General features: G+C 42.8%; 3 protein-coding genes across 6 annotated transcripts in view; all 3 read left to right on the forward strand.

The window, feature by feature from the left end:
* The first annotated feature begins 418 nt into the window (after positions 1–418).
* PIGA (phosphatidylinositol glycan anchor biosynthesis class A) lies at positions 419–14657 on the forward strand. 2 transcript variants are annotated; one of them, XM_049872715.1, is made up of 6 exons: positions 419–613; positions 4035–4814; positions 7632–7764; positions 8509–8641; positions 8794–9000; positions 12427–14657. In XM_049872715.1, exons 2-6 carry the CDS (start codon positions 4097–4099, stop codon positions 12691–12693), a joined length of 1458 nt encoding a protein of 485 aa, XP_049728672.1. In that variant the 5' UTR covers positions 419–613; positions 4035–4096; the 3' UTR covers positions 12694–14657. The 2 variants fall into 2 exon arrangements, with proteins under 2 accessions (XP_049728672.1, XP_049728673.1); XM_049872716.1 differs by lacking the exon at positions 419–613 and having other exon boundaries at positions 4039–4167.
* Positions 14658–19134: 4477 nt separating this feature from the next.
* ASB11 (ankyrin repeat and SOCS box containing 11) lies at positions 19135–52846 on the forward strand. 3 transcript variants are annotated; one of them, XM_049872254.1, is made up of 7 exons: positions 19135–19315; positions 29307–29386; positions 33380–33487; positions 39918–40068; positions 49155–49289; positions 51153–51344; positions 52722–52846. In XM_049872254.1, exons 1-7 carry the CDS (start codon positions 19135–19137, stop codon positions 52844–52846), a joined length of 972 nt encoding a protein of 323 aa, XP_049728211.1. The 3 variants fall into 3 exon arrangements, with proteins under 3 accessions (XP_049728211.1, XP_049728213.1, XP_049728212.1); XM_049872256.1 differs by having other exon boundaries at positions 33431–33487; XM_049872255.1 differs by lacking the exon at positions 19135–19315 and adding an exon at positions 20416–20530.
* An 8700-nt stretch (positions 52847–61546) lies between these two features.
* ASB9 (ankyrin repeat and SOCS box containing 9) overlaps positions 61547–71345 on the forward strand; it is a 20710-nt gene continuing 10911 nt past the window's right edge. Inside the window, exon 1 of the mRNA XM_049872049.1 lies at positions 61547–61884. Coding sequence (XP_049728006.1) covers positions 61791–61884 — 94 coding nt within the window. The 5' untranslated portion in view covers positions 61547–61790. The remainder of the gene's footprint in view (positions 61885–71345) is intronic.

Below are 71345 nucleotides of genomic sequence, written 5' to 3' on the forward strand. Positions count from 1 at the left end.
CACACAAAATTCTCTGCAGCGGAAAGCAAGCAGAGAGCGTTCAGGGTTCCTGAAAAGAGACGCCGTAACTAGGCAACCGTACAGCGAACCCACCCGACCGCTTGCAGCCTTCTGGCGTAGAGTGCGATGCATCTTGGGAGTGGTAGTTCTCTAAGTTCGAATTTGCCTCCAAAAGCCAACCGACTATAATTTCCGGTAGCGAAAGCGGGCCGCCGCGAAGCACGCTAGGAGTTCTAATTTAACTCTGCGAAAGAAAGGGCCATGTCGGGCTGTCTCTGTAAGAGAGCAGAGCCGTTCTCGAGAGGTTCCAGACGTCAGGAACTCACATAAAAGGTTAAAGTGAAGATTACTCCTTCCAATACAAAGAAAATAGGTCTTCCGGAACATCGTGGAAACATCCGCAAGCGCGCACGGCCCTTGTAACGTTCCGCACTGACGCGTGGGGAAAGCTGACCTCCTCCTCTCACGTAATCCCGGCACCACTCTGTGATTGGCTGCTGTGGGGGCGCGGCGCTCGGGGGCGAAGGCCCTCGATTGGTCCTTCCGGGCAGCGGGCCGGTGCCCGGGCTGTAGCCGCGGGAGGTCCGGATACCGGCGGCCATGGGGCTCCCGGGTAAGTGCGGGTCTGGCCGCCCTGCTCCGGCGCTCTCGGCCGCTTCATTGGCGTTGGCCAGAGGGCGTGTGGAGGCGGCGACGCTGGAGGCGGCCCGGAGGTTTACGGCTGGCGGGTGGGGCGGGGGGCCTCAGCCAGCTCTCGGCCGTCCTGTCTCCTCCCTTGGGCCTGGCCTGCCCCAGCCGGGTCGCCGCGGCCGGGGACTGAGCGGGAGCGTCCCCTTCTTGGCCCTGGCGCTGCCCAGCCACCCTCAGCGAGTGATGCCCAGGCAGCGCCCAAGGGTGCAGTGGAAACACCGTCTTGACCCCCAAGCCCCCTGGGCCTTCCCAAGGCTCCCTGCGAGCTTCTGGTGCTGTTGACTGCGCACAGGAGTTGGGAATTCTACGGCCATCTCGCATTTGTCACCTAAGTGGCTGGGTGGGGACCTTTGTCAAATCGCACAACTTGTCTGGCTTCATAGTTGTAAAGTGAGCAAGCTTAGCAGTATATTTCCAAGCTTCTCTACAGCTTTAAAATCCAATATTCTGTGATTGTGCCTTGTATTAACCCTTTATGCCACAGCGTTGCTAGGGGTGATGACCCCGAGGAAGTGGCAGACTCCTTACAGAACGTTGCCAAGATTATTTTAAATGATTTCACTTAGCTCTTTACTCACTGTTTTCATTATCATTCATCTTTTTTTTAACTGAATAGAACTGGAAGTTCAGGTTTAGGCTGTAAACCACAGTAAGAAAATGTTAGTTGATCCACTTAACAGTACAAGCTTGAAGATTTTGAATATGGTAATATTCAGTGTGTTGATTTTGACTTTTGATTAGTAAATCCAGTTGAACAAATATAGATTGAGTATTTCTGAGAATGTATTTAAAACAGATATATTTGTCAGGGAGACTAGTTAAAGACTGTACACGCAGTTAATTTGCATTTCCTGCGTTTGCAGGTGTATTATGAAACTCCAAGCTTTAGGATGGCTGTCCCGTTTCGTAGAGTTTTTGGAGTTGTGGAACTCTCATTTGCAAAGTTGCGGAAGATTTTCGCTAGATCACCAAGACTCTTTTTAGCTTAAAAGTCTAAGAATCTGTAATAATACTGTGTTGAGTGGACATTTCATGTTGACAGGGATCTAGGCATCCCTGAGATAAACATTTCCTGCTTCAGATGTAGGACATGGCCCCAGAGCCAGCCCATTTCTAGTTTAACATTTATCTTCAGACTCCAAACTGAAGGGAAGGTCACTCATGGAGGAAAGGCTAAAACTGAAACTGAAAGAAGGGTTAAGAAAAAAAATGTAGGGAGCAGGTTGATGATTGTCATTCTTGAGTAAGAAAGGAGAAAATGTGGATGTTCATCGTACCTGCTACAGGTTAAAACGGTGTTCTGAAAAAAGTTCTAGCTCCAGATGTATTTTAATGTAGACCACAGAGTTTATACTAGCAGAACTTTACGAGATTAATTGAATCTTCGGGATTTATGATTTTTTTTCTCTACCCTCTTAGTGATTAGCAGTCGATGGCACTAGTTTTTTTTTTTTTTACCCTCTTAGTGATTAGCAGTAGACTCAGTTGTACAAATATTTATTGTATATGTTATTTGCAAGCAACAACACGGAGGGAAGTCTGAAGCAAGGAAACTTAATATTCCTGTGTGCTTGTGGCTATGTACTTCATGAAGGAGAGCGCTGGGTAAATTAGGCAATAGGGCCATCTGTAAGAAGTTGTTATTGTTTGCCGTTGAGTAGATTCTGACTGGTGGCGACCCTATGCGACAGCAGAACTGCCCCATGAGGGTTTTCTAGGCTTTAATTTTTATGGAAGCAGATCACCAGGCCTTCCTCCCACGGAGCGCCTGGGTGGGTTTGAATTGCCAACTTTTGATTAGCAGCTGGGTGCTAAACTGTTGTGCCACCATTGTAAGATATTTCAGCTGGCTATGTCATTGGGCTCCTTTTGATAAGTAGAGACGTACAAGGAGAGTTACCTTAGGACAGAAAGCCTGAAGCTTGTTTGGGAGTAGGTCTTAGTGGGTTCCTTCTATCACAGCTAGCTCCCACTGTCTACTCAGTCCCCTACCCTCTGAAGGCAGGGTAGACAGCTTGGATAAGTCTTCTGTGGAAGACTTCCTAGAGAAGGAAGAATAAAAGAGTTGTTCCAGAAGCCTCATAGCACAGTGGCTAAGCTCTAAAGCTGAGGTCAGCAGACATCATCTGTAAAGGACCACATAGCAAGTATCTTTAGCTCTGTGGGTCATCCGTATCTGCCACAACTACTCTGCCGCCATAGCACAAAAGTAGCCGTAGATAAATTATGTAAATGAGTGGGCAAGCCTGTGTTCCAATTAAAAAAAAATCCAACTTTATTTACAAAAACGGGCAGTGGTCCAGTATAACTAGGTTTGAATCCTGGCCTGTTCTCCATTGTATAACTGTATAGCAAACCATCCCAAAAGTTAAGGGTGTTAAGACAACAGCCATTTTGTTATTTTTCACAGTTCTGCGATTTGCTGGGCTCAGTGGGGTGGTTCTGCTGCTGGTCTTGCCAGTGGTCGCTAACGGGGCTGCGTTGAGCTGGCAAGTTAGCTAGAGACTAGGCCTGGCTAAGAACATTGGAACGGCATGCTCCATGTAGACTCAGCTCTCCACATGGTCTCTCCTCATGGTCCCTCTAGTATGGTAGCTGGGCTTCTTACACGGTGGCTTAGGGTTCCCAAAAGTGTACAAGTAGAAGTTGCCAGGCCTTTTTCAGGCTGAGGCCCCAAATTAGCACAGTACCACTTCCATCATATTTTGTGGGGTAAAACCAAAACCAGACCAAACCCATTGCCATCGAGTCGATTCTGCCTCATATCGATCCTATTGCGACCCTATGAGTTTGTGGGGTAAACCAAGCCCAAATGCAAGGGATGGGGGCTACACAAGGGCATAAATACCAGGAGGCGTGGCCATCAGTGAAACACTACTGCTCTGTGCTACCTCAGGCTGGCTGAGTGATCTTGGGACAAATTCCTTAACTTCTCTAAGCTTTAGATTTTCCATCTATTAGATGGGGATAACACCTCATATGGTTTTGCTGATGCTGACATAAGATGTAGAAACCTCTTAGCACATAGTACCTGATGTGTAGTGGCCATTCAGTAAGTAGAAGCTGGCCAAGAGAGAAATGTGTGTGTGTGTGTGTATTTAAATTATTTGAATGAGCTGGTTTGTTAGCATGGCAAATCATATACTATGATGCAACAAGCTTAATTTTACTATGTATTTTTAGAGTAAAAGTAAGACCTAGTCACGTAAATTCATTATATGCTTTGATTGATTCCTAGGGGAAAGCTAAAAATTTTCACGACTACGAAAGCAGCATTTATATCTAGATGTGGAAGTTGGACTGTCTCTTGTCCCTGAGCTGAGATCTGTTCTGCTCTTTTGCAGGTGATAAACGCCACACATCTTGACTGGGTTGCTCTGAAGACTGATGTCTAAACCTTCTCAGTATGGCCTTTAGAGGAGGAGATTGGCATGGCCTGCCTCCCTCAGCTGCACTCCCCTGCACTAATACTGGAAGGTATTCCACATGTAGAACTCAGACCCATAACATATGCATGGTGTCGGACTTTTTCTACCCCAATATGGGGGGCGTGGAAAGCCACATTTACCAGCTCTCTCAGTGCCTGATCGAAAGAGGGCACAAGGTTATAATTGTCACCCACGCCTATGGAAATCGAAAAGGCATCCGTTATCTCACTAATGGCCTCAAAGTCTATTACTTGCCTCTGAAAGTCATGTACAACCAATCTACAGCTACCACCCTCTTTCACAGTCTGCCATTGCTCAGGTACATATTTGTTCGGGAAAGAGTCACGATAATCCATTCACATAGCTCATTTTCTGCCATGGCCCACGACGCCCTCTTCCACGCCAAGACCATGGGGCTGCAGACAGTCTTCACGGACCATTCGCTTTTTGGCTTCGCTGATGTCAGCTCGGTGCTTACAAACAAGCTTCTGACTGTGTCTCTTTGCGACACAAACCACATAATCTGTGTGTCCTACACCAGTAAGGAAAACACTGTTCTAAGAGCCGCACTGAACCCTGAAATAGTGTCCGTCATTCCGAATGCCGTAGATCCTACTGACTTCACTCCAGACCCATTTAGACGGCACGACAGTGTAGTGACTATTGTCGTTGTCAGCAGACTTGTTTACAGAAAAGGTAATGAATGAAATGATAGCTACGACTGCACTGCACAAACCTTTTTTTTTTTCCCTGTAGAAGGCTCTTGAATACTTGCATATAATGATTGTTTGGTTTGTCTTTTTGTTTCATGGTTTTATAAATACTTCTGTATCAAGTAGAAGGAGTGCTGGTAGCACAGGGGTTAAGAGCTCAGCTGCTAACCAAAAGGTCGGCAGTTTGAATCCACTAGCAGGTGCTCCTTGGAAACCCTGTGGGTCAGTTCTACTCCGTCCTACAGGGTTGCTATGAGTCAGAATCAACTTGATGGCAACAGGTTTTTGGTGTGTATTAAATATAGCAAAAAAGATCTAATACTGTTTTATAAATCCAGAAAGAAGTGTTTGGAACAATAGTGAATGTTGCCCTTCTCCAACCTTTAATGTTTTAATAGTTACTAAAAAAAATAAAAATAATAATCTGACTGTATATTATTAAAAAAAAATTTTTTTTAATTTACCTTTATTAATGTTTATTATTATTAAAAGGTCAAATCCGTTTAAAAATTAAAACAGCTCTGCATGGGCAGTGAGAAATACAGGGCAGAGCCCACCACATAGCCTTTGCTTTGTGATTGCAAAAGTAATATCTTTTCATTGCAGATATTTTGAAAAGTCAGAAAAGCACAAAGATGGAAATCCAAATTAGCCGTAAACGTAATATTCAGAGATGACCCTAATGACTGTTTGACTTATAGCTTTCCTGTCTCTTCCTTGCGTATGTACGTGTACTTACCATCAGTGGGCTCGCTCTGCACATTACTGTTGTGTGGCTTGCTTGCTTCATTGACTCCTATGTAATAACATGTTAATAACACATCATGGCAGGTAAGTGATGAAGAGGCTTAGCTAGACTGGGTCCAGATCCTGACTGTCCTGTTGTGTGACCAAGGACAAGTTACTGAATATCCCCTAAGTCTCAGTGTTGTCATTCGTGTAATTTGGGCAACAGTGGGGGTCTTATGAGGGTTCTGTGATTTCTGTACTTAGCCCAGTACACAGTCAGTAAGTACTCACTGTTACCAAGGAAGAGTTTTGTTGGTGCTTCTCCAGCACCTGAGGGACACCGCGATAGGATTTGTGGAGCCTCCTTTACTAGAAGTCTGAGATAGTCCTGAATCTGGTCATTAAAAACATAGTCTTCTGGATTTGAGGTCTGAAAAGCAGTCCAGTAATCAGAAATGTCACTTAAAGTAGGGAATCACTTTTTAAAAGTTATATATATATATGTGTATATATATATATATATATATCACGTAGATATTTAATTCAAGTTGTTATTAACGTGCATTGAACTGGCAGCGGTTGACCTGAGGCTGCAGGCTGGGTGTACTGGTCCACCCGTCGGAGCTCTGCGTCACCTTTCTTGCGCATTCGCCTTCATAAAGCATATTTTACAGTTGCCAATTGGGGTTTCTTTTAAGTGAGGTGAGAACCTAAAGGCATACGAAGCAGTGTGCTTCTGGTTTGTTATAGGAGGCTCCATGTTAAAGGTATTAAGCCACCTTCTGGTTTACCTAAAATGCAATCGATGGATTTGGTAACAGACTAAAAAGAAGATGACCAAGATTTTAACGAGAGGGCTTCAGAATTCCGAAAAGCCGCACACGACTTTTTTTGTGATAAATGTAATCATATTTTGAACGAGTAGTTTACTTAATCCTACTTTGAATTATTTAAATAAAAATGACCCTGTGTGTGTGTGTGTGCGTGTGTACACACAATTCCCTTCACCATCTGTTTTATAATTAGCCTGCCTATATTTGACGGCACTGGGTGGGGTTTTTATATTTGGGAAGATTGATACAAGAAGTGCAGTTCTTAGGAGTGTGTATGTATGCATTTGTTTAAATTACTGAGTTTAGTTTAGATCTAAATGAATTATTTTACATTTACTTTTGAACGCATACAATTTGTAATTTATACTGGATTAAATTCCCAAATAGTGTTGATGTTACTGTCAGTTTGGATAGCCGCTATCTTTTTCAGACTAGTAGGCCATGGTTTATTTTATTGCTTTATCCATATTATAGGAAAATTGTTTTATTTTCGAAAGGAAGCAGAGACATCCTTTTCTTCTATGAACTGTAATGATCTGACAGTTGAGGCCCTGCCACCTTCGTTTACTCTTTCACTCCGGAAGTGGGCTACCGCTGGTTGGGATGGACCATTCTTCAGCTTCACTAGTGTGGTTTTCACTGCAAAGCTCTCTGCTTTTTGAACAAACTAGAGACAACCATTGTACTTGGCTGCTTAGCCTTTGCCTCTGGCTGAAAGTGGAATCAGACTGGTAGAATTTTATTGCTGAAAGAGGCCTTGGACTTTAGGTACATAGATCTCATTTTACAGATCAGGAAACCTTCCCATGATCAAAGAGCTCATTGGTAAAAGAGCTGGGACAGGTGGTAGATCGCCGGTCAGCTGTCCCTAGCAAAGCTTAACTCTAGCGTTAGCTGCTTCATCTGGCTGTTTGGGAAGCAAGCTGTATGTAATCACAAGTGAATAACTTAAAGTTAACACTATGTCGAAACGAGACAGAGTAACACAGATTTGGGTTGTGGAAGGGAACACTGGTTGTCCGGGTATTTATTTTAAAAAAACTGCAGTCCTGGAGGGACCCCTAGCAGTTTGTAACCAATTTCACGCTCTTGGGAAAGGTTTCAGAGACTTAGTTTCTCTACTTTAAGGGGAGCATAGCTCCTGCCCTTCAAACTGAGTGGATTCTTGGTGGTTGTACCGAGAAAAAATTTTTTAAAGCACTTAAATGTATTTCCAATATTCAACTTTCTATTTTCAGGGACTGATTTGCTTAGTGGCATAATCCCCGAGCTCTGTCAGAAATACCCAGATTTAAATTTCATCATTGGAGGAGAGGGACCAAAGAGAATCATTTTGGAAGAAGTACGGGAAAGATACCAGCTACATGACAGGTACCGCTGGGTTCCCTAGTGTCTTGGGGGGAAATACTGACGTCTGTATTTGGTTTTGGCTCCAGGCCTGTATTGGGTGTGCTGCTTCTCTTCTCCTACATGTAATTGATACAAAACTGTGATGCAAGCCCCCCTTTTTTGTATGGGAAATAGGAAAACATGATTAAAGAATTTACAATTTTGTTTTTCCCATTAGTCCATTATTATTTGATACTGGAGGCAGTGGTTGGAGGTGCTACAGAAAGCGCAGAGAACAGCAGCTTTGATTAGAAAAGTTCGCAGATTTCCAAGGCTTACTGTGTTGTGATTTAAATGCCACTGCACATGGACACTGCCTGTGAGAGATACCAACGTTTCTCTTCCTCCTTAACTTGGATAACATGCCAGGGGTGAACATGGGAAGCATCAATTCAGAGGGGCACTAACCATCCAAGTGTATTCATGTATTTTCATTAAAAGCAGGCTAGTTCTGGAGAAGTTGAAATTTGATACGCGTAGCCCTATCTGCTTGCTGTTCCACAAAAGTTAGGAATAGGTGACCTAGAAGCGTTTGAACCAAGCAGCTTTACAAGGCTGTTCTTTTTAGGTCAGAGTTTGAGGAAACAAATTTTTTGAGACTGAAAACATTAGAACCGATAAGAACTTCAGCATAATATGAATCCCCGACTTGGCTTATAAATTATACTTCTTTTATAGCGTGATTTTTCACTCTTCTCTCTCTTCCCCTCTCATTTCAAAAATCAGGGTACGTCTCTTGGGAGCCTTAGAACACAAGGATGTTAGAAATGTCTTAGTTCAAGGACATATTTTTCTTAATACCTCCCTCACTGAAGCATTCTGCATGGCAATTGTGGAAGCAGCCAGTTGCGGTTTACAGGTAAAAACGGTTTGAGGGTTTCGGAGGTTGGTTTTTTTGTACTTGTATTTTCAAAAAATAATCATATGCATTTGGCAGTAGTTTTTCGAGTTGGTTTTATTTTCCTGGGATGTGAATTAGAGTGGGTAATATGTTCTTTTTTCATTTTTAAGGTTGTAAGTACCAGGGTTGGTGGAATTCCTGAGGTACTTCCCGAAAATCTTATTATTTTATGTGAGCCTTCAGTAAAATCTTTGTGTGAAGGATTGGAAAAAGCTATTTCCCAACTGAAGTCAGGAAGCTTGCCGGCTCCAGAAAATATCCATAATGTGGTAAAGACTTTTTACACCTGGAGGAATGTTGCGGAAAGAACTGAAAAAGTATGTCATACCCTAAGATTGTGTCTGAACTTTTCCTTGCTGTCGCATGTACACATTTGCTTTTTCTTACATATAGGCTTCCGTTTCAGTGCTATTGCTTAGGTTTATAAAATCTACTCCAAATGAAAATGAATTTTGGATTACTTTCGGTGCATGATGGGCTAAGTTTCTAGTCAAATCATTGCATTTGAAATCTCAAAATAGAAGTAATAGTCTATTGTCATTAGGTGTTACCAGTTTTGACTTACAGCGACCCCATATGACAGAGTAGAACTGCCCCAAAGAGTTTTCTAGGCTGTAATCTTTACAGGAGCAGATTGCCAGACCTTTCTCCCGTGGAGCCACTGGGTGGGTTTGAACTGCCAACCTTTTGGATAGCAGCCGAGTGCTTGACCATTGCGCCACCAGTCTAAACTCCTCATTAAACTGGGCATGGTGTGAGGAAGTTACATAATTTTCTCGAAGTCATAGAAATTAGTGGCAACGCTAGTATTAAAACTCATTCTTGACTGACTTTTAGACATTTTCTTGAGTTGGTTTATAATTCTAATGCATAAAGGTCTATCAGAAAATACATAGTTTTGATTAGCCCAATTGTGGCAACTTTATGCCTTGTAAATATTTGATTCAGGCCACTTCCTAAACTTCTTGTGTCAGTATTGCTGGCTACTGTAATTTGCTGCAGGAAAAGGATTTTTGCATCTTTGGGCTGATTGGGAACATAAAAAGGTAGAATTCAAAAAGAAAATGATGAATGTTGGAGAAATCATCAGGAATGAAAAGCAGCAACAGAGAATTTCCAGAAGGACGAGTACTGAAAATAGATTAATCCCCTTGTGAAGGAAAGTGCAGTTGTGGCAAATACTCCCTGTTTTGAGCTAGTGACTTCATTTATTCTACTCACTTTCGTCCCTTGTTTAAGTGACTCTTTACTTTTTCTGCCTCACCTGTCTGGTCACCAAGCGATGGGCTAAATGGAAGCAGTTCTGCCTCTTACTGTGTAGGACTTGTGAAGCCGAAAGGTAGCAGTTGGGAGCACAGAGAAAGTCGTTGTGGAGGCTAACGCTTTTTTCATGCTGTCAGTCTGTTACGTGGATCAACAAGTTTCAGCCTAAAGTGGATAGCAAGAAGGAGCGAAGTAAAGAGAACAGCTCTTTACTGTAAGGCTTTCTTGTTTGGTTTGAATTTGAAAATTCTAGTACATAAGATGAAGCCATATTTGAAGATAAGCCATATTTGAATGCAAGTGCAAAAACCCTTATCTCTAAACATTGCCATACGATACATTTTTCGCCAAAATATGTGATATTTAATTGAATAGTCAAACATTTTAGACTGAAGTGTTTCGAGACACTCTTACCTTCTAGAAGTTTTGTAGTATGACCATGCATATGAAATGGCTACCTTTTCATTGTTTTAATTTGGAAGTTGGAGTCTAGCCCTGATTACCTGTTGGGAGTGCATGTCAGAATCACCTAGGTTGACTTTTAAACTCTGCATGTCATCTTCATGCCCCCTGTTGCCCAGCCATTCCCTGGATTCTAATACGACCCTTTAGGAGCTGAGCTGGAGTCTTGGTCAGCAGGGATATTTGGTTAGACAGGTTTTTTTGGTGATATCCATCTTAATCTTCACCCTGATTAAGGACCACAGCTTATTTAATTGTGACCTGACCTTGATAGACATCATGTAAACCTCATAAGTCAAAACTATTGCAGATAATAAATTCAGGGGAAAGAACTGCTTAATGGTGACAACTGTCAGCATATTTTAAAGGAACTGATTGGGGCCCTGGTGGCACAGTGATTAAGAGCTCTGGCTGCTAACCAAAAGGTCAGCAGTTCGAATCCACTAGCCGCTCCTTGGAAACCCTAATGGGCAGTTCTGCTCTGTCCTGTAGGGTCGCCATGAGTCGGAATCGACTTAGCGGCAACATGTTAATTAGGTTTTTTTTTTAACCACAAATTTTTAGTTGTAACCCTTAAAGTAATAGTAAAACATCCATGGTTTTTTAATATTCTGTTGTGATTTATAGTATACATTTAGAATACAGTAAGTCCTTATCTATAATGATTTATCATCCCTAACATTCTCTTCATAGTAGGTATTGTTATTTTATCACTTAAAGTTACAGACGAATTGCCCTAGTAATAAAGGTGGGCAGCCAGGTCAGCTTGATCCTTTGCAACTACTCCCTCTTAGGTTAGCTGTCCCATTTAGAAAATTGATGAAGAAATTACGTTGCAGTTTATGCTGGAAAAACACTCTTTCCATTACAACTTGCCAGTCTCAGTATAATATTAATTAAAACGTTTACATTCAAAATGGCCTCAGTAGAAGAGCTAGGTGGGAATATCACGTACCTTTCCGAGGCCATTGGGCTTCAGAACTCGCACTGCAGGTTGTAACTTTGAGTTCATAAGGGGATGATTTACAGGTCTGATACCTGTGAATGAGTGTAAGTAATGCTCAAATTCAAGTAAAAACCATGAATGCTCACCCATTTGGTTTGTTCGTTTTCAATAATTACGTTTTCAAAGTCTTTGGGTTTTATTATTTTAGACTCTAGTGCCAGTGTTTGCCCCATACCATTTACTAAAATTTCCCCATCTCTTTTCCTCTCTGTTTTATATTTGAAATCATTTGAAATCCCTGAGCTGTTTCTGCAAGTCCTCGACATCAGTGCTCAGAGACATGGTCTCACATGGCCGTTGAAAGGAAGAGCCCCTCTTGCCCAGAAGCACACTAGACTGTACACTCTCTCTCTCGGGGGTCAGTGTCTACCAGATACTGGAGAAAGCTAGCTCAGCAGTCAAGGAGCTTTAAAAGGCCAACCCTGCTTCACGAAGTCCCCGCTGAGTTCATATTGCCACCAAGCAGTGAACTGAAAGGCTGCCCAGACTTTTCAAGACTCAAAATTCTGGTTGTTGTTGTTGTGTACTATGGAGTCAATTTTGACTCTTAGCAACCCTATAGGACAGAGTAGAACTGTCCCATAGGGTTTCCTAGGCTGTAATCTTTATGGGAGCAGATCGCCAGGTCTTTCTCCCACGGAGTGGCTGGTGGATTTGAACTGTTGACCTTTCAATTCGCAGTTGAGTGCCTTAGCTACTGCACCACCAGGGCTCTTGGAATTCTAGGAGCCAACTAAAATAGATGGTAATTCCCTAGAGGAGAGGAACTGTGGCTTATTTGTGTTTGTATCACATGGTGTTTGCCCAGAATAAGTGCTAAGTATTGAATTACAATAATTATTGTGATTAACTTCATTAATTTAATGACATCATTAATATAAAAACAACAGCAACAACAAAACATAGGCAACTTTGGAGCGCGTTCCTGTATAAAATGCTTCTGGCATGTCGTTGTTGGCCGTGGGCCGGTAGTGGGTCAGAGTACTCATTTCCTGTCCTCTCTTCCCTCCAGGTGTATGACCGGGTAGCCAGAGAAGCCGTGTTACCCATGGACAAACGACTGGATCGCCTCATGTCTCACTGTGGCCCAGTAACAGGCTGTATTTTTGCTTTGTTGGCCGTCTTCAACTTTCTCTTCCTCATTTTCCTGCGATGGATGACCCCAGATTCCATCATTGATGTTGCAATAGATGCCTCAGGGCCGAAGGGGGCCTGGATTCACGAGTTTTCTTACAGTAAAAAAAATGGCCAGAATGAAGAGATTTCTAAAACCAGGTAGAGGGAAGCCTGGATAGTACAATTTTAAACATCTGCAATAGTTCTACTGAGACTATTGAAAATAAGCTGAATTTTTGTTTTTCAAGTTAATTTAGTAAGTTATGCTACCTCCGTATCATTCAATGTTTTATTTTGGGGAAAGATAAAAACATATGAAATCCCTGAGTGTTCAAACTCCTTGCACTTATTTAACATTTGAGAGAGAAAATTTAAGCCACTCAGGTATGCAGTTTTTCAGACTACTAAAATCCCTCCAGCAGAGATGTTTTAACATTATATGTTGGGAGCTTTGGGTGCTGAATGGCCAAACGTTTTCTGGGTATTTTTTTTTTCTTTTGGCCAGTTTTTAATATTATACCATTAACCAGACATTCACCAGATGTTTACAAGTTTTCTTTAGGGAAATACAACAAACTATATGAATCATTCTAGCTCTTGTTCTTAAACATTTACTGGGTATACTCGGTAAGTGTCGCATATAATCAGCAGGCTTCTCCAGTCAGATGGTCTTTTAGTTATCAGCATCTTTTGAGCACCTTTTCTATTAGAACGTTAGAACGTTAAGCTGGATACTTCCTGCTAGTAAGGACCAGAGGCACATTCCCTCTTTGCATTGTACTCAAACGGGTTGGGTTGACTTGCCGTGGTGTAAAAGATCCCACGCACCCCAAAACGGTTGTCCTAGTCTGAGCACTCCTTTGATCCTCTTATGTACGTTTTCCTAGGTAGAGCCTTTGTCTTCCGTTTTCCTTATGGAAGGACTTTTTACGTTTGAAACTCTAAGGACCGATATCACTGTTTATGATTGTGCAGAAAGTCCACATCTTTCACAGTGTGTGATTTTGCCTTCTGTAATGGCCTTTGTGCGTAGCAGAACGTACAAGGTGTGCCGTCCCCAGGTCAGCGGCTACCCTGCACCTTCGCTAGAAGCCGCTACCCTTCACTTGTGGCCTCGCTGATAAGTATTGGCAGTAAAGTCTCTACCCCAGAATTTTGTTGTTGTTTATATCAGTCTGAGTCTCAAGATTTTAGAAATACGGTCTCTTTGTGGGTGGATGTTGTTAACTGTAAGTATGGTTGCCCTGAGCCATGGGTTTTATAACCCCAAATTAGCCACACACTGTATATTATTAATTCTTGGAACTCTTTAGATTTTTTGTGATTAAAAAACTGAGAGATTGGAAGGATGAGGCACTTGGTGGGTGGACTAGATGGTTTCTGCCAGTATTGTGATTCTTTACAGGATTTTTTAAATGATAGCATTCACAAAACTTCTTAAAAGTATCTTAACATGACTATGAACTGGTTGCCACTGATACAAAAGAAATATATTTTGTTTGGTTTATACTAAAACACAAATGCAAGAGTGTACTTTCTAAAACCTAGAAATTAGGGTTTCTTTTGTTGGAAGAAAAGTGGACTGATGCAAACCATTGATTCTTATTGGGATTTTCCCAGGAAGAAATGGAATTATATATATATGCAATGTAACGTGCCAATATTTGTGATAAATTGAGAAACTGTAACGTTTGGTTTTATTTATTCTGTTCAGCAGTTTTTAAAGGCATACTACTAAGCTTTCTTATTTTTTGTTATCAAAATTGTCATATGTACTTAACGTAAATTATTTAAGACAGAGGATTTAAAGTTGTCTTTGCATGTAAAATATGTCATTTGGAAATTAAAATTTTTTTCCTTGGATTTTCTTTTAACAAATGCAAAGTAAATTTGCTTGTCTTCTGTAAATCTTCATTTTCAGGCTTCCAGGATACCTTAGTTATAGTCAGCGTTGCACTGATCAGTATGTGAAAGCATATTGCGTTACCCTGCTACTTATATTTATTTGAACATGAACTTACAGTGACGAGGAATTTTTAAAAAAATATGCTGTATTTCTTTTAATATTATAAAAAGTCACACATGTAAAACTGATTTATTAAAACATGTTACATGTCCAAAAATAAAGCCCAAAATGACATTTTGACAATTTTCTAAGTTTGTCTTGTTTTATGAGTGGAATATTATTTGCTAGCAGAACAGCATCACTGCCCCCCCCCCCCCCGCTTTCTTTCTCAGTGGAATTTGATGTGTTGGTTGATCTATTAGTAAACAGGAGATATCCTTCAGATATGCCATTTTTTCTTTCTAGAATATATTCTCTCTTGTACTCATGGAATAGCAAGTTCAAATTGTGCCCTTGTTTCCTGATTTAAACAAGCCCTTGTCCTTCACTGCATGAGAATTACCTCATGAGGCAGACAATACATCTTTAAACTACCATGTACTTTATATCTTATGAGCTATTTGAGAGAGAAATAGCAAATTATTTCTTTTTGGTAACACTAGAACATTTATCTCGGTAGGCTCAAATATAGCAATGATTGTGAGGACAGCACAGGACTGGGCAGTGTTGTGTTCGCTGGGTCACTATGAGTCGAAACTGACTGGATGGCACCTAACAACAACAATAGATGTTGTTACGTTGCTTCATTCTTGCATATGAAATTAGGATAATTCAAGTTCTATACAGAATGTGTTGATTTGTAGTCGCTCTGGGAAGTTGGTTTTACTTTTTCATTTTTATTTGGCTATGGCTCAAGGGTTCTCAACTGGAGGGGGACATCTGACGATGTCTGGAGATAGTTCTGGCCACCACAACTGGGTGAGGGATTGGCATCCAGTAGGTAGAAACCTGGGATGTGACTAAACCTTCTATAATGCACAGCACAGCCCTCGCAGCTAAGAATTGTTTGGCCCAAAATGTCATTAGTGCTGTGGCTGAGGAACCATGGTGCTGTAGATGACTTCATCTCCTGTAAAAGATAACATGCATTAGCCATCCTTCGTCAGTAGCCTTTTGCGCTCATCTCAGATGTGGTGCTCCAGTGTGGTAAATGTGGTCTCTGAAGTAAGCGGTAGCCCCGCCTTAGCTGCAGTTTCACTTTCTGCGGTTTCAGTTACCTGTGGTCAGCCACGGTTCGAAATGTTTAAGGAGTATGCAGCGAGGTGAAATCGCACCCTGTCCCGCTCCATCATTCACATACTTTTATTACAGTATATTGTTACATTTTATTATTAGTGTTAATCTCTTGCTGTGCCTAACTTAAAAATAAACTTTATCATAGGTATGTATGTATAGGACAAATCATAATATACATAGAGTTTGGTACTATCCCTGCTTTTAGGCATCCACGGGAGGTCTTGGAACGTATCCCCTGTGGATGAGGGGGGAATACCGTAGAGACATCCTTAAAAAAGGCAAGCTAATAATGGTCAACTGTGGTGGTTAATTTTATGACAGCTGGCTAGGCTATGGTGCTCATTTGTTGGATCAGACACTGGTCTAAATGTTGCTATGAAATATGCATGATTAGCATTGAAATCTTTTGACCTTAGGTAAAGCAGATCACCCTCCACTATAGGTGAACCTTGTCCAATAATTTGAAGGCCTTAAGAGCAAAACTGGAGGTTTCCCGAGGGAGGAGTCTTCCTCCAGACTACAAATAGACATCCTGCCAGAATTCCCTTTTCTCTGTCCGTACCTAAAGCACCTATTTGGGGACCTACAACTGCCAGAATTTCCAGCCTGTCATCTGACCTACGGATTTTGGACTTGCCAGCTACCACAATTCCATGAGCCAATTCCTCAAAATAAATGTGGGGGTGTGAGTGTGCATGTGTGTGTATTACTGGTTCTGTTTCTCTGGAGAACCCTAAGACACCAACTTTTCTGGTATGTAAAACATAGAAAGGACAGCTCTATTTTGAATGAAAAGGCCAAAACAAGGTTGACTAATGTATAGTACAATATACATCACTAGTCTGACAAGAGCAAATGATTGCCTTCTTAGAGTACAGCTGAAGAAAGAAAAACATGAAAAGAGCTAAAGTACTTAGGCTCCTCTGGTTATTTTTGTATACTGGCGTTCTACCAGGTCATTTAAGCTCGGTAAAGGAAAGCTTGTATGTTAATACCCGTTCCTTGAGAGCGGAACAATACAAGAGCTTTATAGTACTGTGAAACAGTGAGCTGGATAAGCTGAATATTGCAGCTCAAGGTTGTTTTCTCATATGTAGCCTTTTGAACAATAGTCCTTCAAATTTGCCTGAGTGCTAGGAGTATCCTATTTTTGCATAACCCATTAAAAAAACCAATGTCATGAAGTCGATTCTGACTCATAGCGACCCTATAGAACAGAGTAAACTGCCCCATAGGGTTTCTGTGGAGCAGCTAGATGGTGGATTTGAACTGCCAACTTTTCAGTTAGTAGCTAATCTCTTAACCACTGTGCCACCAGGGCTCCATTTTTTTTTTTGCATGAAGCATTTATTATATAAGAAGATTTAACTTCATCTGCTCTTAGAATTTCATTTGGGCTTGTCTTTTTCAATAGGTTGTAGAAATTTAGAAAATTCTAATATAGCCAAGAATGAAAGAAAGACCTAGAATGGCAAGGAAAGTCAAAATCATTCCATTGCACTTGTACTGGCCAGCTGGTGCATGTTGAACGGTGAAAGGTAAAAGTGAACACTGTCCAGCTAGGGGAGGGGGGAGTCCTAGATGATTTGGGTCCTTCATCGAGGACCTGGGACATTTTTTTCATCCATTTCATTATCTTCATTATGTGGGGACAGCCCACATTTTTTTCAAAAACTGAACAACGTGACCTTCACTGTTACTTCAAATGGAACATGATCAGGAGCCTTGCTGCTGGGCCTTGTTGTGGATGAAAGTGCATTTCGGCGAGTGGTCTGATGCTTCCAGTGTGACATTCTGCTTGGAACAACATCCAAGACGGGCGTTTTAGTCAATACTGCTTTCAAGTAGACAGTCGTTTGGAACTGGTTACACCTTAGATTTGGGCTTTCTCTTCCATAAACATCAGAATGAAGAGAAAATGAAATGTTACAGGGAATAAAATTTCACATTAACGACCCCTCTGACAGGGATCACGATAGAGGGTCCCGGGCAGAGTGGACAAAAATATAGAACAAAATTCAAATTCACAAAAAAAGACCAGACATACTGGTTTGACAGAGACTGGAAGACCCCTGAGGCTATGGCCCCCCGATACCCTGCTAACTCTGAACTAAAGCCACTCCCAAAGTCCACCTTTCAGCCAAAGATTAGACAGGCCCAGAAAACAAACAATAACACACGTGAGGAACGTGCTTCTTGGTTCAATCAAGTATAAGAGACCAGAGAGGCAACACCTGCCCCAAAGCAAAGATGAGAAGGCAGGAAGGGATAGGAAACCTCGATGAATGGACACGGGGAACTGGGGTGGAAAGGGAAAGAGAGTAATGACACATTGTGCGGATTGCAGCTAATACCACAGGACAATTTGTGTTTCCATTTTTTGAATGAAAAACTAATTCATTCTATAAACTTCCACCTAAAACACGATAAAAAAATTAAAAAAAGATGTTGCATTAAGAGCATAGGGTGTCTTTGCGCCTGTCGTAGTCTCCTAGGGCTGCTGTAACACAAATACCGCAAGTGGGTAGCTTTAGAGAACAGAAATGTATTTTCTCACAGCTCTGGAGGCTGAAAGTCTAAATCAGGACCTAACCCATTGCCATCAAGTCAATTCCGACTCGTAGCAGCCCTACAGGACAGAGTAGAACCGCCCCATAAGGTTTCCAAGGCCGTAATCTTTAGGGGACCAGACTGCCTCGTCTTCCTCCTGCAGAGCGGCTGGTGGGTTCGAACCACCAACCTTTCGGTTAGCAGCTGAACACTTTAACCACCGTGCCACCAGGGCTCCTTAAACCAGGGTCTCCAAGACATGTCAATTCCTCCCTTGCCAACAGCCCGAGGCATCCCTGGGTTCCTTGGTGATCCTCACAGGGCATCTGTCTTCCCCTGGGTGGACCTGCTGCGGTGTCTCATCTGCTCTTTTAATAATTTAGAAGGGATTAGATTAGATTTAATTAACATAACACAGAAAACCCTATTTCCAAAAAGGATTACATCCACAGGTATAGTATGGGATTTCAACACATTTTGGGGCGACACAATTCAATCCCTAACAGCACTTCTTTGTATGAATGTCAAATAACTTCCTTTGTGCCCATAGGATCTGCGAAGTTCTTTTCCTCTTTCCAACCCTGCCTTCCAGCGTTATGTAGCAAAAATAGGGGTTTCGGTGTTAAGACGATTTGGATGTGAATCTTGCTGGTTAAATAGTATTTATTTAGTCCTGTGGTTCTGCAGCCATTGGATGTTTCTAGTTGGAAGACAGATTCTCTAGTGCATTTAACATTGACCATGGATGTCAGCACACGCAGTTGCCAAATCACAGTTAGATTAGAACCTACAAACTGAGTTCTCGGTAATAGGAGCACCGAGTGCTAGAAGGTTTAAAATAGATGTCATATGATACCAATTATAGCTCGGGGAAATTTTGCCGTCCTGGGAACCTATACAGAGTAAGCCAAAATGGACGATGCTCCTGCTTCCTATGGCTTTAAAAACATTTTTATTACAATGTTTGCTATCTTTTTTTTCTTCAAGCTTTTAATCAAAGTTTTTTTGGCTCTCCTAACCCATTTCTATATCGTCAAAGGAAATAGGAAAGAAGCGGCTAGGATAGCAGAAGAGATCTATGGAGGAGTTTCAGGTAAAAATACATGAGTTTGTTCCCAATCCTTAAAAAAAAAAAAAAAAAAACTGTCCTAGATAATTCATATGAATAGTATTTCGAGAAGGCACATGGTATTTCTACTTTGGCGTTGTCTTTGGTGGTTAAAAGAATGATCTATTATTTAAAGTAACAAAATGGCATGGGCTGCACCAATTTGTGTAGGATTCTTTGCTTTTTTTTTTTTTGCAAGTTTTTTTTTTTTATTAGCAGTTATTATTTAAGAAGTAAATAGTGACTCTCTAAGAGTATTTCGAGAACCTCATTTCTACTGACCAGAAGGATTATTTATATCAGATTAGTTTCCACAATATTTTAAATCAGACTTGAGCAATGGGTAACATTCTAATAAGACAAGATTTCCTCGAGGAATAGAAAGACTAGTAAGTTTGCTTTAAAGCAGCAAATGTGGCATGGTGTATAATACATATATATATTGTTGTGTGCCATTGAGTCAATTTTGACTCATAGTGAGCCTATAGGACAGAGTAGAGCTGCCCTGTATGGTTTCCAAGGCTGAAATCTTTATGGGAGCAGACTGCCACATCTTTCTCTGGTTAGCAGTTGAGTGCTTTTACCGCTGTGCCACCAGGGCTTATATATATGTAGTGTGTATGTTGTCATTTTCAATTGAAGTTGATTAGCCACTTGTCACTGTCAGGAAAAAGCCTTCACTAAACCCACTTAAACGTGGCACTCTTCAAAGAACCGCAAACAAAGGTGCTTCTAATATGAAATGCCAAGATTCGGGGAAAACACTTTAAAGTCTTATTTCTTTCAAGAAATGATTCGCTTTAATTGAAGTGAGACACCTTAAATGTCAATGAACCCGATCTCCCTGTCGCTGCTGGGATTGTCACGAGGAGCCTTTATTCATAAACAGAGTTCAGAATTTCCCTCTTTATTTGTAGGGTTTGCAGAGGCTCCAGGGTTACATCATTCTTTATCCAGTATCCACTTTCAATTTGCATCTAGGATTCCCTTTCAAAATAGGCTTATGATATGCAATTTCAATACACGAGGCAACCTTGAATGCACTGGACAACAGCAGCCGTAACCAAAGAAACAGAGGCATCAGAATGCTTCAATTAACTGGGGACCGTGAGAAGAATCTCGAAGTTTCAGAAAGTGGACGGCCCAGGCTGTGGAAAGAGGTGTCTTTTGGGGATTACATTTGCCATACTTTTCAGGGAGGTATGTTACTTTGACTAGGTAAAAAATAATAATAATAATAGTGTTTCCCTTTCGTTTCAAGTTAAGCATGACTTGAAAAGCTATTTTCTAATTGGATTTGTAAATCGGGGCAGGGGTTTTCTAAATTCTCAGGAACTCGTTTTCAGTGTTTTTTGTGGCTACATCATGCTCAGGGTTTAAATTAGGTAAAGTCTAACAAAGTCAGTAAGGGCAAGGGCATGTTACAAATGTTTTCACCTGTTGTTCATGCGCGTTAATTCTGTCTCTGAGGTCCTAAATTAAGTACATTCTTGGAAAAAAAGGTTTTATAATTGTCAAAACCTATGTAAGCATTAGCATCATTTGAATTTAATTCTGGAACCATAATACAGGTATATTAAATAAAGCTCACTAATTCTTTAGCTCAGGAGCCCTGGCCGCGCAGTGCTCAGCTGCTTATCGAAAAGTCAGTGCTTCAAACTCATCAGCTGCTCTGCGGGAGAAAGACTGTGGTGGTCTGCTCCCGTAAAGTTTACAGCCTTGGAAACCGTACTGGGCAGTTCTACTCTGTCCTATAGGGTTGTCATGAGTCAGAGTAGATTCAGTGTCAGTGGACATTGTTTAGCTTAATTATCTTTATTGTTCAAGTTCCTAGGATCCTATCAATTTAATGCAAGTAGCATAGTATTATAAGGTCAAAACTGTGATTTTAAAAAGTATCGTTAACAAGAGGTTTGGTTTCCTTCTTGCACATGTACAGGCCTATTTTTACAAGCACACAAATTTATATACTCCGTATGTGTGTAATGGAGTATGTCCAGATTTAGTAAACAACGCTTTCTATAATAACGGGGCAGGATGTCTGTCACATGCCAGAAACAGCAGTTTCTACATAATTCTAAGTATTTTTTCTTTTGACACTGTTAACAATCGGATACTATATATTTAGAACTAAATGTATTAAAAATCAAGCAAAAAGATTTCTGAAAGCGGTCAGCTCAATCCTGAAATGGCATTTGCTGTTCATTGATCAGACAAATGTTTGTTGGGAAAACACAGGACGTTTCATCAGTAGGTTAGATAACTGCCTTACAACAGTCTCAGCCCAAGGTTCAATTCTGGGATTCCACCAGCATATTCTGTGCCGGAAAATCAGCGTCAATATCATCAAAAGCAAGGGAGCGCCCTGAATAGCTCAGCTAGGCAGTTTTGACTTTTCTGAGCGCTACTTATTTCTTTTGGAAGAAGTCCCTGGGTGGCACGAATGGCTAAATACTCGACTACTAGCCAAAAGGTTAGCAGTTCGAACCCACCCAGAGGTGCCTTGGAAGACAAGCCTGGCAATCTTCTTCCAAAAGGTCACAGCCTTGAATACCCACCCTATGGAGTAGTTCTACTCTGCACACACGTGGTGGCTATGAGTTGCAGTTGACTGGACAGTGGCTAACAATTTCTTTTGGCAGTCACATCTAGCATCATATCCTCTTTAAATATCATTTCTTTTGCCTGTAGACTCTTTTGGAAGGGCTTGTTTTGTTCTGAATTTCATATTCTGGAATACATTATTTCCTATGTCTTTATGATTTAAACTGTTATGTGTGTAGATGACTCATGCGAGTTGCGTTAAGCTGTGGTTGACTGTTACTAGTTTTGAGCTGACAGGCCTCTTTGTATACTTTGGAGGGTCACTATGAGTTGAAATTGACTCGATGGTGCTGATTTTCTGCATACTTTGTAGACAATACTTGTTTTTCGGTCTGAAACATGTCACGGGCCCTTGAAAACTTGCAGCCCCTTGCTGCTGTGCCTGACGGGTAAGCAGATCCCGCTTCAGCCCACAGAAGTTTCTACAGTGATAAAAGGCGCTCTCTTTCCCTAAAGAGACGTGTGGTCTGACTTTGCAGCCTTTGCTAATTTGATCAGAATGGGAGCTAGATTTAGTACACTCACCTGGTCCTTGAACTTGATGAAAATAAAATGTATTTACAGGTGGATAACTGCTATCTGTGTCCCTTGGGCCAGATATGTTTCAGAACTCAGACTTGTTTGCATATTAGAAAGCTTACACAGTGTGTATACTGTCCCCTACACAGCACTCCCAGCAGGGTGTGGAGCTACTTCCCATAATCAAACAGTTTGATTATTTCTAGAGCAAAGTTATTCACATCAAGTGAGCCTAAAATTACACACACAAAAAAACAATTGCCTACCATGAGTTCTGGTCATGTTTTGCTGCCACAGGACTTTGCATCAGACTTGGGGAAACACTTGGTTTTCAGAATTTGGGGGATTCTACAATTGCAAGTAAGAGATTGTGGAACTACATAGTACCTTAAAAAAAAAAAGGCTATTTTAAGCTAAGTTGCAAAGGTGAGTTCTAAGTGTTATGCTGAAAACCAGTTGTTCTTGTTGTGAAGTCAAAGAGCTGACCTTGAGTTGACACCCATGCCTCTGCCTGGCCCATCACCCTGCCTCCTTTTCCTGTTCCTCTATTCCACTAGGACTCCCTGCCTTGTTCCATTCCTTCCCAAGCTCTCCCTAGCCTTCTGCTCTCCTTTCGTTCGGGTGGTGCTCATCAAGCCCCGGCGCAACCATCCTCCGAGTGATTACAGATGGCAGGCGCCTGCTGGCTTGTTCCACACTGGGACCACCAGTCTCCACCGGGGGCTCTGCCTCTCCACCTGTCTGTCACCTTAGCTCAGCTCTCCCACCCCTAGAAGGGACCTTCTTTGGAACATACTTCAAAAACTATGTTCATTGACTGTGTTTCACCTTTGGATCAGAAGGGAGAGGTCTAGAGAGTATTCATTTTAACTCAATTTTATTATGCTGCTGTTGTTCACAGCCACTGAGTCAAGTCTGCCCTACACTCATGGTGAAGCCATCTACAGTGGAACAAGATGCTGTCCGGACCCACGCCATTTTCGTGATCAGTTGTGATCCACAGGGTTTTCGCTGGCTGATTTTCAGAAGTAGATCACCTGGCCTTTCCTCCTAATTTGCGTTAGTCAGGAGGCCCTGCTGAAACCTGTTCAGCATCATTGTTGCTGTTGCTGATGTGTGCTTTCGAGGCGATTCTGACTTATAGCGACCCCTGTGACAGAGTAAAACTGCCCCATAGATCTCTCCTGTGGAGCCTCTGGATGGGTTTGAACCACTGACCTTTCAATTAGCAGCTGAGCACTTAACCATTGCGCCACCAGGGCTCCTTGTTCAGCATCGTAGCAACATGCAAGCCTCCACTGATAGAGGAGTGATGGCTGCCTATGAGGTGCACTGGCTGGGAATCGAACCTGGGTCTCCTGCATGGAAGGCCAGAATTCTACCACTGAACCTCCACTGCTCTCAATTTTATTATAATATTTTAGATATCTCAGGAAATTTATTATAATATGATTTTTTCCAGTTTCCTTTGTTTTACCTAAAATATCATTAATTCTGCTAGGCTCTTGCCTGTGTTTTGGTTCAGAGCTGAAGTGCCTTTTGAACTGTCTTTTCTTTGATAAATGCCACAGGAAAAGACATGGCTTCATATGATTTCAGAACTTGAATAAAGAGGATAAAGATTGCTCCATGAGTACTGGGGATTATATCCAGCTGTTGTTGTTGTTGTTGTTAGGTGCCATTGAGTTGATTCCAACTCATAGCGACCCTATAGGACAGAGTAGAACTGCCCCACAGGGTTTTCTAGGCTGTAATCTTTACAGGAGCAGACTGCCACCTCTTTTCTCCCACCAAACAGCTGGTGTGTTCCAACAGCCAGCCTTTCACTTAACCACTGTGCCAGCAGGGCTCCTTTATATCCAACTAGGTGGTCTTTTTAGAATAACAAACCAGTAATTTCAAATCCTTGTTGGAATTAGGCAGAGCAAAAGAAAAAAAAAGCAAACAAAACAACAATAATTGGTTTTTATCTTGAATACTTGGAGCTCAGGCAAACTGTATTTCATCTGAACCCATTCAGGAAATATGCAACTACTAGGCTTTCCAAAGAAATGAATGCTTAAGTAGTAATCAAGAATCATTCTCTTCTGAGGCGATCTATTTTTAGTTGCTTGGCGAACTGCCCGGGTCACGGGGCTGCAAGCGCGTTATGAAGACCTTACCCTACGAATATGTTTACTTGTTCCTGACGAGGAGTCTGGAAAATGCTCAGGTACTTTTTCATTCGCCTCTTTGCGTTTTTCTCCGAAGGTGATTGGTATCTCAAGTTCTCAGACTCCTTGAATCACCATTTCCTGACGGCTTCTAGAACCACAGATTTCAAAACCAAAAGTCTGAGGACTTGAGATACCAATGACCTTCGGAGAAGAATGGAAAGGGGAGAATGAAAAAGTACTTGAACATTTTCCAGACTCCTCGTCAGGAACAAGTAAACATATTCGTAGGGTAAGGTCTTCATAACGCGCTTGCAGCCCCGTGACCCGGGCAGTTCGCCAAGCAACTAAAAATAGATCGCCTCAGAAGAGAATGATTCTTGATTACTACTTAAGCATTCATTTCTTTGGAAAGCCTAGTTGCATATTTCCTGAAAGGAATGGAAAAACTTCCTAGCTGCCAAGTAACTGTTATCGTTAATTTCTCACAATTAGCTCTAATTTGAAAACATGAAGGATAAGCACGAGCAGCCACGTGTTGGGAACAAGAATAGAAAAAACAGGGGAGCCCACTATGGCAGAGTTTCTGGAAAAGGGTTTTGTGCGCAACTTGTCAAGGTCCTTTGAGACAAGTGCTGGAAGACAATGGGATGGGGAGGTTGCTTCCTTTAGAGTAGTTTTGTCTCCAGTTGGGAAACAAAAAGGATTTCTACTTTGAAGGGGATACAGTTGACTTATTGCCTGCTATCTGTAGAGAGGACCCGCCGGTGTTTCATTCTGTTGTACGCCGAGTCGCTATGAGTCAGAACCCACTCGATGGGACCTAACAACAACAGCATCTATAGAGACAGGGAGTCTCTGGGTGGCGCAAGTGGTTAAGGCACTTGGCTGCTAACTTGGTTACAGTCCACCCAGAGGCACCTCAGAAGAAAGTCCTGGCAATCTCCTTCCAACAAATCAGCCTTGAAAACCCTATGGAGCACAGTTGTACTCTGACACACATGGGGTCGCCATGAATGGGCTCAACTTGATGGCAGCTGGCTTACTGTTTTTTTTCTTTATCTATAGAGAGAACAGATATTAAAGCATCCAAGACAAGTAAATCCACGACGAGAACAGGGAGAATTTAAAAGCCAGTAGGTCTTAGAATGTAATCAGTGTCACTAAATTGTACATGTAGAAGCTGTTGAATTGGTGTATATTTTGCTGTGTATACTCTCAACAACAACAACAACAAAATAAATAAACGTTAGAGGGAAAAAAACCCAGGAGTTCTTAAAACCAGAGCAGAGTGCATTCTGAAGTCTCAAAACTCGACTTGAGTCCTACTTCTGCCACTAGCTAGCTGTGAGACCCCTTCATGTGAGACCAAGGAGTTGTGGAACCTTTTGGGGTGTTCAAGTTCATGAAGCAAGGCTCTTCCTGTCCCTCCTGTCCTGAAAGCGAAGGGGTGGGGCTCCAGTAGAAATACGAGTTTAGATAAGAGGTGCCTATTAGAAGGGGAGGCTGGCATTTCATGCTCAAGTTGGACGTCAGTGAAGGCAGACGACTTGCTGCACTGCACTCTGTTTCATAATTATGATAGTAGGTAGGATTACGGGTTCTTCAGATTGTGGGACACAGCGCAAGACCCTCGGACACATGAAAGGCAGAACTCTTACTTACAGCTCCCAGTGGGGGAAGGCTGCCACCCAGGGCCACTCAGGGTTGCATCGGGGACAGGGTAACAGCAAGCTGGGATTCTTTTGTTGTTAGTTGCCACCAAGTTGTTTCCAACCCATGGCCACCTTGCGTACAACAGAACAAAATGTTGCCTGGTCCTGCGCCATCTCCATGATCGTTGGTATGTTTGAGTAGGTTGTTAAGACTTTTGTGTCAACCCATCTCATTTAGAGTTTCCCTCATGTTCGATGACCCTCTACTTTACCAACCAAGATGTCCTTTTCTAGTGATTGGTCTTTCCTGATGATGCATGCGCCCAAGGTAAATGAGCTGAAGTCTCACCATCCCCCCTTCTAAGAAGCATTCTGGCCGAATTTCTTCTAGGACTGGTTTGTTCATTCTTCTGGCAGCTTATGTGTGAGGCTGGGGATAGCTAGGTTTTGCAGGCTTCCTGAGGATTGGATATTTTGAACAATTCTGTTGCCCCAAGGAAGAAGGGGTCATCCCTGGGTGTTAGGCATCTGAAAGTCTCTGCAAGGTGTGGCCCAGGAGTGTTAGAGCCTCTTAAGGGGAGGAGTTGGGCTATGGGCTTAAAGAACTGCCTGTGAAGGAGAATTGAGAGTTTTTAGCCATGATCTCAAAACCGGGTCAAGGCAGTAGCTGTGACATATTATATCACACGCTCCTGTGCTACTCAGATGGGGGGAAGAAACTTAGAAAGCAGCGGTGTGGTGAGGGAGAAGCCCAGGACAACATGGAGGAATGGAAGATGGCCGTCCACCTGCCACAGGCTGGCCGCAACTTGAGAAGCCTGGGCTGGGAGTGGGAGCAAAGAGAATGCTGCATTGATGGGGGACACGAGGAGAGGTGGCCAAATGCCAGTGCATAGGCATCTGCTTCCAGTTAACGGAGAGGCAGCTTGCCTGTCCTCCTTGCTTCTCCCCACCACCCCCCCCCCGGCACCAGAGGAGCAGGCACCTCAAAGGAGGCGGCCAGGAAGTGTGGGAAGAGCACATCTGCTGCTCTTTGGCCTCAACCTGCTAGGACCTGAGATGGTCTAGCCTCCTCTGGGAGCTATGAGGAGAGGAGCTTTGAAGAGATTCGGAGATGCCTGACTTGTTTGTATGATTTCTTTATTGAAATGTAGCACTGTCTCAGTTTCTTAGGGCTGCTGTGACAAAGTACCATAAGCTTAGTGATTTCTAAGAACAGAAATTTATCCTCTTTCAGTTCTGTAGGCCAGAAGTTCAAAATCAAGGTGTCAGCAGGGCCATGCTCCCTACAAAGACTCCAGGGAAAGAACTATTCCTAGCCTCTCTCCTAGCTTCTGGTGGTTCTCAGCAATCCTTGGTGTTCCTTGGCTTGTAGACGTATCACTCCAATTTCTGCTTCTACACATGGCCTTCTCCTCTCTGTTTATGTCTGTGTGTCCTCTCCTCTTCTTACAAGGACACCTGCCGCTGGATGGAGGGCCTACCCTAATCCAGCATGACCTCATCTTAACTTGATTACATCTGCAAAGACTCTATTGCCAAATAAGGCCACATTCTGAGGTTCTAGGCAGACATGAATACTGGGAGGACACTATTCAACCCACTACAAACATCAATACAGAGAAGCACACACAACGTAAGTGAACCACTCAATGCATTTCCACAAAGTGAACACAACTGAGAAGCAGAGCCCAAGAGCAAGACACTGCATATTCTCAACATCACCCCCAACCATGCCCTCCTCCAGTCGGCCCCACCTTCCTCAGGTTGGTTTTGACTCCTAACACCCAATGTGTGAGTCTGGCCTCTTTTTGTACTCTATGGAAACATCACACAGAATGTACTCTTTTGTGTCTGGCTTCTTACTCTCAGTATTAGGTTTGTGGGATTTCAGGGCTTCAAACCAGTTTGTTCTGGTTTGAATCCCTGCTGAGAATTTGCATTTCCACCCCAGATATACTGAACCACAATCTGCAGTTTAATAAGATCTCCAGATGATTCTTATGTATAATAAATTTTGAGACCCACTGCTCTACTAGTGGTTCTCAGAATTGGTCCCTAACCGGCAGCATTAGCATCGCCTGGGACGTTGTTAGAAACGCAAGTTATCAGCAGGGTTTCCAACTAGAATAAATCAGATCAAAGCCCTGGAATTTGCCCATGTCATTATTGTGTGTGGATTGAACCTTAACTGCTGAAATGGGACTGATGAGCAACAGAAAGTTACTGGAACGTTTGAAATAGGATCAAGATGTCTTTAAGGTCCCTACTTTCCATCAGGAAAGGGGGTCACCATAGCCCACAAATAACTATTTACTAGCAAAATAATTACAAAATAATTATGTCCCCATTTTACAGATCAGAAAATTGACATTTAAATCATTTTAGTAACTTGTCTTTTGGGCAGAGAAAGTGGTCAAGGTAGGACTTAAACCCAGGTGGTCTGACTCCACTGGCCCCGTGCTTAGCCATCACACTCAGATGCAAGCTGTTTAGGGGAGAATTATTAGAAGACTGTATCATCTGACAAACAACACCCTGCTTTATGATAATAGAGAGGCATCTTTACCAAAATGCAACAGAGACAGTTCCCTAGGGAATTGGGAACAAAGCCCTTTACCTGACGCCTCAGAGGTTCCTTCCTAGTGCACAAGCAGGTGGTGTCTTTGGGGTGGGGGTAGGTGGGAGACAGGGAAAGGAGGAAATTGGGGAAGCTCGCTGACTGGCTTTGTCCTTCATTTTGCCTTATTTGGAGCTATTGGAGTCAAACACCAGGCATCATTTATTTGAACTAAATCTATTGCTTTTTAAAACTGCCTCTGAAGAGCCAGAGAGTTTGACTGCGCGCCCTTTCCCCACACCCCTCCAAATGAATGAACTATGCACTCAGTGGCTTGTCACCCTGTGAGGAGCTGTCGAGAGACCCCAGTGCATAGCACATGCTCCCCTCCACTCCCTCCCCAACCCCCTCTCACAATGGCTGGGCAGCGTGGACAAGGGGCAGGAAGGAGTTTCCAGGTGCTGACTCTGAGTTTTGTGTTTCAGGCTGCTGGGCTGACCGATCCCCACTTCATGAAGCTGCGGCCCAGGGCCGTTTACTGACCCTTAAAACTCTAATTGCACAAGTAAGTAACCTGAAGACTTGACCCTTCATGCTTATGCTATAATCCAGCGCCATTCTGTAGCAACTTTGGCTGTGGCAGAGGCCTTGCTTGCCCATGGGGGTGAAAACACTGCCATCCTAGGTGTACGCATCCTCTAGCCCCTCACCATTTATTCCTCCTGACTCTCCCTTCCTGGGGAGCTGGCTTGGTTTCTGCCCAGTTCCCTCCCTCCCTTCCTGGGCCTTCCTCTTAGGAATTTTCCCTGCAAAGGATGATGGGGATGCCCTCAAATCTGTCTTACGCCTAACTTACCTTATACTTGCCCAGTGTGCATTAATGACAACAGCTCTGAAATTCTATCAGTCATCTACTGCTGAGTATCAATGACCTCAAAACAATGGCTGAAAACAACAAACATTTAATATCTTACAGTTTATGTGGGTCGGAAGCAGCTTAGCTAGGTGGTTCAGGGTCTCTCTCAGGCTGCCGTTAAAGTGTCTGCCAGGGCTGAAGTCCCCTGGTGGTTCAACTGGGGAAGGATCTGCTTGCAAGCTCACTCATGGAGTTGTTCCCACTCCATTGCCTTCTAGTCAATTCCCACTCATAGCGACCCTATAGGACAGACTAGAACTGCCCCACAGAGTTCCCAAGGAGCACCTGGCGGATTCAAACTGCTGAGCTTTTGCTTAGCAGCCAAAGCACTTAACCACTACGCCACGAGGGTTTCAGCAAGCCTCAATTCCTTGCCACATAGGCTTCTCCACAGAGCTGCCTCATGAGATGACAGCTGGCCTCCCCCAGCGAGAGCGTGATCGAGTGCCTAACAAGGAAGCCACAGTCTTTATAACCTCATCTCCAAAGCAAAATCCCATCACTTCTGCCATATTCTGTTGGTCAGAAGTGAGTCGATGAGTCCAGCCTACACTCCAGGGGAGGGGATCCCACAAGTGAGCCAATGCCAGGAATCCGGGACCACTGGGTGCCCTCCCAGCGTCTGCCTACGCCAATGACATATTATTTTAAGAGCAAACATTAAAATAGGTTGACATATGGGTAAACCTCACTCCTCAGGGAAGATTAAGGTCTTGGTTATTAAGGCCGCTTTATGTATTTTTGTTCACGACTGTTTCCCCAGCACCTTGAACAATGAACAGAGACCTAGTAAATAGTTGTGAAATGAATGAAAGTGTACATACTCTATTTGCTGTTTGTTTCAGATCTACATGAGTACACAGGAGGCGACGCTGCATATCTTTTTTCCACATCCTAGCTACCACCTAACCTGGCTACCTGACCATTTCAAATTTAAACAGCTGGGCACACTGCTCTTTCGGTGCCTTGTTTTCTTCCTCCTTTCTGAGTTGTGTTACTTAGGAAAACGAAGGCAAAAGGCAAACAGCACTGCCAGCAATGATGAAATGGGCTTTGGATTTGATTTTATCGCTTGTTCATTTATTTTAAAGCACCTTCCATTTGATTTGATTTGATTATTTTAACATGTAATATATAATTTTGTATATAAAATAATATGTAATGTTAATATGTAATGTTTTAATTTATCTATTTAAATATATATTTAAAAATGTAAAAAGCATATTTTGACATGTAATTCACATCATTCAAAAATGCAAAATGAGACAAAAAGGTACCCAAGTGAAACGTCTCGCATCCACCTCCTCCCTCTCGGCCCCTTCACTTCAATACTTTTATTAGTATATTTTTAAATAAACTTTTTATTTTGGAATAATCTTAAAGAAACGTTGCAACGATACTACAGGGAGTTCCCATATACCCTTCACCCAGCTTCCCCTGATGTTAGTATCTTACATAGCTGTGATACATTAGGCAAAAGTAAGAAATTAACATTGGCCCAATACTATTAACTGAACTACCGACTATTGGGATTTCACCAGCTTTCCACCAGTGTCCTTCTTCTGTTCTGGGATTGAATCCAGGCTACCTCATTACATTTCAAGGCTTGTTTATTTTTAACTATACTTTTATACTCCATATGCATGTTAGTTTTTACATCGCGATTAAATGTGTAAGGAACATCCTTCGTAAAAAAAAAGTTCAACTTCTTCTTGCTACATTCCCACGTCTCTACCTCTATGCAAGTAAAAAATAGATTGTTCTGTTTGATTCTTTGTTTCCATTTAGATAGCATGGTGTGCTGTGAGTAAAACATTAAACCAAGGAGCAGGAGCTCCTGGTTAGCACGCTGGTTTTCACTGGCAACTTGGGAGCCACAAGTCTTATAATGATTAGAACTTTCTGCTTCTCCAGTTTCTCACCCACCACTAACGTTATCCACCTCTAGATGGTCTCTCGGGCCTGGCCAGCATTCCATTTCTACAATTCAGGGATTCTGAAAGTTTTTCCTTTAGCACACTGCTGCCCCCTGGTGGACTAGCCTAATTTTTTTTTCTGTTTTTCTTCAACTCATAAAAGAAAAATATTTTTCTAACTGGTATTAAGTACTTAGTTTGAAATACATAGCACAGCCCTAGAGTAATGGTGTCACATCCAGGACATGGAAGTGGACAGGACTGAGGCAGTACAGAGAGGCCCTTTGATGAAGGGACACAATGTCCACAAGACAGCTGTGGGAAGTCCCACGGCAGGAATGAATCTGGTACCAAAGAGGTCAGGCAGGAGACGGTGGGTATTTAGGTTGGGAACCTGGGTTCAGGGTCATGGTACTAGTTTCTGGAAGCTTTCGGAATGACAATTACCAGGCAGGGAATCAAAGGCAAGTTTCAACTCGAGAGGATAAGCCAGGGACCCAATTCTTTTCGCAGGAGTAAAGTGGTAACCATTGGGTGAGATGGTAAGGGCCAAGGTGTTAAAATCAGGGTGTAAAGTCAGGGTTGACTAGCAGCTAGCCTGACCTTGTCATGTGTCACATGGACTCCAGGATGGGGAGGGTGGGGCATGGCAGTAGTGGGACTTGGAAGACACTTGGACTGGGCAGAGACTCCGGTGCCAGGATAAGGAGATGAGGGTTAGCAGAATCCTGTGGCCCCGGGCCCTGGTATTTTAGACACTTCTCCATGCAGTGGATTTGGGCCAGGCAGTGATGCTGCTACCAAGGCATATGAACCCAAGGAGCACTATCTACTTGACCTTTTCTTCTTAAGCCTGGGAGTCACCCTCTGTTCCAAACCCAAACCTACCTCCTGAACTTCTCTGGACTCCATCGCCTCCTCCTCATACCCACTGCTGATCCGGCCCATAGCCTGTCTTCCTGGCTCTCCCTGCTTCAGTTTCACATCCCTACACTTCCAATCAGCTCTCCGTGATGCTACCAGTGTGTGCAAACACCAGACCCTCTCCAGCTTAACACAATTCACAGGAGCCTCATTCTCCGTAAGACGGAAATTCTCCCATGATCTGGCTCCAGCTCACTTGTCCTCCGTTATCGTCTACTTCCCCTTCTTTCTCCTGTCTCCATCACCTGTGGGCTCTTTCTGCTCCAGAAATATCCCACCACTCAACCGGGGCTCCAGCTGGGTCACATTCTGGGTTGCTTCCTGCCTTTGCAAACTCTGTGTCCTCCAAAGGCAAGTACTCTTTCTTTGCCTACCTTGCTTGAAACTTTTTATCTTTCAAGCCTTAGCTAAATACTACCTTATTGGCAAAGCCTTTTCTTACTCCCCAAGCCCTTCCCAACTGAAAATCAAACACATTTCCAGTATAGCAGTGCTCTTGCTATGTGTTTTCACGTCTGTCTCCCCACTGAGCTCTTGGAGGAGAGAGACCCATGTCAAAGCTTTGCGGACCCACTTCCTAGCACAGTGCCCAGTCATTCCACAAAATAAGCATTTGTTGAATGAATGAATTCCAGACTCCCGCATCCTGTTTGGACTCTGCATCCTTGTCATGGTCTCTACTCATTTCTGTGTGGTGTTAATGATACCCACTGGCCTGGAGCACTTCAGAAACAAGCTGAACAACGTTGTTTTTGTTGCTATCGCTAATGTAGCATTTAACCTGGTTCTGTTCAAATTGTAGGGTGTCAATGTGAACCTTGTGACAATTAACCGGGTCTCTTCTCTCCATGAGGCGTGCCTTGGAGGTCACATGGCCTGTGCGAAAGCCTTATTGGAAAATGGTGCACACGTGAGTACCGCCCCTGCCCACTTAGGTCTGTTGCCAAGGTGCATCTAAAGAGACAGTACCTTCTAGACTACTTACCCATTTTGAGTGTGGACAGGTTGCAAAGATACTGCTGTACATGCCCATGTATGAATATTCATATGAGACTACAGAAACCTTTCAAAATAATGATACTGACTTTAAAAAATATCAGCTTGAACTAAAGTAATTTGAAAACCGATCTTGGAAAATTGACTATAAAACATCAAAAAGAACAAACTTAAAATAACAACAACCAAAAGGGGGGGGAGGACTCACTCCTAATTCAACAACCTAAACCAACAACCATTTTCATTAAACTAAATTATCAAACTGAGCTGGTTTTTAATAAATGATACATTTAAAAAAATTTTTTTACCTGATTTTTTATTATACCCTAATTGTTTTCAGAGTGACTGAGGGACTATCTACAATACAGCTAACAGGATAGAAGTATAGAATCAGAAAATCTCATTGACACATGTTGTTTTGTTGCTCATTTCATTGTTTAACTCAGTCCATGTATCCTTTGTTTCAGCTGCAATATTGTTAAGCATTTAATGAAGACTTTCTTCTCATTTCATGTAGAAGTTGGGTTTCTACCCATAGAATGGAATAGAAAAGTCTTCCTTGAGCAAACACATTTTCCAGATGCTGTCATGATAGTGCGTTTCCTTGAGGTAGTGCTTCACTAGGTTACCACTTCTCCACTCCGAGTAATGATGAGGGCAAGGTTGTTCAAGGGCCGTTTCCTTTAACTCTGGATGTCTGGAGTCCCAGGCAGACTGCCAGCAGGAAAAGTTAAATGAGGAAGGGTCATAGAGGAGTACATACTGGTACACCCCTGGGAAAAGAACCTGGGTGACACAAATGGTTACGTGTTCAACTACTAACTGAAACGTTGGTGGTTCAAACCCACCCAGAGGCACCCCATAAGAAAGGTCTGGCAATCTACTTCTGAAAGGTCACAGCCTTGAAAACCCTGTAGAGCAGTTCTACTTTGCACACATGGGGTCACCATGAGTCGGGGTCGATCTGAGGGCAAGTGGCTTGGTTTTTTGGTTTAAAGAAAAGAATAAGATGTGGTCCTTGTCTTTTGCAATCTTATAAGGGAACGAGCGATAAATACTATATTATACTATTTAACATCTAAATCAAATGAGAGAAGGAATAAGAGAAAGTTGTTAAATCAGTAGAAATTTCCCAAGAATTGGTTGTACCGTGAATAACTCAAACGTAGTACATTCAGAACAATGCTTACCATGTTCTTCCCTCCAGGACCTGTTCCCTGTCTTGGATTCCTGGTCTCAGACTGGATGAAATATCTTCTTGGTCTTCCAAGCCCCAAACCTGGGAGTCATCCTACTTCCTCCTTCTCCCCATCTAATTAACCACAAAACCCTGCCAGTTTTCTTCCTAGGTGTGTCTCAACTCTATGCTCTCCTTTGTCCTGCCCCTGTTGAGATCTAAAGCATTGATCACTGTATCAAAATGATCCCTTTTTGTGTTTTGCTTCCCTGGTAGAATTCAGACTACTCAAGGAGAGGCAATTATCTACTCATCTTTGCTTCTGTTTGGCACCTAGTAGATCCTCAACTGAATTGAGATAGAAACTTATAAGAAATTAAGTTAAAAAAAGACTTCTTGGACCAAGGAAGAGGATACTATTTTGTAAAAACAAATTAAATCAGTTCCACCGAATATTCTTCAGTGAAAATCTAGAGGCTAGAAATCCCTCGAGTGCGGGAATGGGGGCTATCCTGGAACCCTGGAGGCAAGGTTTTTTGTTTTTGAAGCAAGGAGATGTAGAGTCCTGATTATCACCAGCGTATGTCCTTAGTTATGGGGGCAGTGGTGGTTCAGTGGTAGGACTCTCACCTACCATGCAAGAGACCTGGGTTTGATTCCCAGTGAATGCACCTCGCGCACATCCACTACCCGTCTGTCAGTGGAGGCTTGAGTGTCACAGTGATGCTGAACAGATTTCAGCGGAGCTTCTAGGCTAGGATGGACTTGGAAGAAAGGCCTGGCATTCTATTTCCAAAAATCTGCCAATGAAAGCTCTATGGACCAACTTGATGGTAACTAACAACAACAACATATTTTTAATTAATGAGGCCAAATGATTTGACATCAAACCCTCACTGGCCTACCTTTCAATCCTCTCCAGAGCCTCCCCATCAGATGCCTCGGTCCCTGGCCATTCTTCCCCATGTATTGCCTGCACCCTGCTGGTTCTTGTGTGCCTCCGACAATCTTAGAAGGCACCAATGAGGACTGGAGACACCATGGTGATGCTTATTCTCTGCATGCCTTTGGCTCAGTCATCCACTTTTTAGGAGTCACCACAGGCATGTGCAATTTGTGTGGATCATAGTCGACCAGAGAGGAGACTGATTGCAAGAAAGACAGTAGCACCATGGGGAATTGCCAAGGATATTTTTGTAAGCACAGATTTGGGAGCCTTAAGTGACCTGGTTTCTCCAGTCCTTTTGCTTCCTGTCACGTTTGTTCATGATTGGAGGAGGAAGGAGTCAGCTCCATATTAATGGAAAATGGAAGTAATTGTTGTTGTAAATGTTAATTGAGTCCTTGCTGGGTGCCAGGCAATGTTCTTAGTGTTTAACATACAGTAGCTCAGTTGTTCTGCACAATAACCTCATGATGGGATAGAATCTTTAACGATCTTCATTCTACAGATAAGGAAACTGAGTTCCAGAAAATTAGTAACCCAACCAAGAGAGCTGAAATTTGAACCCAAGCTAATGATTCCAGAGGCCATGATCCTAAGCAACATTCAAGAATGCTCCTCAATTATTAGTAGGCTCCTAAGAAGCTCTGGGAGTCCCAAGATGGCATAAAGAGTTTAGCATTTGGCTACCAACTGAAAAGTTGCCAGTACAAACCCGCCCAGAGGCACGTCAGAAGAAAGCTCTGGCGATCTGCTTCCAAAAAATCAGCCATTGAACCCTATGAATCACAGGCCTACTCTGACATACGTGGAATTCACTCAAAGGCAACTGGTTTGTTTGTTTTTAAAGAAGTGCTGGAAAAACCATGAATACATTTTAAAAGCTTTTGTCCCTTTTGCCTCAATTGTGATATTATTTATAACCGAGCATTAAAAGATTACTAGATGCCTAAAGGAGTTCTTGAATAGTACAAACAGTTAACATGCTTAGCTGCTAACCCAAAGGTTGGCAGTTCAAACCAACCCAGAAAAGCGTCCAAAGAAAGGCCTGGCAATCTACTTCCAAAAAATCTGCCCTTAAAAACCTGATGGAGCACAGTTCTACTCTAACACACATGGGGCACTGTGAGTCGGAACTCACTCAGCAGCAACTGGTTCGTTGTTGTTACGTGCCATGGAGTCGGTTCTGACTTATAGCGACCCGAAGTACAACAGAACCAAACCCTGCCTCGTCCTGCGCCGTTCTCATAATCACTGCTATGTTTGAGCTCATTGTTGCAGCCACTTGTCAGTTCATCTCATTGAGGGGCTCTCTCTTTTTTGGTGATCCTCTACTGTACCAAGCATTATGTCCTCCAGGAACTGGTCTCTCCTGATAACACGTCCAAAGTACATGAAATGAAGTCTCGATAGCCTTACTTCCAAGGAGCATTCTGGCTGTACTTCTTCCAAGAAAGATCGGTTCATTCTTCTTGCAGCCCACGGTTTGTTCAACACTCTTCACCAACACCGTAATTCAAAGGCATCAGTTCTTCTTTGGTTCTCCCTATTCATTGTCCAGCTTTTGCACGCATCTGAGATGATTGAAAATACCATGATTTGGGTCAGGCGCACCTTAGTCCTCAAAGTGACATCTTTGCTTTTTAACACTTTAAAGAGGTCTTTTGCACCAGATTTGTCCAATGAAATGCATCCTTTGATTTCTTGACTGATGGTTCCATGGGCATTGACTGTGGATTCAAGTAAAATGAAATCCTTGATAACTTCAATCTTTTCTCTGTTTATCATGATGTTGGTCATTGGTCCAGTTGTGAGGATTTTTGTTTTCTTTATGTTGAGGTGTAATCCATACTGAAGGCTGTGGTCTTTGATCTTCATTAGTAAGTGCTTCAAGTCCTCTTCACTTTCAGCAAGCAAGGTTGCGTCATCTGCATAACGCAGGTTGTTAATGAGTCTTCCTGCAATCTGATGCCCCGTTCACAGTGTATGTATCCATTTCTTCCTCCAATACTGATGCTGAGCTCTTCTTCATATAAATCCAGTTTCTTGGATTATTTGCTCAGCATACAGATTGAATAAGTATGGTTGCAATGATACAACCCGCCCACACACCTTTTCTGGTTTTAAACCATACAGTATCCCCTTGTTCTGTTCAAAGTATTGCCTCTTAGTCTATGTACAGGTTCCTCGTGAGCACAATCAAGTGTTTTGGAATTCCCATTCTTTGTAATGTTATCCATAATTTGTTATGAACCACACAGTTGAATGCCTTTGCATAGTCAATAAAACACAGGCAAACATCTTTCTGGTATTCTCTGCTTTCAGCCAAGATCCATCTGACATCAGCAGTGATATCCCTCGTTCCATGTCCTCTTCTGAATCTGGCTTGAATTTCTGGCAGTTCCCTGTCAATGTACTGCTGCAACTGCTTTTGAATGCTTTTCAGCAAAATTTTACTTTCGTGTGATATTAATGATATTGTTCAATAATTTCTGCATTCCGTTGGATCACCTTTCTTTGGAATGGGCACAAATGTGGTTCTCTTCCAGTAAATTGGCCAGGTAGCTGTCTTCCAAATTTCTTGGCATAGACGCGTAAGTGTTTCCACTGTTGCATCCGTTTGTTGAAACATCTCAATTGGTATTCTGCCAATTCCTGAAGCCTTGTTTTTTGCCAATACCTTCAGTGCAGCTGGACTTCTTCCTTCAGTACCATCAGTTCTTGATCATATGGTACCTCCTGAAATGGTTGAACATCGGCCAATTCTTTTTGGTATAGTGACTCTGCGTATTCCTTCCATCTTCTTCTGATGCTTCCTCAGTCATTCAATATTTTGCCCATAGGATCCTTTAATATTGCAACTCGAGGCTTGATTTTTTTCTTCAGTTCTTTCAGCTTGAGAAATGCTGAGCATGTTCTTCCCTTTTGGTTTTCTAACTCTAGGTCTTTGCATTTTATCATAATTATAATTTCACTATAATATTTTTCATTATAATACTTTACTTTGTCTTCTTGAGCCACCCTTTGAAATCTTCTGTTGAGCTCTTTTACTTCATCATTTCTTCCATTCACTTCAGCTCCTCTACGTTCAAGAGCAAGTTTCAGAGTCTCTTCTGACATTCATTTTGGTCTTTTCTTTCTTTCCTGTCTTTTTAGTGACCTTTTGCTTTCTTCATGTATGATGTCCTTGACGTCATCCCACAGCCCATCTGGCCTTTGGTCACTAGCGTTCAATGTGTCAAATCTGTTCTTGAGATGGTCTTTAAGTTCAGGTGAGATATACTCAAGGCTGTACTTTGGCTCTAGTGGACTTGTTTTCATTTTCTTCAGCTTCAACTTGAACTTGCATAGGAGCAATTGATGGTCTGTTCCACAGGTGGCCCCTGGCCTTGTGCTGACTGATGATATTGAGTTTCTCCATTGTTTCTTTCCACATGGGTCATTGATTTGGTTCCTGTGTATTCCATCTGGTGTATAGTCACTGTTTATGTTGTTGAAAAAAGGCATTTCAAATGAATAAGTCATTGGTCTTGGAAAATTTTATACTGTAATCTCTGGTGGTGTTTCTGTCACCAAGGCCATATTTCCCAACTACTGATCCTTCTTTGTTTCCAGCTTTTGAATTGCAATCACCAGTAATTATCACTACATCTTGATTGCATGTTTGATCAATTTCAGACTACAGAAGTTGATACAAATCTTCAATTTCTTCAACTTTGACATTAGTGGTTGGTGCATACATTTGAATAATAGTCGTGTTAACTGGTGTTCCTTGTAGGCATATGAATATTATCATACCACTGACAGCGTTGTACTTCCAGATAGATCTTAAAATGTTCTTTTTGACGATGACTCCAACACCATTCCTGTATAAGTTGTCATTCCCAGCATAGTAGAACCATATGATTGTCCAATTCAAAATGGCCAATACCAGTCCATTCCAGGTCATTAATGCTTAGGATATCTATCTTCAGGCATTCCATTTCATTTTTGACAACTTTGTACAGTCCACATTATGATTATTAATGGATGTTTGCAGGTGTTTTTTTTTTCTCATTTTATTTTAGCCAAGTGGTTTAGGTACTTAAAAATCATAATCTTGTAATGACATGAAGTTCCCTTACCCATGCAGGGACTTTTTCAGGGAGATATATAGGAGTACACACTTGGAGATGGGGAGAAAGAAACAGCGAATTCTGTAGGTCTCTCCTTGTCCATCACTAGGTCAATGGCGTGACAGTCCATGGAGCCACGCCCCTCTTCAATGCTTGCTGCAGCGGCAGAGCTGCGTGTGTCAACGTGCTGCTGGAGTTTGGAGCCAAGGCCCAGCTCGAGGCGCACCTGGCTTCTCCCATCCATGAGGCTGTGAAGAGAGGTAAATCAGCCATCACACTGCATGCAAGACCTTTGTGGGCTCACGACACTCCGCAATAATCAATCCTTCAGTGTACGCCATGCAAGGATCACCCAGGTCCTCCTCACCGTTAGAACAGATGTGGCTTAGAAAGTCCACAGCAGTCACTTCAATGTGCCTAAATCTTCAGCAAGCACCACGGTGGCATGAGATAGCTCTTCTTATAACCTGGGAATGTCTTCCTGTCTCAGATGCCCCATTTCCTGGTTGTCTTCATAAGGAAGGTGTCTTCTCAAGCCTCTTTGCTGTGTTTTGGTGGCAGTGGGTGCAGCCGAGACAGTTGTGACTTCCATGAGTCATACTGTGTTTATGTCTCTGGCCTTATTAGAAAAGAATAGCTCATACCCAAGCCCATAAAACATCAGCCACTTACATGAAATAAATTATGAAAGTGTCTGAAAGCCAAGGCTGAAACTGTTTCTAGTGGAAAATTAAACATAACTGTCCACAACTAGCAAGACTTTCCAGATGAGCTGATGACTTCAAGATCATGGTTATCAAAAAGAAAAGTTGCAACTTCTAAAAGCATAACCTTGGAAATCTTGAAGTAGTCTCCAGACTCCTGTGTTCTGAGTTACTTTTGCAATGAGGGAAAAGGGTATAGATTTAAGGGATTAAAAAACTATATGCATAGACTAGACATGAACAAGATGCCATTGAAAGGACAAGGCCATTTGTGAAAGGTCACACCCAAAGAGCAACATTTTGGTGATACCCATAGGTAGAGTAGTTCTCTTACGTTGAGGTCAGAAGTACACTGAACAAGGTAGAACACTCTAGAACAGTAATTTTTGCTGGTGTAATTGCAGATGAAAGTCTTTATCTCAAAAGGTGATAGTGAAAGAAAAAAAAAGGCAATAGTGAAAGATTTGCCCCAGATTATCATACATGTCACTTGGCAATTTTATTTTTGCAGTGGATTATTTTAAATGATACAAACAGTCCAAATTTCAATGTATCCATGTCTTTTGATATTTAATAAATATTTATTGATTAATTACTGATATTAGTCATCACCCAGACTTTAAGTAAGTCCCTTAAGTTGTAGAGTAATGGACTATCTTGGAAATGATGTGAAAGCTTTTTAATATTGATTTGAAGTAAAAAAAAATTCAGATATTTGCATTTCCATCGGAACCTTTAAAAATGGATCAATATTGAGAATGGTTTGAATTAAGTAATTCTGCAGTGCTTGGCTGGTTAGTATTTGTGTGCCTACGAAACACATATGTGGTTATTATAAACACCAAATCAGGTCTTTCTCTAGTATTTTCTGTATTAAAAATCATGTTAAAGACTAATGTCCACAGAATGGAAGAATAAATAGTAAATTCATTTTTTAAAGATACTGTTATATTAGTGCTAATCATCTGACTTGTATATATTCATTTTTAAAATTTACTAAGAATACTTCTATTTAACTCAGACTAGGCAGTTTCTTCTTTTGAAAAAAAAAAAGACAATTATTTAGAAGTATTTATTAGATACCCTCTATTTTCCAGGCTGTTTTAGGTATGATTGAAAGAGATATTATTTATGGATTCTTACATCTTTAAACCTTTATGAATAAGCTGGTCACAGTCCAAATCAGCACTTTGAAATATTGGTGAAATAAATATTATAAGCTAATTATAATATTTATTTTTACTAGCAAATAATTTCCACCACTCGTCTGTCAGTTTGTCATACTCTGGTAGCTTGTATGTTGCTGTGATGCTGGAAGCTATGCCACTGGTATTTCAAATACCAGCAGGTTCACCCATTATGGACAGGTTTCAGCAGAACCTCCAGACTAAGACAGAGGAAGAAGGACCTGGAGATCTACTTCTAAAAAATTGGCCAGTGAAAACTTGATGAATAGCAATGAAACATTGTCTGATATGCTACTGGAAGATGAGTCTCTCAGGTTGGAAGGCACTCAAAATATGACTGGGGAAGAGCTGCCTCCTCAAAGTAGGAAAAAAAAACCGTTTGACATCAAGTTGATGCCAACTAATAGTGATCCTATAGGACAGAGTAGAACTGCCCCATAGGGTTTCCAAGGTGGTGGATTCCAACTGCCAACCTTTTGGTTAGCAGCCAAGTTCTTAACCACTGCACCACCAGGGCTCCTCAAAGTAGAGTCAACCTTAATGATGTATATGGAGTAAAGCTTTCAGGACCTTCATTTGCTGATGTGGCGCAACTCAAAATAAGAAGAAACAGCTGCAAACATCCACAAACAATTGGAACATGGAATGTACAAAGTATGAATCTAGGAAAATTGGAAGCTGTAAAAAATGAAATGCATAAAGATCAATATCCTAGGCATTAGTGAGCTGAAATGGACTGGTATTGGCTATTTTGAATTGGACAATCATATGGTTTAAAAATTCCAGAAATGACAAATTGAAGGGGAATGGTGTCATCATCAAAAAGACTATTTCAAGATGTATCCTGAAGTATAACCTTGTCAGTGATAGGTTAATATCCATATGCCTGCAAGGAATACCAGTTAACATGCACTAAACGCTAATGCCAAAGATGAAGAATTTGAAGATTTTTGCCAATTCCTGCAGTCTGAAATTGATCAAACATGCAATCAAGATGCATTGACAATTACTGGTGATAGGAATATGAAAGTTGGAAACAAAGAAGAAGGATCAGTAGTTGGAAAATATGGCCTTGGTGATAGAAATGAGAAAGGAGATCACATGATAGAATTTTGCAAGACCAATGACTTATTTCATTGCAAATACCCTTTTTCAATAACATAAACAGCAACTAAACATATGGACCTCACCAGATGGAATACACAGGAATCAAATCAACTACATCTGTGGAAAGAGACAATGGAGAAACTCAATATCATCAGTCAGAACAAGGCCAGGGGCTGACTGCAGAACAGACCATCAATTGCTCATATGCAAGTTCAAGTTGAAGCTGAAGAAAATGAAAACAAGTCCATGAGAGCAAAAGTACAACTCTGAGTATATCTCACCTGAATTTAGAGACCATCTCAAGAACAGATTTGACACACTGAACACTAATGACCGGAGACCAGATGAGTTGTGGGATAACATCAAGGGCATCGTACATGAAGAAAGCAAAAGGTCATTAAAAAGACAGGGAAGAAAGAAAAGACCAAAATGGATGTCAGAAGAGACTCTGAAACTTGCTCTTGAACATAGAGTAGCTAAAGTGAATGGGAGAAATGAAGTAAAAGAGCTGAACAGAAGATGTCAAAGGGTAGCTCAAAAAAACAAAGTATTATAAAGACATGTGCAAATACCTGGAGTTAGAATAGCAAAAGGCAAGAACACACTCAGTATTTCTCAAGCTGAAAGAACTGAAGAGAAAATTCAGGCCTGGAGTTGCAATACTGAAGGGTTCTAAGGACCAAATATTGAAGGACGCAGGAAGCATCAGAAGATGGAAGGAATACACGGAGTCACTATACCAAAAAGAATTGGTCCATGTTCAACCATTTCAGGAGATAGCATGTGATCAAGAACCGATGGTATTGAAGGAAGAAGTCCAAGTTTCCTGAAGACATTGGTGAAAAACAAGGCTCTAGGAATATGTTTTTTTTTTTTTTTTTTTAGGAATTGACAGAATACCAATTAAGATGTTTCAGCAAATGGGTACAATGCTGGAAACACTCACTTGTCTATGCCAAGAAATTTGGAATGGGCGCAAATATGGATCTCTTCCAGTTGGCTGGCCAGGACTGGAAGAGATCCATATTTGTGCCCATTCCAAAGAAAGGTGATCCAACAGAATGTAGAAAATATCAAACAATATCATTAATATCATATGCAACAAAATTCTGCTGAAGACCACTCGAAAGCGGTTGCAGCAGTACAACAAGAAATTGCCAGAAATTTAAGCCAGATACAGAAGAGGATGTGGAATGAGGGATATCATTGCTGATGTCAGATGGATCCTGACTGAAAGCAGAGAATACCAGAAGGATGTTTATTTGTGTTTTATTGACTATGCAAAGGCATTCGACTGCGTGGATCATAACAAATTATGGATAACATTGCAAAGGATGGGAATTTCAGAACACTTAATTGTGCTCATGCAGAACCTGTACATAATACAAGAGGCAGTCATTCGAATAGAACGAGGGGATACTGCGTGGTTTAAAATCAGGAAAGGTGTGTGTGAGGGTTGTATCCTTTCACCATACTTATTCAGTCTATACGCTGAGCTAATAATCTGAGAAGCTGGACTGTGTGAAGAAGAACAGGGCATCAGCACTGGAGGAAGACTCATTAACAACCTGCAATATACAGATGACACAACCTTGCTTGCTGAAAGCAAGGAAGACTAGAAGCACTTATTGATGAAGATCAAAGATTACAGCCTTCAATATGGATTACACCTCAACATAAAATGAAAATCCTTACAACTGGACCAATTAGCTACATCATGACAAAATGAGAAGATATGAAATTGTCAAGAATTTCATTTTACTTAGATGCACAATCAATGCCCATGGAAGCAGCAGTCAAGAAATCAAAAGATGCATTTCATTGGGCAAATCGGTGCAAAAGACCTCTTTAAGGTTTTAAAAAGCAAAGATGTCACTTTGAGGAATAGGGTGTGCCTGACCCAAGCTATGGTATTTTCATTCACTTTATTTTATATGCATGTGAAAGCTGGACAATGAATAAGGAAGACTGAAAAAGAATTGATGCCTTTGAATTATGGTGTTGGTGAAGAGTATTGAATATACCATGCACTGCCAGAAGAAAAAACAAATCTTTCTTGGAAAAAGTACAGCCAGAATGCTCCCTAGAAGCAAGGATAGCAAGACTTCATCTCATGTACCTTGGACATGTTATCAGGAGGGCCTAGTACCTGCAGAAAGACATCATGCTTGGTAAGGTAGAGGGTCAGTGAAAAAGAGGAAGACCCTCAATGAGATGGATTGACACGGTGGTGGCAACAATGGGTTCAAACACAGCAGCAATTGTGAGTACAGGATCAGGTGGTGTTTTGCACTGTTGTACAAAGGGTTGCTGTGAGTTGGATCTAACTTGATGGCATATAACAACAGGAAGGTAAAAAATTTGAATCCACCCACTCCTGATTAGAAGCTTTAATATATGTTTATACTTAATTCAGAATTTGTAATTAATCAGTAGGTCCAGGATGAAACTTGCTTTCCTGTTCTCTAAAGAAAAAGGTTGCTTAAATTACTTAAAAGTGATTGTTATTAATTGGATTATGTTCCTCCAAAATTTGTGGTGTAAATCCTAACCTCTGTTCCTATGATTATAATCTCATTTGGGAATGGGTTGCCTTTGTTACGTTAATGAGGCAGGATTAGTGTAGGGTGTATTTTGAATCAATCTCTTTTGAGATATGAAATAGATTAAACAAGCAAGCAGAGGAAAAATGTGGGAAGATAGATGCCAGGCCACATGGAGATCTCCAAGGAGCCAGGAAGCAGAAGCTGAAGAGACAAGCACCTTCCTCCAGAGCTGACAGAGAGAGAAAACCTTCCCCTAGAACTCGCACCCTGAATTTGGAATTCAAGCCTCCTAAACTGTGAAAAAAAGGATTTCTGTTTGTTAAAGCCCCCCACTTATAGTATTTCTGTTATAGCAGCACTAGATAACTAGGACCAAATTTGGAACTGGAAGAGTGGGGTGCTGCTCCACAGTTACCTAAAATGTGGAAGCGGTTTTGGAATTGGTAATGAGTAGAGACTGGAAGAGTTTTAAGGTGCCTGATTGTAAAATCCCAGATTGCCTTGAAGAAACTGTTGGTAGAATTATGGACATCAAAGGCAATTCTGGTGAGGGCTCAGAAGGAAGTGAGGAGAGCTATAGAGAAAGTTTCTATCATCTTATTCAAGAATACATCATGTGCCAGCAACAGAATGTTGCTAGAAATGTGGATGTTAAACGTGCTTCTGGTGAGGCTTTAAAAGAAAATGATGAGCGTGTGTTTGGACATTGGAGGAAGGGTGATGCTTTTTATGTAGTGGCAAAGAACTTGTCTGAATTATGTTCAAATGTTTGGTGGAAGGTACAACTTGTAAGTGAGGAACTTGGATATCTCGCTGATGATATTTCTAAACAAGATCTTAAAGGGGCTGTGTGGTTTCTCCTTGCCACTTATAATAAAATGTGAGAGAAAGGAGATGGACTTAAAAATGAGCTGTGCAAAATGAAAACAGAACTTAAAGATTTGGAAAATTGTGTTGTAGAAACTAAGAACACGTGTCGTAGAATGTTCACCAAGGATGTGGCTACAAAATCTTTGGTTAAGGAGATTAAGTCTGTGACTGGTGGATCTAGCCAACTACCACATAGAAAACCCATCAGCTTAGGCTGCAGGGGACAGAGAAAGAATGAAAGGAAAGAACACTGTATGCCTCTTGGAATTTTACAGGCAGGAAACAGGCCAAAGGAGCTGCATCTGTTGTCCTCCAAGAAAAGAAGAGGACCATCCCTGGAGCAGCTTGGAGATCAGTAGAACTGTTGAAAGGAGTATGGGAAGTAGTGCTTCTTGTTTTCAAAGGGTGGGACCACAGGCTTCTGGATCTCAAAGGGTGGGCCACAGCCTTCACGGTTTCAAAGAGTTGGATTTTCACCTACTCAGTTCTGGAGTGTGTGGCTGCCATTAAGGTGTGCCAGGGGGATGGGGTTGCCACCCAAAGCTGAGGGGGTGAGCTGCCATGCCCAAGGGGCAGAAGAATGGGGACTGCTGGGGCTGAATGGGTGGGGTTGTGACTCAGATGGACTAGGAGAATGAGGCTGCCCAAAGCCGAGGAAGCAGAATTGCCTTCCCAGTGGGCCTGGAAGGTAGAGCTGAAGCCCAGGGCTGAGGGGTCTCCACCCAGAATTCAGAGAGCATGGCCAACACCCAAGAGTCTGGAGGGCAGGGCCATTGCCCAGATGGTCTCAGAGAGCAGAGGATTATTTTCAAGCCTTGAGAGTTAATGTAAAATTTTCTGCTGCATTTTGGACTTGCTTGGTGCCCATTGCTCCTTCTTTCCCTCCAACTTCTCCCGTTTATAATGGAAATGTCTACCTTTGTGCCTGTTCCACCATTGTACTTTGGAAACAACTTGTAGCCTAGATTTCACAGGTTCACAGATGAAGAGTAATTTTGCCCCAGGATGGAATATGCCTAAAGTCTCACCCATATTTGATTTAGATGATTCAGAAGATGAGATTTTGGACTTGGGGCTGATTTAAGACTTTTAGGATGATGCGATGGGGTGAATGTGTTTTGCATGTGGCAAGGACATGAATTTTTGGGAGCCAAAGGGTGGAATGTTATGGATTGAATTATGTCTCCCCAAAATATGTGTTGTAAGTCCTAACTTCTATGCCCATGGTTATAATCCCATTTAGTAATGAGTTGTCTTTGTTATGTTAATGAGGCAGGATTAGTATAGGTTGTATTTTGAGTCATCTCTTTTGAGATAAAAAAGAGATTAAGCAAGCAAGCAGAAGAGAGATGGGGAAGATAGATGCCAAGACACATGGAGATCTCCAAGGAATCAGGAAACAAGTAGAAGAGATAAGCACCTTCCTCCAGAGCCAATGAAGAGAGAAAGTCTTCCCCTAGAACCGGCACCCCGAATTCGGACATCTAACCTCCTAAAGTGTGAGAAAATAAATTTTTGTTTGTTAAAGGCCCAAAGTCCATTAATTGGGTAAAAGACAGTCTCTTTAACAAATGGTGCTGACATAACTGGATATCTATCTGCAAAAAAATGAAACAAGACCCATACCTTGCACCATGCACAAAAGCTAACTCAAAATGGATCAAAGATCTAGATATAAAATCTGAAATGATAAAGATCATGGAAGAAAAAATAGGGACAACACTGGGAACCCTAATACATGACGTAAACAGTACACAAAACATTACTAACAATGCAAACACCAGAAAAGAAACTAAATAACTGGGAGCTCCTAAAAATCAAACACTTATGCTCATCCAAAGACTTCACCAAAAGGGTAAAAAGACTGCCTACGGACTGGGAAAAAACTTTTGGCTACAACAAATCCAATCAGTGTCTAGTCACCAAATTCTACAAAATACTGCAAAACCTCAACAACAAAAAGACAAATAACCCAATTAGAAAATGAGCAAAGGATATGAATAGGCACTTCACCAAAGAAGACATTTAGGTGGCTAACGGATACATGAGGAAATGCTCATGATCATTAGCCATTAGAGAAATGCAAATCAAAATTACAATGAGATACCATCTCACCCCCAACAAAGCTGGCATTAATCCAAAAAACACAAAATAATAAATGTTGGAGAGGTTGTGGAGAGACTGGAACACTTATACACTGCTGGTGGGAATGTAAAATGGTACAACCACTCTGAAAATCAATTTGGCGCTTCCTTAAAAAGCTAGAACTAGAACTACCATACAATCCAGCAATCCCACTCCTTGGAATATATCCTAGAGAAATAAGAGCCCTCACAGGAATAGATGTATGCACACCCATGTTCACTGCAGCACTGTTTACAATAGCAAAAAGATGGAAACAACCTAGGTGCCCATCAACGGACAGATGAATAAACAAATTATGGTATATTCACACAGTGGAATACTATGCAACGATAAAGAACAACGATGAATCTGTGAAACATCTCATAACACGGATGGGCATAGTCCTTTTTTTTTTTAACCAATTTTATTTAGGGGGGTGGGTTCTCCATAAGGTTTAAAAGTCTCAGGTGGCGCAAACACTTTGTGCTTGACTACTAACCTAAAGATGGGGGCTTGAACTCACTCAGCAGTGCTGTGGAAGAAAGGTCTGGCAATCTGCTTCTGTAAAGATTACAGCCAAGAAAATCCTATGGAGCAGTTCTACTCTGTAACACATGGGGTTGCCATGAGTCTGAATTGACTCAATGACAACGGGTTTTTGTTTTACCTAAGATTAAAAAAAAAACTTTTTTTCTACTGCAGAAAAAGTATAGCTTATTTATAAGGCCCATTCTTGATAATCAACCCTATAATTCTGTGAATAGTCAATGTTTCCCTTACTTAAGTGTGATTATCTTGTGTTCACCAGGTCATAAAGAGTGTATGGAGATTCTGCTGGCAAATAATGTTAACATTGACCAAGAAGTGCCTCAGCTCGGAACTCCCCTGTATGTGGCCTGCACCTACCAGAGGGTAGACTGTGTGAAGAAACTTCTAGAACTAGGTAATTTCCAGAAATCTTTTCATGAGAAAAACTTATTAACCATGTTGGTCTTCCATGGCTTCAAAGATGAAGTTCTTGTCAGAATTAAAAAAAAAAATTTTTTTGACAGCATTTGATGTTTGAATGCTAAAAACAGAAATTCTCCAAGAGAAATGAGTATATTTATTTCTCATTTCTATCATGTTGGCTCCATTTATCCAGTATAGTTTGCCCTCGTGGTCAAAGATGTCTGCCAGCAATACCTGGCTTGTAGCCTTCCTCACTCATACCTAGCAAGTAAGAGCAAGAATCTCTTTCCCATAAGTCCCGATGTTGGGCGGAGAACTAACTGTATTTCATTGGCTCTTCTTGAATCACATGCCCATGTCTGAACCAATCATGGTGGACAAGGGAATACAATGCACTGATTGGCTTAGGCCTAGCTTTCCTTGCATACTGCAGTTGTTGGGCTTTACTGTAAGCACATGGGCTGGCAATCCAAAGGGGGTGGGTCTCCAGAGAGAGATCTGGGGGTGGTTACCAGAAAGATGCTGGGTAGTAAAAACAACATTCACCAGACTATTTTACTTCAATCTGTTATTTAGTGATTTTTTTTTTTTAATTCTAAAAGGCATATACAGAAACTGAGAGTCCAGGGGAGAAGTACAATGTTTTGAAACTATTATGTGGTTAAAGATTCTTCAAGCTTAGCCACCGACATAAAGGTAGATGTTTCAGTAAGAACTTTTAATTGAGAATTTTTATCTCCAAAAAGTTTTTTGTCTTTTTTATCCTTCAACATTTAGTATTCTCTATGGTAGGTTCAAGGAGCCCTCGTGGCACAATGGTTAAGAGCTCAGCTGCTAACCAAAAGGTTGGTGGTTCAAACCCACCAGTGGCTCTGTGGGAGAAAAGACCTGGCGATCTGCTCCCGTACAGATTACAGCCTAGAAAACCGTATGGGGCAGTTCTACTCTATCCTATAAGGTCGCTATGAGTTAGAATCGACTTGACAGCACACAACAACAACATAGTAGGCTGTCTTTTATTTTGAGCCCTGAATAATATAAATACTAAATAAATTTAGCTTTATCCTTTGCCAAAGAACAGAATGATTCCATGTAACAGGAGTCTCAAATATTTTAGTTTGTATGTCATATATTTTGTATGTCATATATGTTGAATATTTTTGTATGGGAAAGCAAGTAAAATATATATTTAAAATGACAAATATTCTATATTCACTTTTGTCACCAATGTCAAGACTCTAGGCTTAAGTCAAAGATTTGGTCAGTTATGTTATGGCATTTAAGATGCCTTTTTTAATATACAGCTCCTGCATTTTAGGGGGGCACTGGTGGTTCCACCTGTCATTGGAGGCTTGTCTGTTATCATGATGCTGAACAGGTTTCAGCAGATCTACCAGACTAAGATAGACTAGGAAGAAAGGCCTGGCGATCTACTTCTGAAAAATCAGCCATCTAAAACCCTGTGGAGCACGGTTCCCCTCTGACACACACACAAAGGGTCACCATGACTCAGAATCGACTCGACAGCAACTGGTTTTTATAATAACAGAGATGAGGCATTGGTGGTTCAGTGGTAGAATTCTCCTCTTCCATGCAGGAGACTTGGGTTCGATTCCTGGCCAATGGACTTTATTATGCACAGTCACCACCTGTTTGTTAGAGGAGGCTTGTGTGTTGCTGTGATGCTAAACAGGTATCAGCGGAGCTTCCAGGCTAAGGTGGACTAGGAAGAAAGGCCTGGCATTGCCATCGGTCAGGTACTGACTCAGCAGCAGCTAACAACAATAACGTTTTAGGCTAATTGTGTTTCACTGTTAATATTTAGTGGTAACTTGTGGCCATCTGTTTGGTTAAGGAGCCAATGTTGACCACGGCCAATGGCTGGACACCCCCCTGCACGCGGCAGCTCGGCAGTCCAGCGCGGAGGTCATCCACCTGCTGACAGACTATGGGGCGAACCTGAAGTGCAGAAACGCTCAGGGGTGCACCGCACTCGAGCTGGCGGCTCCTAGAAGCAGCGTAGAGCAGGCGCTCCTGCTCCGGGAAGGTGATGCAGGGCTGGGCGAGGGTCTGCCATGAGCATATCGCCACCTCTCCTTCTTGTCTCATCCCTAGACTTTCTTTCCTTTCCCTTTTTCATTGTGGGTGGCACTGTGGGAGGTGGCGATGTCTTCTGCGATTTTATGTGCTGTCCATATTTCACTTATTACCCAAAGGCATTGGCATCGCTTCTGAAACAATTCCCAATGGGGAGGGCTCTCATTTCACTCACCGGTTCCATTTTGTGAAAGTTCCCCCACATTTCATATGTCTTCCAAGTGGAACCTTTGGCTTAATCATTTTAGGAGTAGTCTGTAGACCTGTGTATCTTAAACTTCAAGGTGCGTATGAGTCACCTGGGCATCTTGTTAAAAGGCAGATTCTGACTCTGCAGGTCTGGGCTAGGGTCTGAGACTCTGCTTGTCCAGCAGGCTCCCAGGGGATGCAGATACTACTGGTCTGAGGATCCCACTTTGAGAACCGCTGGTTGAGATTATTTGCAGGGCTGCCTCATGGGCAGCTAGAGTCAGGAGGGCCCAAGAGACCCCCAAGGCCTGAGTGTCAGGCCCCTGCACATCTCCTAACTGCCACATAGACTGGGCTTCCACTGACACCCTCTCCACAGTTGTCCCTCTGCTCAGCAGCTCTGTGTTGGGTCCAGCACGTTCCGTGCTCTCATTTGAGTTTTCTCCTCAGCCACCATATTGGATTCACTGGCACTGGGGATACATGAACTGGTTGTATTGCCTTTATGCTGCACGCGTCATTCCTAACTTGCCTCTGGTTAGCCTCGTTCTTCAGCATCAGCAATACATTTACCATTTGAGGTTCGATTTAAAGAAACATGTCCCCTTCAGAGGGGCAAATCAGGATCCCTATAGAGTCTCTATGAGTCGGAATCGACTCGACGGCACTGGGTTTGCTGGGTTTTGTGTTTATTTAGTGTCTGCTACCTTGCTCTATAGAGGGTAGTGGTGGTTCAGTGGTAGAATTCTTGCTTTCCATGTGAGAGACCCAGGTTTGATTCCCAGCCAATGCTTGTTGCTATGCTGCTGAACAGGTTTCAGCAGTGTCCAGACTAAGACAGACTAGGAAGAAAGGCCTATCTGCTGACGGCAACCCTGTGGATCACAACAGTGGAATCCACAGACGCTCATGGGGATGGCACAGAACTGGGCAGCATTTTGTTCCATTGTGCATGGGGTCGCCATGAGTCAGGGGCTGACTCGACGTCAGCTAACAACCTCAATCTTGTTCTATAGTTCTTATTGAGACCCAGCTTCTCTTCAGCATTTAGAAAGTGGTCAGTCTCTTCCAGTTCCCTGATCTGCCCGCCCTCCGCCTGCCCCCAATGAGGTTTACACTATTTTAATTTCCTCTGCAGGCCCGCCTTCTCTTTCCCAGCTCTGCCGCCTGTGTGTCCGGAAGTGCTTAGGTCGATCCTGTCATCAAGTCATCCACAAGCTACATCTGCCAGAGCCACTGGAAAGATTCCTGCTATACCGATAGTCCAACCGTCCACAGGAAGACACTTTGGGAATAAGCGAGTTGTCGCCTGCTGTACTCAGAGCACCTAGTGTAGACGCCCAACAACTAGACTCTCAGCATCTTCAAGTGAGCTAGGCCAGTTTAGAGTAAAGTCATCAAGAACCAGATGGGGAGTGGAAAGTTCCTGGTTAGTGTAAGGTTCTCATTAACCAAGGGGCAACCACAAACCTGTTCGTTTTTAGCTCTTCTTGTTAAGAAACTTAAAAAGAAAACAAAAACTATGAAGTAGAGTGAAAATAATAGGATATTTTGTGATGATTCATAATCTTCAAGTACCCAAGGGTCAACATTCTGAATATCATGTAAACACATGTTAAAGTTGGGTGGAGAAGATTGTAATGAATGTAAGTATTCCAAGATGTGTTCCTGACTTCGCTCCTCCCTCCTTCCTCCTTTCTCCTTTCTTTCCTTCCTTCCTTGAATAAATCTGTTATAATTTTGATTTCCCTGCCTTTTAAAAACCCTGTTAAAAAGCGCAACATACATTCAAACCATCACAGTTAATTGAGGTTTCTAGTTGCTGAGGTCCTGGTTGGTAACAAAGATGTAGGAAGAGATTAGCTTCCCCCAAGACTGGGGTCTGTTGCTCATCGTTTCTGATAGTAAATGCTGTTCTTTGAAGGATCCAGCCACACTGGATGCCCCCATGTACCTGAGCCCATAGACACTGTCTGATGCAGGCTATAGCCTAAGCATTGGCTTGCTTTCAAAGTCAAGAGATTCAGGGGTTTTGAAACAATTACATGTAGATGCCAGCCACCAAGGTGGGCTCAATGCTGGATCGAGGTTTTTTTCTGTGGGAAGGAGTCCTGGAAGCACAATGGTTAAGCACTCAGCTGCTAAGTGAAAGGTTGGTGGGTCGAACCCACCTTGTGGATCTGCTGGAGAAAGACATGACAATCTGCTTCCATAAAGATTATAGCCTAGGAAACCCTATGGGGCTGTTCTACTCTGTCACATGGGGTCACTATGAGTCGGAATCAACTTCACCACACACAACAACAACAATGAACCCAAAAGAAGCACTAAAGTATACTTGAAAAACAGCCTTCTCCTTCTCCCCTTCTTCTTCCTCCTCTTCCTACTCACCTGCTTTTTCTTCTCCATCTCCTCCTCCTCCTCTTTGTAAATTTAGAAGATGACAATTAGATTTTTTAGTTATTGTAAGTGCTACTGTCATGATTCAGTGACTACAGTCATATTAGCTCCTGAAAAGAAAATTTTAAAATCAAAGCTTGTGTGTGTATTTTTTTCTGTCTTTCAGGTGATCCTAAGGTTAGTTCCAAACATTTTTTTTTCCAATTTTTCTAGACCTGTGGGTCTCAATTGAGGACAATTTTGTTCTCCCCTTCCCCCAGGGATATTTGGCAATGTCTGGAGACATTTTTGGTTGCCACAACTTTGAGACCCCAGAGGTGGTGGTCCCACCCTTTGAGACTGAGGCAGCTCTGCTTCCTGTGTTCCTTGTCTCTTCAGCTTCTGCTTCCTGGTTCCTTGGCTTCTCAGCCCCTCAGGTCCTTGGGCAGGCCCGGCATCTGTGCTGCTTGGGCAAGTGTTCCAAAGTTCTTTAGCTCTGTTGATAAGCATCTGGAGGCATACCACGCCACCAGTAAACCTCAGAAGGCACTCAGCTCTCTTGCTCTGTGGGTCGGCAAGCCTAGCTCTACCAATAAGTGCCTGGAGGCACCCTACTCCACCAGGAATCCTCCTGCCTGAAGGCACTCAGCTCTCTTGCTCCTTGGGTTGGCTCCAGTGCCAACTCACACTGGTCTCCTGGTTCTGCTGCTGCCATTTATCTGCTGCTGCTTCTCACCATCTGCGCCATCTCTGGTGTTACAGCTCTCTTCACTTCCTTCTGAGCCCTCACCAGAATTGTCTTTGATGTCAATAATTCCATCAACAGTCTCTTCAAGGCAATCTAGGCTTTTACTAATAATTCACTGCCGCTGAGTCGATTCCAACTCATAGCGACCCCATAGGGTTTCCAAGACTGTAAATCTCTACAGAAGCAGACTGCCACATCTTTCTCCCACAGAGCTGCTGGTGGTCTCAAACCACTGACCTTTCAGTTAGCAGTCAATCACTTTAACCACTGTACCACTAGGCACTTTAAAACTCTTCCAGCCTCTATCCATTACTCAACTTCAAAACGGCTTCCACATTGTAGTTATCTGTTAGAGCAGCACCCCACTCTTTTGGTACCAAACAAGTATCCAAGGCTGTAATCTTTATAGAAGCAGACTGCCACATCTTTCTCCCTCAGAGAGGCTCCTCCAGTGGAGACAGGAAAGTGATTATTTGGGATCTCTCGTAACGAACAAAGTCGATGTGTGGTGCAAAAAGTTAAGCACCACTAATCAAGAGATTGGTCTGAGTCCATCCAGAGGCACCTCAGAAGAAAGGCCTGGTGATCTGCTTCCAGTTGTTCGAGTTACTGCTCGCAAATTGTTGAAATTGCCCAAACCTCCAGTAAAGTCTGAAACATATACAAGTGCTTTGTGCATTATTTTTACAAGATATTGAGGAAGAAGTCTAGATTATTCCTCTGCATCTACATGCTATAGTATATTGGCTGCATTAACTCATTGCTGTTGAGATGACTCTGACTCAGAGTGACCCTACAGGAGAAAGCAGAGCTGCCCCATAGGGCTTCCTAGGCTGTAATCATTACAGGAGCAGATCACCAGGTCTTTTCTCCCATGGAGCAGCTTGTGGGTTCGAACCACTGACCTTTGGTTAGCAGCCAAGCACTTAACCATTGTACCACCAGGGCTCCTTATTGAATGCATTACATGGTGGCAAAACAATACTTAAACTTCCCTGTTTCAGGTGGGACAGTACCTCTTCTTCTATGAGAGATATGACCAGAAAGACAAACTCCTGAAGAAGTTTCACAAATCATGTTGTTGTTAGGTGCCGTTGAGTTGGTTCCGACTCATAATGCCCCATGTATGACAGAATGAAACACAGCCATGTCCTGTGCCATCCTCACAATCATTGTTATGCTTGAGCCCATTGTTGCAGCCGCTGTGTCAATCCCTCTTGAGGGTCTTCCTCTTTTTCACTGACCTTTTACTTTACCAAGCATGATGTCCTTCTCCAGGGACTGATCCCTCCTGACAACATGTCCAAAGTCTGTGAGACTTAGTCTCACCATCCTTGCTTCTAATGAGCATTCTGGCTGTACTTTTTCCAAGACAGATTTGTTCATTCTTTTGGCAGTCAATGGTATACTCAATATTCTTCGCCAACACTACAATTCAAAAGCCTCAGTTCTTCTTAGGTCTTCCTTATTCATTCTCTAGCTTTTGCATGCAATATGAAGCGACTGAAAACACCATGGGTTGGGTCAGGTGCACCTTAGTCTTCAAGGTGACATCTTTGCTCCTCAACACTTGAAAAAGGTCCTTTGCAGCAGATTTGCCCAATACAATGTGTCTTTTGATTTCCTGACTGCGGCTTCCATGGCTGTTGATTGTGGATCCAAGTAAAAGGAAATCCTTGACAACTTCAATCTTTTCTCTGTTTATCATAATGTTGCTTATTGGCCCAGTTGTGAGGATTTTTGTTTTCTTTAAGTTGAGGTGTAATCCATACTGAAGGGTGTGGTCTTTGATCTTCATCAGTAAGTGCTTCAAGTCCTCTTCACTTTCAGCAAGCAAGGTTGTGTCATCTGCATAATGCAGGTTGTTAATGAGTCTTCTTCCAGTCTTGATGCCCCATTCTTCTTCGTAGAGCCCAGCTTCTGAGATTATTTGCTCAGCATACAGGTGAAAGGATACAACCCTGACATGCACCTTTCCTGACTTCAAACCACGCAGTATCCCCTTGTTCTGTTTGAATGACTGCCTCTTGATCTATGCACAGGTTCCTCATGAGCACAATGAAGTGTTCTGGAATTCCCATTCCTCACAATGTTATCCCTAATTTGTTATGAACCACACAGTTGAATGCCTTTGCATAGTCAATAAAACACAGGTAAACATCTTTCTGGTATTCTCTGCTTTCAGCCAGGAACCATCTGACATCAGGAAGATATCCCTGGTTCCACGTCCTCCTCTGAATCCAGCTTGAGTTTCTGGCAGTTCCCTGTCAATATACTGCTGCAGCCGCTTTTGAATGATCTTCAGCAAAATTTTACTTGCACGTGATATTAATGATATTGTTTGATAATTTCTGCATTCAGTTGGATCACCTTTCTTGGGAATAGGCATAAATATGGGTCTCTTGCAATCAGTTGGCCAGGTAGCTGACTTCCAAATTTCTTGGCATAGAGGAGTGAGCACTTCCAGTGCTGCCTCTGTTTGTTGCAACATCTCAATTGATACTTTGTCAATTCTTGGAGCCTTGTTTTTCGGCAATGCCTTCAGAGCAGCTTGGACTTCTTCCTTCAGTACCATTGGTTCTTGGTCATATGCTACTTCTGGAAATGGTTGAACATCGACCAATTCTTTTTGGTATAGTGACTGTGTGTATTCCTTCCATCTTTTTTGATGCTTCCTGTGTAGTTTAATATTTTCCCTATAGAATCCTTCACTACTACAACTTGAGGCTTGAATTTTCTCTTCAGTTCTTTCAGCTTCAGAAATGCCGAGAGCGTTCTTCCCTTTTGGTTTTCTATCTCCAGCCCTTTGCTCATGTCATTATAACACTTTACTTTGTCTTCCTGAGCTGCTCTTTAAAATCTTAGGGAAGACAAATTTCACAAATCGTGGGGAAGGCACAGGCTAGTCCAAAATCCATGGAAGGGGGTATGATTCGGTCTGCCCCAAGGCAGAGTGATCTCAGCTGACAGCCACATTTCAATATATAAAGAGTAATATAGGCTCATGAATTAAAAAAAAAATAGCAAGGGAAATGAATTGGAAATTTACAACGGGGGACATAGGAATAAATAGCCATAAGAAAAATGTTTAAGATGGAAAATGGATTGAGATAAAGGATGGATTTGCAACAACCAAGAAGTCAGGTGAGCCATTGTTAACCATGGAAAGATCAAAAAGAAAGAGTAGAAGAGTCTCTTCCTTTCATAGAGCATTCAGGAATTTGGATGCTTTCCTTCTTTAAGGTTTAAAAATTGTCTCAGGGCAGTAGTTTCAGGGGTTCATCTGGCCTCAATTGCTCCAGAAAGTCTGGATTCCAGGAGAATCTGAAATTCTGTTGTGCATTTCCCCCCCTTTAATTGAGATTCTTCTATAGAATCTTTGATCAAAACACATTCAACAGATATTAACTGTGCTTACTTGTCGGTGCTATTTTGATATACATTCATTCTACTTAAGAATGCCATACTCATCAGCACCAACATTGCCTGACATTAAGCCTTCCTCCCTGCCTGCCTTCCCCGCCCCACCTAATGGGCTTTAAACTCTTCCAGGCCCGCCCGCCCCAGTACGTCAGGGGAGGGTGCATCGCAGATCATCACAGATCATTGCCAAGGTCACGGTTGCAGGGACATTTGCATATGGACTTCATCACCTTCTTCCCTGCACCAGGAGGGATGCACGGATTACACTTGAAGTAGCAGCTTCCTATTTAACATGGAAGTCCCTGGGTAGGGCAAACGGCTAACACACCCCACTGCTAACCGAAAGGTTGGAGGTTGAATCCACCCAGAAGTGCCTCTGAAGAAAGGCCTGGAGATCTACTTCTGAAAAATCAACCATTGAAAACCTTATGGAGCGCAGTTCTACTCTGACACACATGGGGGTGCTGTGAGTCCGAATCGACTCGACAGCAACTGTTTTTTTTTAACATGAGTTTAATCTGTAAAAAATGTACGTCACTTTTTTTCACTTATTAACTTTCCTTCCCTCACTATGTTATATCTTGAAAAATTTCAAGCTTACAGAAAAGTTGCAAGAATAATACAACGAACACCTCTTTGCCCACCACCTCAATTGTTAGCATTTTGCCACATTTGCTTTTCTCTCTACATATGTGTGTTTATGCAGTGGTTAAGAGCTCGGCTGCTAAACTCGGCTGCTAAACAAAAGGTCAGCAGTTGAATCCACCAGCCACTCCTTGGAAACCCTGCGGGGCAATTATACTCTGACCTGTGGGGTCACCATGAGTCAGAATTGACTTGATGGCAATGGGTTTGGTTTTTTGTATGTACGTATATACATTATGTCTTCTCTGTCGTGATAAGTGCATACAATCTTCTCAGCAATGAGCATTGTTACTAAAAAAAAAGAATCATTTATAGACCTCATGTTTACTTGACATGGCTATTTTAGAAATATAGGGAAGGAGAGTTTGGGAGAAACAGTTCCTTAATAATATAAACAACATAGATGTATTAGGTATGTATGTATGCACACAACCTATATAATATATATTTTTTATATATAAATCACACATAATTTGTATGATTAGTACACACACATGTTTTTGTTTTACTGAACCATTTGCAAGTATGTTGCAGACATCATGATTCTTCTCCCCGAGGCCTGGGATTAGGGTGGGGCAAGCCAGACACTCACATCAGATACAAAATTTAAGGGGGCACCAAAAACTCAGCCATCGAGATAAATAATATTTCAGTGCAATCTTTTTTTCAAAATCAGTATGATGACCGAAATATCACCCTGCCTTATTGTACAATGAGAACAGTGTTTCCAATTAGGCCTTGGCTCTGGGACACGAGGTCGCTGGGTTTATGAGGAATGACAACAGTGTTCGAACAGACTGGGCCGTATGGGCCTTTATCTATACTCATGTTCTTTGACTACAGAGTTTGTATTAACTTTTTCCATTTGGTGCAAAATGTCTATATAGGGGCACACATTTCACCTCTTGCAAATGACTAAGCACTCCACTACTAGCCGAAAGGTTGGTGGTTCGAATACAACCAGAGGTGCCTTGGAAGAAAGGCCTGGCGATTTGAAACGTCACAGTCTTGAAAATCCTATTCTACTCTGATACATGCAGTCACAATGGGTTACTTGATGGTAACTCGTTTGGTATGGTCTCGGATCCTAATTTTAAAGGAGCATCTTTGTTTAATGGAATTTTATTGAGTAATTGTAGATTCACATGCAGTCATAATAAATAATACAGAGAGATCTCGTTTACACTTTGTCCAATTTCCCCCAGTGGTAGCATTCTGCAGAACTCTAGCACAATATCACAGCCAGGAAATTGCCATGGATACAATACACTGATCTTACTGCAGTTCCCCCAGTTTTACTTGTACTCCTGTGCATGTGTCTTTAGGTCTATATCACGCATGTACGAGCATTCCTTTGACTCAACTTTTCCGCTCTTAAGAAGCTCTCCTCCAGAAATATTTTATATGTGCACAAAAATATGGACTTCAGTGCCTTTGTAGTAGTAAAACAATGGAAACCTTCTGCCTCTATCATTAAGGGAATAACAAGGAATATGGAATGCCATGTAGTCGCGAATAAAAGGAGCATTGAAATGGAATGTTCTCCAAGATATAATAAGTGTGAAAAGCGTAGAACATGATAGTATATTTACATTGATGTGAAAATGGAAAAGGATAAATGTGTATACATGTCTGCAACCAAACCCCCAAACCAAACCTGTTGTCATCAATCAATTCTGACTCACAGCGAGTCTACAGGACAGAGTAGAACTGTGCCATAGGGTTTCCAAGGAGTGGCTGGAGGATACAAACTGCTGACCTTTGGGTTAGCAGCCAGGCTGTTAACCACTGCACCACCAGGGCTCCATACATATCTGCAGGAGAATGCTTTTTAAAAGACAAAGGACACTTCTTAGTTAACACTGGTTACCAAGTGCCCCAACTGGGATTCTTAGATCTGAAACAATGAGGCTACAGTCTTGGCTTTAAAAAAATCAGCAATCATTTCACAGCCAGACTAGCCTGGAGAGGAACTGGGAGCCTCCCCCCACCCAAGAATCCCCTTCACCTGGAAGACAGGAACAGAGGGGGTCTGTTGGGAGGCATCAGCCCAAACCAGCACCCGGAGTGCCATGACACTGGGCCCATCTGAAAAGACAGATCTACAGAAAACCCAAAGAGTTTGTAAAGGCAAACCTATGAAACCTTGACAAAGTAAACTTTGAAAATTAACAGTTAAGGGAAAGATGGCTGCTCCCCCCTCCCCCTCCCCTCCACCCCCACCCAGCCCTCACCCCAGGCCACTCAGCAACCCATTTTCCCAAAAGCAACCGTTAATTATTTATTCAGAAGTTAAAATAAAGCCTGTGGGTGGAGGAAGGGTAAAGGGCAACGTTTAATGAAAACTTTGCAGATGGAAGGAAGAAAATAAAAGTTCTTTCGAAATGTGCATTTTCGTAACATATAGACACATTTTCTCATAAGGAACTCCCAGCAAAATTGAAACCACATGTGCGAGGAGATGGTGGGGCTGTGAATATTCCCGGGTGAGCCAGTCAGCAGGGCTGTGGCATAGACCCTGGACTTCTCAGCCCCTGAGCCTGCAAAAAAACAACGAGTCTCAGCTGGGAAGTGGGGGACAAAGTGGCAGCCAGTGAGCTGTTGCCGTCATCCCCACCCTGTTCTCTTCAGTCTCCAAAGTTACAAACTGTGAGTTTCTTTCCTGATAAACTTCAAGGCTTCCTCACTGATTGGTCTCAGTTTTGGAAAGGACGTGACATCAGCAAGACTTGGGGCTATGGGCTGTTTTGAGCTTTGGCTAGCCTCCAGCCAGCTAGGTGAAGCGCGAGTGTGCGTGTGAGTGTGTGAGTGTCTGTGTGTGTCTGACCACAGGTACGACTCCGGTTACTGCTGCCTGGACTGCTCCTGTTGCAGACGTCTGGCCAGGACGTGTGACTGCTGCTCAGACAGCCACCGAGAGCTGCAACTTCCCGGGGGAGGGGGTGTGTGGAATTTGGACTTTCCTGAGCAACTGAAGTGGAGCTTAGAGCTTGCCCAGCCCAGGAGAGCGCAATGGATGGTGAAGGAGGCAGCAGAAACGACAGCAAGTCCCTGGGGCCAGAGCCCCTTCCTGACACCAGGCTCCTTTCAAACCCACTGATGGGGGGTGAGTTACAAGGGCACTGGGGAGGCTGGCTAATGGGCTTGGGAGAAAGGGGCTGGGGTGACTTCAGTGGCAGTTACTGGGTGGATGTCCACAGCCAGGTGATACATGTCCTTTACATGGTTGTTCAAAATGTGGACACCTATATCCGCAGAGTACTATAGAAGATAAACATTCAGTTTTCACAGATTTTTCTCCAGCTGAAACTTCAGCTCCGAGGAGCCACTCTTAATGGGTCAAATGCATCACGTATTAAATCGGAGGTTTACGAAACTGCTTACAATTAGGAAAGCTTTCACTGCTACGACAGTTCTCCTATTAAGAGGTTGGAGGGATTTGGCATTTAGGTGGGGCTGGGTTTATAATTGGTGTTCAAACATTGCACCCTGGTTGATTCATTTTAAAAGGGGATTTTTTTTTTTAACTTTGGAGAAGTGACTTACAGGTATAATTCTTACCTTCATAAAAAAATTTTTTTTTTTTTTGGAGTGGTGCCTTTGTATGGAGTGGTGCCTTTGCAAATGCACAGAGTCCCATGCCTCTGGGACTGTCACATGCCTGCCAACAGGTACGTGCTGGCTAAGAGGACTCTGAAAACTAGGTCTAGGCAATAGAACCAAAAAAAAAAATCCCAAACCTGTTGCCATCAAGTCAATGCCAACTCATAGTGACCACACGTGACAGAGTAGAACTGCTCCATAGGGTTTTCTAGGCTGTAATCTTTATGGGAGCAGATTCCCAGGTCTTTCCCCATGGAGCCACTGGGTGGATTTGAACCACCAACCTTTCAATTAGCAGCTGAGCGCCTAACCATTGCACCACCAGGGCTCCTTTTGCTCCTGTATGTTGTTGTGCGCTGTCAAGTTGATTCTGACTCCTGGCGATCCAATGTGACAGAGTAGAACTGCCCCATAGGATTTTCTTGGCTGTAATCTTTATGCAGGCAAATCGCCAGGCCTTTCTTCTGTGGCACCATTTTGTTGGTTTCGAACTGCCAACCTTTAGGTTAGCGGTCGAGCACAAACTGTTTGCACTGCCCAGGGACCTCTAGGCAGTTAGTGGAGTAGGGATTATTATGTTCAGCATCCTGGTAGGCTGCCCACAACACCTGACAATTGGACTGGCAATAACCAGGGACTCTGCCATCAACTACAACACTAAAAAAAAAAATTAATCACCTACTTCGCGGTGCTGAAAGGGCAAACAAGAAATAAATATAAAACACCTTCCTTCTGACTAATTGAATGAGTGAGGCTGCTCATTCATTCATTTATTTATTCAGTTTTACTCCTAAAATGAGCAGAACACTCAACAGTGAATAGGATTTGGACCCACAGAAGCAGAACTGGATCAATCGGTTGATAACATTGAGCATGAACTTGGGCCATAAAGAAAGCAGGGTGGCACCGAAAAAGCACTTTTTTAAGAAAGAACTTGATAAATATATTTTTAAAGCAGCAAATCAACCATTATGGGAAAGAATCAGTAATTTGGTTGACCTCCACGGGATTATTTTACCGCTAAGTATTATGTTTATTTTTATTTCTAAGCCCCTTTTCACTGTTTAGGGTCTGTAAAGGTCCGAATCCAACCCTGGACGGGGTGGCGTGGGTGAGTGAGGGTGGACAGGCATCATACTAGAGGGCATGGGACTTGGTAAGTGAAGACACTGTCACCACTAGAATGCAGAGTGTCTTAGGGGGTCCACTGAGGACACGTTTGGAGAGACGGAGCCTGATCATGCAGCTTTAAGAGCTAGGTGGGGGAGTTTAGCCCTCATGAGGCAGGGAATTGGGAGCCATTCATGGTTATGGAGCAGACCTAGCAGTAAACAGAATATATAACAGTATGTCAATTAGTGTGTTAGCCACACTCAGGATGGACCGTGGAGGGCTCACAGGGTATCCTTACACGAAGCCACTGGTTCAGACTTGGCAAGAGCATCAGGCTCACCTGGAGGGTATGTAAAAATGCAGATGGCCGTGCCCCCCACAAAGATTCTGACGCAATTGAGGGACTGGGGCAGAGCCTGGGAATCTGTATTTGTAACAAGCTCCCAAGTGATGCTGCTGGTGTTGGTCTGGCGCCCACACTTTGAGAACCACCGCATGAAGCTTAGACTTGGATCCTGCTATGGAAACCGACAGAGAAAGGGAAAATATGAGTGTTATTTCAAAGGAAAGAACAATCAGGCTATGGTGCTTGATTAACTATTCGGGCTAAAGACAGCCAAGACTGTAAAGTTTTCCAGACTAAACTAATGTCAGATAAGGGGGCTAGATAAGAGAGAAGTTGGGAAGGGGAGTTGGCTTGGGAGCAGAGTGGGGGGGGTGGTGGCGTAAGAAGTTCTGTTTTGAACACAAAAGTGACAGTGACGATGCCCAATGGACAACATGAACACGAGGAACTAAGGCTCGGGAACAAATACAGGCCAGGAGTCGGAGACTTGAGGATGTTCGGGAGGGGGCTGTGATTGAAACCCTGGAGAAGGAGAATTGTCTGATGGCCAAGAGCTGAGGGCCAAGGATGGAGCCCGAGACAGGCCTCCAGTGGAGAACAGAGGACCAGAGAAGCAAGAAGAGACTCTGACGCTGAAATGCCCCAGGATGGCTCCATGGTAGAATTCTTGCCTTCCATGCGGGAGAGCTGGGTTCAGTTCCCGGCCAACACATTCCACGCACAGCCATCACCTGTACCTTCTGCGTGTTGCTATGATTCTCAACAGATTTCAGCCGAGCTTCCAGACTAAGACAGAGTCACTGCCCCCTTGAAGCCTTCCCAGACTTGCTCCTTCTCCTTACCCAGGGGATTCTCTCCCTGTTTGGTGCTGGCCCTGCCCCTTGGACCAAGGCTTAATCATAGCCGGATGACGTTTATTTGTTTCTCAAGTCTTGACCTTGGTGAAGTGTGGAATGTGGAGCACTCGGAATGCTGTTTCCAAATGGCCCTGCCGAGAAACTCAGCTCAGGTGAAGCATATCCCTGGAAAAACATGGGGGAAGTTGAGGGAAAACAGAGACGGGGGTGCAGGCAGGCTTTTCTCCGCCTCCCTCTTGGGAGGAAAGGATATGAAGCTGGGCAACCAACTCTCCGTAGAGGCTTGTTTAATGTTCAGCTCCTACCCCAGGAGCAGGAAAAAGATGCCCCCACCCCACCCCGGGAAATACCTACTCAGAAATTTTGGAAAACACTTTGAAGAATAAACGACCACCCATAATCCCGGAGACCAGGTAATCACTCTTCCCACTTTCAGTGTCTGTCCTTCATGTTTCTACCTACGCTCCTGTGGAGATAATTTTTTCCTCAAAAAATTGAGCCCACGCTGTAGAGTTTTCACATTTAAACAGAAGACAGGCAGGAATAGACAGCGAAAGGGGAAAACTTTCTTCTCTTGTGGTAGATTTTTAGGCGTTGGACATCTCAGCAGGGGCAACTTTTCTGGAGGAAAACCTTACTGATCAGATAGGATGGGCGATGAGGCGAGGTTCCTATGAAGAAAGCAGCGCCTTATAAGAGAGAGGGGGAGGGAGGGAGAGAGCTGTATGGTAGACCTCCTTGCCCAAGAGTTAATGAGGCCATGCCTCAGTGGGCCTTTCCGTTTACCTCTATTTCTCCTTTTCTCATTTGTCCTGGAATCAGACCAAGGTCCCCTGTAATCACCAACCCCAGAACTTCCCCAGTGTTGGTGCGTGCCACTGAAGCCACCCTTATCAACACCAAAGGACCAAAGGCAAACGCTCCTGCCCCCAGAGCAGCCCAGCCTCTTGTTCCTGTCCCTGACCTTGCAAGATGTTTCCCAGCATGCTCTGGGAGACTGATGCTACTGCCCAGCATGAGGGGGGCTCTCAGAGCTTCGTTAATAGCTCTCTTTGAAATGTACCTATTGCTGCATTTTAAATCACTTCTGAAATAATGGAAAATTTAAAATTCATTCCAGAAATTGCAATAAAAATGAAATGGCAGCCTTTCTAATGTGCTGCAGGGTTTGATGGATACACAGTTGAAAAGTCTTCTAAATGAAAGGTGAGTTTAATGGAGCTAAATCGGGGGACTTGGGGAATAGTTTCCTTCCGAGAGTCCCCAACCCCATTTTAACCAGAAGTTCTACCACAGGATCCATGGTGCTGCCAGTGACCCCATTTGGTGTCTACTTTTTGGCAGCAAAAGCAACAGACCCTGGCTGAACAAGTGTTGTGGAAGAACCTGCAGCATGGGCTCAGGATTTGGAGAACACATCTTGTATAAAGATAATGGTCTTCGAGTTTCAAAGACTTCGGTGGGGCCAACAGAAAAGGGGATGGTGACCTTGAGAGTCCCCTTCATCCATCAAATAGTCTCCTACTATGAGCACCGGCCATGTTCTGCCAGGAACAGGCTCTCTTTCTGGCTAATTCTGGCCTCTCCAGCTGTCAGTGAGTAGGAAGACAGGTGGAGCTGCTCCTGGGTTTAACTGTGGGCAGCTAGGGCCTGGAGCTCATTGCCTGCTGGGGTGTGGGCTCTGGAGAAGCCTCTCCCTATCGGGCCAGGCCAGACCCTCCATGGTTCACCCCAGGTGCACTTCTCGACTCTCTCTTCAGTGATTTCAAGGGCTGAAGAGACAGTGTGTGGACTCATCCATATTGCACGCTATGATGTTCACTAAATTTCACACACACACACACACATGCAATCTATGCTCACTGAATGATAGAAGACTATCAACCTGTACCCACTGTCACAATTTTAAGAATTTACATAAGCACTCAGTTGTTGCAAGGCCTGCTGAGGAGAAAGTCCTTGTGTCAATTTGAGATGGACTGTAACTTCACAAAGGCCTGAGTTTTTCTTTCGTGCAGGAGCACAGGCATACTGTGACAGGCTTAGAAGGGGTAACCTCAGACACTGCTGGTGGGAATGTCAAATTGTTACTCTGGAACTGTAACTAAAGGAGTTCCTCAAGAGGTTAAACATAGGGTTAGCATACGACCTAGCAATTCCGCTCCTAGGTATATACCCAAGAGAAATGAAAACATATGTCCACACAAACACCTGTACACCAATGTTCATGGCAGCATTATTCACAATAGCCAAAAAGTGGGAAAATCTAAATGTCCATAAAAAAAATTAAAAAAAATTTTTTTTTTATGGATAGGCTGACGAATAGATAAATTAAATGTGCTCTATTCCTACTATGGAATATTAATCATCCATAAAAAGGAGTGAAGTACTGATACGTGCTACAACGTGGATTAACCTTGAAAACACTATGCTAAATGAAAGAAACAAGTCACAAAAGACCACATGTTGTATTTTGCATTTATATAGGGTTGCTATCAGTTGGAAAGAGGAGCCCTGGTGGCGCAGTGGTTAAGCGATTGGCTGCTAACCAAAAGGTCGGTGATTCTTCCATGGGAGAAAGGTGTGGCAGTCTGCTTCCATAAAGATTACAACCTTGGAAACCCTATGGGGCAGTTCTACCCTATCCTATAGGGTCGCTATCAGTCGGAATCAACTAGACGGCAATGGGTACTGGGTATTTATATGAAATGTCCACAATAGGCAAGTCCACGTAGACAGAAAGTAGACCAGCGGTTGCCAGGAGCTGGGGGAGATGGAAATGGGAGTGATTGCTCATGGGTACAGGATTTCTTTTTGGGGTGATGAAAATGTTCTAAAATTGATTGCGTTGGCTGCACAACTCTGTGAATATGCTTAAAACTGTTGAATTGTACTCTTTAAATTGGTGATTTGTATAGTATGTGAATTATATCTCCATAAAGCTGATATTTATATATGTATACACACACACACATATAAAGATGGATATAGATAAAAATACAAATACAGTGAAACCTGTGAGAGCCAGAACTTGACAGGACTGGCATGTTTTTCTGGGTCTCGCGAGTTTGTCGCCTTTGACAGGGTATAATCTTACCACTTTTCTATTGCTCCTTTTAGTAGAAAATATTTGCATTTTCCTTCTCTGACAGGTTTCTGAAGCCTTACATAGGTTCCTGCTTTCAGAGGTTTACTGTGTCCTGTTCATGCTACAATCTAACGCAGGATACAAAACCTCAGAGTGCCTCAGTCTTTCTCCTGGAAAACTATATAATTCTTTATTTACTCTAACTAGAGGGAGTAATGATTCCATGATGAAGGAGTAGAAAGAAAGTAAACCCCATCTTCGTCTACACTTGATAATATAATTGCATCATTTTTATGGTTTAGGACCCAAATTCCCTGACTGGGCTGTTCAGGCTCTTGGCTCTAATTATCTTAGGTAGCTTGAGGAAAGGTTAAGGATGTGCGGCAGCTATATTTCCTTGCTGCTGAGCACTTGGAAGGAAACTGGATTGATCATCACGCACGGGAATCCATTAGGGTACATTTGCAAATCCACCTACAACTGATTTTTGAAGCCTTTTTTCCCCATTTTTGGCTCTTCGTCTCTTCCTTCTCGCTCAAGATTTTGTGTGGAAGGTATTTGGCATTATCAGCACCAACAGGGTGGAATTAGTTGTCCTTTTAATTCTCATTTGGAGCGCAGTCTTTCCATAGACCCTGAGTCCCAGAAACAGCAGTATTTCCTCTGAGAAAGTTAGGAGTGTCAGACAAGGCTTTGAGGACACTCCGATTCTGTTGAACGTAAGGTTTTGGAGGTAGGAAAATCCTCGACACCTAAATAGCCTCAAACCCTTTGGCGACCCTGGAAGGCAAGTCCTAGACTCTTTAGCACGTAAGAGGATGCTGGATGCTCCTTGGAAACCCCATGGGGCAGTTCTACTCTGTCCTGTAGGGTCAATATGAGCTGGAATTGACTAAACTGCAATGCTTATGTTTTAGAGGGTGCAGGCAGGCCTCAGCCAACAGAGTTAAATTATAGTGTTCTTTCCTCCTCCTTCCTGGCTTGTCAGTTTGTAAGTGATTGACGTTGTTGTTCCGTGCCCTTGAGTCGATTCTGACTCATAGTGACCCTATAGGACAGAGCAGAACTGCCCTATTGGGTATCCTAGGCTGTAATCTTTACTGAAGCAGATTGCCAGGTCTTTCTCCCATGGAGTAGCTGGTGGGTTTGAACCGCGGACCTTTTGGTTAGCAGCCGAATGCTTAACCACTGTGCCCCCAGGTCTCCTTCAACGATTAATAACTACCCTTTTTTAAAAACAAAAACCATACTACCCTGGAGTCCCCGGGTGGCGCAGATGGTTATGGAGCTCATCTACTAATGGAAAGGTTGGAGGTTTGAGTCCACCTAGAGGCACCTAGGAAGAAAGGCCTGACGATCTGCTGCCAAAAAATCCGCCACTGAAAACCCTATGGAGCACAGTTCTGCTCTGACACACACGGGGGCGCCAGGAGCCAGAACTGACTCCACGGCAACCGGTTGGGTTTAGATAATGACTCTCTTCGTTCTCCAGGTCTCAGCTTTTAGCAGATGCAGTTTCCATGCCTGACATCACTGGCCTCAGACGATCCTACCTTGTTTGTGTTTAGAGTGTTTACTGAAACAGAACTGAAGCAAGCTCAGCCAAACCTCCCAGTGGCCTGCGCACATTCTGGCTTCCTGTGCATGTTTGTCCTGGAAGTCAAGCCCAGTGTAAGAGGAGAAGAATTCAGGTCTATGCCTCATTCGGGTCACCTCCACACGCAGAAAGGGAGAGAAAAGCATTTCATGTGTTGGGGTTGCGTTTATAGTCTAACTTACTAAGATTTTGTATTCCTTCTATGTGGTTGCTATTTTCAATAGCAGTGCTTATGGGATGTAATGAAGACCCTCCATTTAGTGTTAGGGCAGGGTAATAACAGTAGTTAATATGTACTGGAAGTCCCTGGGTGGTGCTCCCAACCAAAAGGTTGGAGGTTCGAGTCCACCCAGAGGCACCTCGGAGGAAAGGTCTGGTGATCCACTTCCAAAAAAATCAGTAATTGAAAACCTTATGGAGCACAGCTCTGCTCTGACACACTTGGGGTCGCTATGAGTCGGAGTAGACTCACTGGAAACTGGTTTTAATAGATATCGAGCCACGTTGTTGTTGTTAGTTGCTGTCGATTTTCGACTCATAGCAACCCCATGTGACAGAGTGGAACTGCCCCATAGAGTTTTCTAGGCTGTAATCTTTATGGGAGCAGATAGCCAGGTCTTTCTCTCACGGAGCTGCTGGATGGGGTCGAACCGCCCATCTTTCATTTAGCAGCCAAGCACTTAACCATTGCGTCACCATTAAATCATAGGTAAGTATACTGTTGTCCTCACTTTACAGACAAGGAAACTGAGGCTCAGAGCCTGTCCAGGGACCCACAGCTCGGAAGAAGCCAAAAACAAAAGAAACCAAACCCATTGCCATCAAGTGATTCCAACTCATAGTAACCCTAGAGGACAGAGTAGAACTGCCCCCATAGAGTTTCCAAGGAGCGCATGGTAGATTTGAACCACCAGCTTTTGGGTTAGCAGCTGTAGCTCTTAATCACTACGCCACCAGGGTTTCCCAGAAGAAGCCAAGTGGGTGTGAATTCAGAGCTTTCTCTTACCCGCATTGGCGCGCTGCCTTTGAGGGTAAATAATGACTCTGTGAGGGTGGTGCAGGACCAGGCAGTGTTTCGTTGTGTTGTACGTAGGGTCGCTATGAGTCGGAGTCTACTCGACAGCACCTAACAACAGCAATGTCTCTGTTACAAGGCCAGACTGAACTCTGGTTTGGACTTCCTGTTGGGGCTGGAGGTAATCAGTAAATAGATTTGGTTTTGCTTAGGTTTGATTCAAACCTAATGGCGTATGTAATTGTGTAAGTGATTACTACCATTAGTACATGGTACTGTTTGCTTAGATGTCAAAGTGTGTACTTCATGCAGGAAACTAGGCTGGCAACCATGGTGTAACACACTAATGCTGGTAATAAGCCAAGCCCTCACTTAACTAAATGGACCACTGGCCTTCGAAACCGATGTGCAAATGGAAGCACAGTGATCTCTCTGTCATCCCAGTCTGCCTCTTTTGTCCCCACTTTGAGCACTGGTTCTAGTCCTTTCTTTAGCTACCTAGACATTTAAATAAGCTGTGTACAAGAAACATCAGTAGACGGAGAAAAGCTGAAGTCCTGACGGGACTTGGTTGGATGACCACAATGTCTCCATCCAGGACCCGGTAGGTTTTTATTGGTGGGCAAGGATAAGCTTCCAGCTTCTAAAGTGCATTGTTGTTGTTCGTTGCCCTCAGGTTGACTCTGACACATGGCGACCCCATGTTCGACAGAATGAAATGTCATCTTCGTAATCACTGGCATGTTTGAGTCCACTGTTGTGGCCGCAGTATATTTTGAGTGCCTTCCAACCTAGGGAGCTCATTTTTCAGCATTATATCATAATGTTCTGTTGTGATCCACAGGGTTTTCATTGGCTAATTTTTGGAAGTAGCTCACCAGGCCTTTCTTCCTAGTCTGTCAGTCTGGAAGCTCCGCTGAAACCTGTGCACCATGGGTGACCCTGCTG

Source organism: Elephas maximus, chromosome X, assembly GCF_024166365.1.
Source record: "Elephas maximus indicus isolate mEleMax1 chromosome X, mEleMax1 primary haplotype, whole genome shotgun sequence".
NCBI classification, from domain to species: Eukaryota; Metazoa; Chordata; class Mammalia; order Proboscidea; family Elephantidae; genus Elephas; species Elephas maximus.

Coding starts and splice junctions, on each gene's coding strand:
- PIGA (XM_049872715.1), top strand. CDS start 4,097: ATGGCCTTTAGAGGAGGAGATTGGCATGGCCTGCCTCCCTCAGCTGCA. Junction 4,815..7,631: donor CAGACTTGTTTACAGAAAAG/GTAATGAATGAA, acceptor TTCTATTTTCAG/GGACTGATTTGCTTAGTGGC. Junction 9,001..12,426: donor TTGCGGAAAGAACTGAAAAA/GTATGTCATACC, acceptor TCTTCCCTCCAG/GTGTATGACCGGGTAGCCAG.
- ASB11 (XM_049872254.1), top strand. CDS start 19,135: ATGGACGATGCTCCTGCTTCCTATGGCTTTAAAAACATTTTTATTACA. Junction 19,316..29,306: donor GATCTATGGAGGAGTTTCAG/GTAAAAATACAT, acceptor TTTGTGTTTCAG/GCTGCTGGGCTGACCGATCC. Junction 40,069..49,154: donor CCATGAGGCTGTGAAGAGAG/GTAAATCAGCCA, acceptor TGTGTTCACCAG/GTCATAAAGAGTGTATGGAG.